This window comes from Phragmites australis, chromosome 12 (genome assembly GCF_958298935.1).
Source record: "Phragmites australis chromosome 12, lpPhrAust1.1, whole genome shotgun sequence".
NCBI lineage: Eukaryota > Viridiplantae > Streptophyta > Magnoliopsida > Poales > Poaceae > Phragmites > Phragmites australis.
Genome location: NC_084932.1, coordinates 25,998,749 through 26,070,837, shown reverse-complemented (window position 1 = coordinate 26,070,837; position 72,089 = coordinate 25,998,749). Strand labels below are relative to the sequence as shown.

Genomic DNA, 72,089 nt, shown 5'->3' with positions numbered 1-72,089 from the left:
ACCCTCCTAACCCCTCTAGAGCTTTGATTCTTGCAAGATTTGGAGATTAGTGTTTGGGAAGTGAGATTGAGTGCTAGAGAGCTAAAATCCATTCTTGAGCACTTGAGGTCATCACCAAGCTTTTGATTCATGTTTTTTACTCTTGGAGCTTTGAGTTCCTAGACAGCAAAGTGTCACCCGGAGAGCACCCAAGCTTGTGGAGTGCCCCGAGAAGTTTGTATTACCCATTGATTTGAGTAACAACCCTAGCTTGATCTTTGTGGTCGGTTGGGTGAGGAAAGAGTTGAGAGAGATCCGGCTCTTTGTGAGCTCCTCAATGAAGACGTATGCACTTCTTTGTGAGGTGGCCGAACTTCAGGAACAATTCCTTGTCTCCTTTACTTTATTGCACATTTACTTATTCTAGTTGATTTTTGGGGATTTCCCGATCTTCTTGCTTGTGTGTGTGACTACAGGTTGTTGGTGATAAGGTCTTTAGGCATCTCTTAGAACATGTGGTAACTTATAGACTCAATTAGATTTGCTCAAAAGTTCATAAGTTTCGATTTCCTGTTTCATCCGGATTATCCGGATAAGTTTAGAGTATCCGGGTTCTATATAACCCGGAATCTCTGGATTGACCCAGAGTATCCGGACTCAGTAATCCACAGTGAAGTTAAAATTTCAGGAAACGCCTATTCACCCCCTCTCTAGACGACATCACATACATTTTAATTGATATCAGAGCATAACCTCCTACAATGCTTTACAGCTTGGAGGATTTGAATATGTCGGCATCCGAGGAGAAGAGCCCGAAGTGTTCGAAGGATGAAACTTCGGGTGATGGATCAAGGAGGCCCATCGATTCTGGCGATGCTTCAACAATAATTGGCTCCAAAGATAGAAGGGGAGTCAAAGTGGTTTTGATTATGGTAAATTAAATTCTTCTTCTAACAACTTCATCTCTGTACCTTCCAAGCTTGCGCCGTTCTTTGATGGCACACATTATGCCGTTTGGAGGCACAAGATGAAGATGCATCTAATCTCACTCCATCCGAGTATTTGGAAGATTGTGTGTGTAGGTATTGATATTCCGGCGGAAGACATCGAACTCACATCAGAACAAGAACAAGAAAGTTACAAGTGTTCTTCTTAGTGCCTTGAGCCTCAAAGAATTCAACAAAGTGGATGGGCTTCAAGAAGCTAAAGCAATATGGGACACTCCAAGTCTCACATGAAGGCACCACAAGTGTGATGGAATCAAAAATTGAGTTGCTTGAAGGCAAGTTGGGAAGATTTGTGATGGAGGATGATGAAACCCCCCAAGCTATGTATGACCGTATGATGGTGCTAGTGAACAAAATTAGAGGGCTTGGAAGTAAAGAGCTTGATGATCATAAGATGGTGAGGAGATTGCTTAGAGCTTTTGTATTAAGAAACCCCACATTGGTCACAGTCATTCGAGAGAGAAGGAATTACAAGAGGCTCACACCAAGTGATGTACTTAGGAGGATTCTTGCTCATGAGCTTATGAAGGAGGAAGCAAATGAAGTCAAAAATCTTGTCAATCAAAGCTCCACCTCCAAGAACAAAGAAGTCCCATTCAAGGAAAGCAAGAGCAAGCAAATTGAAGAATCAAGCTCAAGTGAAGATGAGAACTCGAATGATAAAGAAATAGCATTCTTTGTAATAAAATTCAAGAAATTCATGAATAAGGGTGGCTATAGTAAGTACAAGAGAGATATACTCAAGAGAAGAACGTCCAAGAGGGCTTGCTGTGAGTGTGGTGAAGTTGGCCACTTCATTGTAGATTGTCCGAACAAGAAGAAGAGTAAGGATAAGGATGAAAAGAAGGACAAGCTTTTCAAGAAGGGCAAATACAAAACCCACAAGAAGAAGTACTCGGGTCAAACTCACAGCGGAGAGGAGTGAGATTCCAACTCTGACTCCGACTCCGATGATGAAGGAGTCACCACCATCACCATCCGCACTTCTACACCAACAAAGTCACTTTTTTGAGATATGAGCGATGATGACACTCCTAAGTGTCTTATGGAGAAAGACCGTAAGGTAAAATCACAACCCAAACTCCTAGATAGTGATAGTGGTTGTGAAAGCATGCTTAAAGGTTTAAGTAAAAATATCATGTCTAAAATGAAAGAGCTAATGGAAACAATAGAGAGTCACGAGGAGACCCTTGAGAAACAAGAGGACTTTCTCATTCTTAAAAAAGAGAGAAACCTTGAACTCAAGGAGATCCTTGCTAAAGAAAAGGAGAAAGTTGAGAAATTGACCAAAGATCTTAATTTGGCAAATACCTCAATTGCTAGTCTTGAGAGTAGCAATTCTACACTTCAAGATAAATTTTCATGTTTGGAGGAAACTCATAAAACTCTTGAAATAAAAATTGATACCCTCAAGAATAGCACTACACTTCTAATGATGCAATCTTACTCTTTAATGCTTCTACTAGCAATGGTTGCTCTCGTTGTTACAATATTGATATAAATGCTTGTGCCACTAATGTTGAATCTTTGCAAGCCTTACAAAAAGAAAATTAAAGGCTAAATACCTTGGTTAAGTATGGGTGCATCAAAACATACAAATCCAAAGATGCACTATACAAGACCATTGAGGTCAAGGATAACAAGCAAAAGAGAGGGCTTGGCTTTGATATGCATACAAGCAAGCTAAGTGAGCGGGTGGTGATCAATGGCAAGAAGTTCCGCAAGTTCATCAAGGGAGGCTAGCAAGATGATCACATCGCTCAAGCAAAGCAACCCAAGGGTCATGCTGCACAATCTACCTTTTATAATTCTTATGTGCTTAAGAGAAACCATCATGATAAAGTGGTTGCTCTTTATGTTGGTGCCCGCACAAAAGACTGTGTTGTGAAAAGGAATATGTGGGTACCAAAAGTACTTGTAACTAACATGAAATGATCCAAACAAAGTTAGGTACCTAAAACAAAGACTTAAAATTATTTTGTAGGCATATTCCTCTGGTGGATCAAGTTAGGTGCTTGATAGCGTTGCACAAATCATATGACCAGAGAGAAGAGTATGTTCTCATCATTTGAAGAGGATGGAGGACCACATGAAAGTATCATTTCTGGTGATGATAGAAAAGGAGAGGTAATTGACCTAGGTAAAATTGCTATTTTCAATGATCATTCTATTTCAAATGTTTTGCTAGTTAAATCTTTTAGTTACAATTTGTTGTCCATGTCACAACTTTGTGAAATAGGCTACAATTGTCTTTTTACTAATGAGGGTATGACCGTCTCTATAAGGAATGACGCCTCAATAACTTCCACTGGTAGGTTGAAGGGTAAACTTTATTTTGTTGATTTTTCAATGGATGAAGTAAGACCTAAAACCTGCTTGATTGCTAAGTCTAGCATATATTGGCTATAGCATCGCCGACTAGCCCATGTTGGTATGAGAAATTTGTCTAAACTTGTAAAGGGGATCACATCTTAGGACTAACAAATATTTTCTTTGAGAAAGATATAATTTGTAGCGCTTGTCAAGTGGGAAAGCAAATTGGAGCTCCTCACCCCGCCAAGAATGTAATGATGACCACAAGGGCATTGGAACTCCTTCACGTGGATTTATTTAGACTAATCACCTACATAAGTATTGATGGTAACAAATATGGTTTGATTATTGTTGATGAATATTCTTGTTTCACTTGGGTATTCTTCTTGCATGATAAGAGTGAAACACAAGCCATATTCAAGAAATTAATAAGAAGAGCTCAAAACGAATTTGATGTGAAGATCAAGAGGGTGAGAAGCGACAATAGAAGTGAATTCAAGAATACACAAGTTGAAGAATTCCTTGATGAAAAAGGGATCAAGCATGAGTTCTTGGCATCCAACTCCCCTCAACAAAATGGGATTATCGAGAGGAAGAACATGACTCTTATAGAGTCGGCAAGGACAATACTTGATGAGTACAAGATTTCGGATCAATTTTGGGTGGAGGCCATCAACACCGCATGCCATGCCATCAACCGGCTATATCTTCACAAGATTTTGAAAAATACCACATACGAGCTTCTAACCAATAACAAGCCTAATGTATCTACTTTATAGTCTTTGGTAGCAAATACTTTATTGTAAATAAAAAGGCCAAAAGTTCCAAATTTGCTCCTAAAGTAGATGAAAGCTTTATGCATGGTTATGGATCAAATGCCTACGCCTACCGTGTCTTCAATAAAACCTATAAATGTGTTGAAATCGCACGTGACGTGATATTTAATGAATCTAACGGCTCCCAAGTGGAGCAAGTTGATCCTAATACTTTAGATGATAAAGAAATTCCTAGCGAAGCAATCATGAATATGACAATTAGTGAAATCAAGCCTCAAGAGCCCCAAGAGCAACAAATGGGTAATAATGATCAAGCTCAACCATCTTTATCAACTCAAGTGAAGCCATCAGCATCAACTCAAGATAAAGATCAAGTTAGTGATGACTCTAACAAGTTCCTTGATAATGATGAAGTGGAAGATATTCAACCTCAATCCCAAGTGCCACATCCAAGAGTTCATCAAAGTATCCAAAGAGATCACCCTATGGATAATATCCTTGGTGATATACAAAATGGGGTAACTACTCGTTCTAAAATTAGAAATTTTTGTGAATATTACTCTTTTGTTTCCTCTTTGGAACCATTGAAGGTAGAAGAAGCACTTGGTGATTCGGATTGGGTGATGGCCATGCAAGAAGAGCTCAATAACTTCAAGAGAAATGAAGTATGGTCATTAGAGGAAAGACCTAATCAAAACGTGATTGGCATCAAATGGGTCTTTCACAACAAGCAAGATAAGAACAAGATCGTGACAAGAAACAAGGCAAGGTTAGTTGCTCAAAGCTTCACACAAATCGAAGGTTTGGATTTTGGTGAGACTTATGCTCCCGTAGCTAGGCTTGAGTCTATTCAAATATTATTTGCCTATACTACTCACCATGATTTCAAGTTATATCAAATGGATATGAAGAGTGCCTTTCTGAATGGTCCAATCTCTGAATTGGTATATGTGGAACAACCACCCGAATTTGAAGATCCAATGTATCCTTATCATGTTTATAAACTCTATAAGGCACTCTACGGGCTTAAGCAAGCACCTAGAGCATGGTATGAATGCCTTATGAATTTTCTTGTCAAAAAGAGCTTTGAAATAGGCAAAGCTGATTCTACTCTCTTCACTAAAAATGTTGATAATGATATATTTATTTTCCAAATATATGTCAATAACATTATATTTGGTTCTACTAATAAAAGTTTTTGTGAAGAATTTAGTAGGATCATGACCAAGAGATTTGAGATGTCAGTGATGGGAGAGTTGAAGTTCTTCCTAGGATTTCAAATCAAACAACTCAAGGAAGGGACTTTCATATGTCAAACCAAGTATATCAAAGACATGCTCAAAAAGTTTAATAGGGAGAATGTCAAACCCATCAAGACTCCTATGCAAGCTAATGGACATCTTGATCTCAATGAAGATGGCAAGGCCGTGGATCAAAAGGTATATCACTCCATGATTGGTTCTTTACTTTAATTTTATGCATCTAGACCCGATATTATGCTTAGTGTGTGCATGTGTGTAAGATTTTAAGTCACTCTAAAAGAGTGTCATTTAGTGGCCGTTAAGAGAATTTTTAGATATTTGGTTCATACCCCTCATCTTGGCTTATGGTATCCTAAAGGTTCATCATTTGACCTTTTTCGTTATTCGAATTCCGATTATGCCGGTTGCAAAGTTGATAGGAAGAGCACTTCGGAGACTTACCAATTCTTGGGTAGGTCCTTGGTGTCTTGGTCTTCAAAGAAACAAAATTCTATAACCCTATCCACCGCCGAAGCAGAGTATGTTACTACGTGCGCTTGTTGTTCTCAACTTCTTTGGATGAGATAAACCTTGAGAGATTATGGCTACAACATGACCACAGTCCTACTTTTGTGTGACAATGAGAATGCCATCAAAATAGCCAACAATCCCATGCAACACTCAAGAACCAAGCACATAGACATCCGTCACCATTTCTTGAGAGATCACTCAGCCAAAGGGGATATCGATATTCGCCATGTGAGAACCGAAAAACAACTAGCCGATATCCTCACAAAGCCACTAGATGAGCAAAGGTTTTGCGAGTTGAGAAATAAGCTAAATATCCTCGATTCTCATAACGTGGCTTGATATATCGCATGCAATTGATTGTTCTAGTTTTATAGTTTTGGTAGCTAGAATTTTGCAAAAATCTTTTTGGTTGCTATTTTCAAAAATTATTTGATTCTTTGATCTTTTGATCATATCTTGCTACTTGTGATCATAGTTATGTAATGTTATTTGTTGGCTGATCACAAGTGGTAAAAAGATCTTATATGTCCAACAATACTTCTCCCGAAATTCCCTGTCGAATTTCAGCTCAAAATTCTATCTCTATAAAGTTCCAGTACCCGGAGTTTCCGGTCTAATTCAGAGTGTCTAGATTCTAGACGTCCTCTGTGATCTGCTGGTTCTGTTGAATTGACAGAACCCGGAGTCTCCGGGTTCACCCAGATACTTTGGGCTCTGTCACTCAACCCGGAGGGGACCCTTTGGGAAGGAGTCTTGGTCTGCCTTCAAACTCCAACCCAGAGTCTCCGAGTCACTCAGGCTTATTTATCTACCCTAGCAGTTCCCCTCTCATTCTATCTCTCCAATGTCTCTTTCACCCCTCTCACCATGGAAAGGCCCCTCCGACGATCTCAAGTTTTCACCAAGGGTTTCGGGAGTTCTTCATCAAGTCAACTTCATCCCTAGGCTGGATCCTCCAGCCCTCCCTCGGGATCAATTGTCGGTGCATTATTTGCCTTAAAAAGGTATCTCAAGAACAATTCACCCGATCTCTCAATGCTTTGATCTAGAGTCGGATTCCTTTGGTAGATATGTTCCATATCTTTCCTAGAAACACATACTCCAAGGTTTTTGCAATGCTATGGTTAAATCTCTCATACCCTAACATGTTGCCTCGGAGTCGACCTACCCGGAGTATCCGGGTTGGCCCGGATACTCCGGGTTGTCCAGTTTCTGCCAGTTAGCTTTGTTTATCAATTCCTTCTTGTGCAATCCTTCTCGCTCAGGACTTATTGAGATGGGATGAGGCAAGGATAATGCTTATCAAAGGGAGAAAAAAGCTAAGTTTGATCTGCAAGCTCAACCTCCTCCACAGCAAACAGAGGGTAGCGGTAGTAGCAATGGCAGTGGTAGTGGGCATGGTCGCTCTCGCACGATCATTTGGAAGGTGCCAGCTTCATCATTAGGCATTCACCTTTATGAGACAATTTCAACAACAAATGTACCTCGTGGCAAAACAAAGATGCAAGCAATAAGAGGAAGAGGAAGGGGTGCAGCAGGAGATAGAGGCAAAGAAAATGTTGCTCCTTCTGGGTCTTGGGCTCAAGGGCAAGAAGAGAGTGAAGAAGAGGAAAGTCATATGTTGGGTCCTTTAAAGCTTCACCGGTCTCTCAGGATACATACGGCAAATGATATGCCCAAACAAGTTGTGAACTACATGAAAAGAGTAAGCAAAGTAAAGAAGGAAAGATATGAGGATCCGTTTGAATATGTGAAGAATGTGGCTGATCACCGCTTTTGGAGTGATTTTCAAGCGTATTTTTATGAAACTATGATCCTCACCAAGAAGAAGCCAATAACTCCTATGCATTGGATTGATTGGGATTACATGGCTAGCAAGGATGATCCCACATTCAGTGAAGTCATCTCAGCTTGTGAGCACAAGAGGATCAAATACATCTTGGGTCTTAAGTATGACTGGAGTGAGGAGGTGATTGCTCAATTTTATGCAACACTTCGGTATGATCATGAAGACAATCAATCTATGTTTTGGACAATCGAGGGAGAGAAATATGAGATTTCATATCGAGCTTTTTCTCATGTGTTTGGATTTGATGTCCACGATACACAAAAGACAAAGATTCACAATGAGAATCAACTCTGGGTAGAAGATATGGATTTCATGTATTCAGATCATGGAAAGGTAATCCATGGCATGGTTACTGGCATGAGGTCATTCTACAAGTGCTTAAACTCCTTATATTTTGTATCACTTTGGCTCCTAAAAGTGGAGACGTCACAACAGTTCAAGGAATATCAAGAAACCTTCTCGCTAGGATGTCAAATGAGGGAGAGCCTTTTAGTGTGATATACTTCATTTGGGAAGAGATCCATACTGCATCACACACTCCTAGCCAAAGTTGTCCAGATTCCCCTTACATCATGTATATGATTGAGAGGGTCACAAAGAAAAGCTTTTTAAAGGAAATGAAGCATGAGCCGTATAGAATGAGGTTGGTGAGCACTAAATCATCTACACCTCCACCTTCACCTCCTCCTTCAGCTCCTAGTGCTCAAAGGGTAGCTCCAAAGTGTGTGTATTCCTCACATGGCTCTCTATCTTTCATAAAAAATGCTCTTAAAGCAATATTTAAGGTGTGCACCCACAATGCTATTAAGATCAAAGAGCATAAAGATAAGACCAATTTGAGGTTGAGGAAGATAGAAGAGCGATAAAAGGCTATTTATCGCTAATTTGAGGATTGATCCTCCTTGCTCTCCAATTGCCTTTGAAGAAGAAGTGAGCGAGCCAGAAGAGTTCAAGAATCCATGGGCATGGTATGATGAAGCCCAAACAGCTATAGCGGGAACTTCACATGCACAAGATGAGGAGGAGGAGACCGAAGAAGAGGATTTGGGAGGATTCGAGGAAAGTTCTTTGGACAACGATGACGATGGCAACGGCTCCAATGATGATGGAGATAAGGACTCCGAAAGAGGTAGCGACTAGATCATCTTCGTTGCTTCTCTTTCTTTTTGGTGCTTGATGCCAAAGGGGGAGAGAATGCATATCTTTTCCTGTTGTCTGTCTTTTTCTGCTCCAACCCAGAGTCTCCAGGTTATGGGCTTTGTCCTGTCTTGTTTATCTATTCGAATCTTTATCGTTTCGGTTGGACATGTAAGACATATGTAACTATTTGTGATGAAGTATGTGTAATGTGCTAGTCGTTGAATTTATATTTGTAAGATAATATTTGTGTTAGTGTGATGCTATGAGATGTTTGATATGTAATGTTTGTTTCTCTCTTTCTTATGTTTTGTGATATATCTTGTCATTTGCATCACGTGCTATCATGTTCGCTCACACTTGCACCCCACGAATGCTAAGATATTGGAGGATCTCTCACAAAATTTCTTTAAATATGTGCATTTGATCTCAAATTCCAATTTCAATCAATCCACACATTTAGGGGGAGCTCACCATATATCTTAGAATGCAACTCTTTAATTTGATTATCTCTTGTAAACTTTAATCGTGTTGTCATCAATCACCAAAAAGGGGAGATTTAAAGTGCATCTAGACCCCACTATGTGAGTTTTGGCTAATTGATGACAAACGCTTAAGGGACTAATGATTTTGCTAAAGTTATGAATAGGTTTTAAGTCCTATTGGATAAGTTAAGAGACGTTAACGTCCCTCAAAAAGAAAAGAAAAGCGGTATGTAGTTACTCAATAGGCCTTAATTCATGTTTATTTTGAATTTGAGTTCAAGATAGTCGTACTATTAAGAGGGATGCGTGTCAATAGTCTTGAAGATGTCTCAGTGCTCAAAGTATCTTTTTAGAACCGAAAGTTGAGAGACACAATCACCCACGGACACTAGAAAAAATGTTTATGTTGTCTGAGCCCGGAGTCTTCGGGTTAGCCCGGACACTCCGGACTCTGATCAGTAGGTCGGAGTCTACGGGTGAGACTCTAGCAGAGAGTCTCGGTTTGAGCTTGAGGGCTCAACCCGGAGTCTCCAAGTTAGCCCGGATACTCCGAAGTCTAGTATGTGACCGGAGTATCCGGGTGAGACTTTAAGCCATAGTCTCGAGTAGGCTTTAAGTGCTTAACCCGGAGTCTCCGGGTTCTGGTGTTTTCGGACCCTCTGGGTAGGCTCCGGATAGTGGTTCTTCCTCAGTACCCATGTGTTACCCAGAGTCTCCGGGGTGAACCCTGATACTCCGGGTCAGTACAAAATGCACTATAACGGCTAATTTTTTGAAGTGGGCTATAAATACCCCTCGCCCCTCCTTCATTTGCTGCTAAACAACTCGTGGACAAACTCATTCTAAGCCATTCAATAGCCCTTCTAACTCCTCTAGAGCTTTGATTCTCGTAAGATTTGGAGATTAGGATTTAGGAAGTGAGATTGAGTGCTAGAGAGCTAAAATCCATTCTTAAGCACTTGAGGTCATCGCCAAGCTTTTGATTCGCGTTCTTTACTCTTGGAGCTTTGAGTTCCTAGACGGCAAGGTGTCACCCAGAGAGACCCAAGCTTGTGGAATGCCCCAGAAAGTTTGTATTACCCATTGATTTGAGTAAGAACCCTAGCTTGATCTTTGTGGTCGGTTGTGAGGAAATGGTTAAGAGAGACCCGGTTCTTTGTGAGCTCCTCAACGGAGATATAGGCAATTCTTTGTGAAGTGGCCAAGCTTCGGGAACAAATCGTTTTCTCCTTATTTTATTGCATATTTACTTGTTCTAGTTGATTTTTGGGGATTTTTCCGATCTTCTTGCTTATGTACGTGTAACTGCATGTTGTTGGTGATAAGGTCTTTAGGTATCTCTTAGAATCTATGGTAACTTATAGACTCAATTAGATTTGCTCAAAAGTTCATAAGTTTCTATTTCCTGTTTCATCCGGATTATCCGAGTAAGCCCGGAGTATCCGGGTTCTGTATAACTCGGAGTCTCCGGATTGACCCGGAGTATCCAGACTCAGTAATCCGTTGCGAAGTTTTAAAATTTCAGCAAACACCTATTCACCCCCTCTAAACGACGTTACGTACATTTCACTCACTATGCACTGGGCAAGTAAACAGTACCCTTTGTTACAGCGACGGAGCTGTATTTTTTTTTTCACGTAAGATGAAAGAGAAGCCTTCTAGCTGGTACTTATATATTACTTTTACACAAATTATTTACCACTGCAAAAACGAGTGCTTAATTAGTTTGAAACTAGTAGCAATTAGATTTGGAGTCGAAGGTAGTGCATGGTTATAGGATCATACCCCTTAACAAAATCAGAATGCACTAGCTAATTGTATTATGATCGTGTCCTTTTTATTTTATGGTTTCCAAAACGAGAAATTAATCTAAGAAAAATAGCACTCGGAGCGCGCCGCGTATATATATATACACACAAACACATATATAGGAATGCTATTATACACTTGACCCGATCTGATCGATCCAGCGTGGAAGGAAATTTTATAAGATCTGATCTTTCGAAAGACCATCTCTGCTCGTGTGACACGAAAGACCATCTCTGCTCGTGTGACATGAATCCCCTACTCTCTCTCTCCTACACACATGTCAGCAGTTAGATCAGAGAAAAGACGGTGTGAATCAAAATCTCGTAAAGATCTTTTACACTAGAGTCGTATAAAATTAAAGGAATGAAGAAATACTAAATAAAAGAAGAAATACTGAAGAAAACAAGAAATATTAAAGCAAAGATATTAAGCAAAGAAGAAAAACTAAAGAAAAGAAGGAATACTAAAGCATGAATTTTACGCTTCAGAACCATATCAAGAGCAAAAGCAATCGGCATGCCATCCATGCACATATTAATATTAAAGAAATACATACAAACCTCCATTAGCTAATTAATGTGCACGCTGATAATTAATTGATACAGCCATTACACAATTAACGGGTATGCAAACCGGGGCCATGCATGCATGCATACAAACCGGCGCATGCAGCTAATCAATGTGGATGCATGCATTCCTGGTGTGGATCGTTCTCAACACGTGCATGCAGTAATTAATTTGCATGCAGCGCATAGCACATGCATGCATTCTTGGCGCGGGAGGCAGAACGGTGGGGGCGCTTGGGAGGGTGGGTCGGAGGGGGCCGCGTGGGAGGTGGGTGGGTTTGATTAGTCTGTTGGAGCGTAAAATAGTACTTTCTCTGATGGTAATTGTAGATTATTTTAGATTATTGTATAAGGATTAAAAAAGTAGGTTAAATAACCTTGTTATCTTATTTATTCTGCATTGAAAAAGATAACGCATTCATTTGTGAGAGTGGTAGTATTTATTAAACAAAGGTAAGACGAGAACAAAAGAGAAAATAATGTATAGAAGTTCGAGAATAACTTATATTTAGATAATAATTGAGGAGACTAAAACGACCTATATTTGCAACCAGAGGGAGTATTCTATATTTAGTATCTAATCCATTCAATCGGACCCCTCTAGCCCATCGCACCCACCTGTCGGCCTAGCCTACGTGCACGGACACGTAGCGCGCGCGGTGTGAGCGGGCTCGAGGGTGTAGGGACACATGGCGCGCAGGCCGAGCGGGTGCGAGCTCATGGGGACCCGTGGCACGCGTAGCGAGCGGGTGGAGGAGGGGGCGTGGGGACACGTGGTGCGTGGGCGCAAGGTCGAGTGGCCACGCAGGGACACGTGACGCGCAGGCACAGGATCGAGTGACAAACTATTGATACTACTAACAACTACTGACAACTACTAACACTACTGACACAAACTAATAAATAATTTTACTATAACTCGAAACTACTGAATACTAAACTACTAGCGACTAATGACACTACTGAATAATTTTTTATGACTTGAAACTACTGAACAGTAACTAACATAACTAATGAATAAAATTACTTACAACTACTGAACATACTAGTGACCAAAACTACTGATACTACTGAACAAAACTACTGACACTACTAGCAACCAATGACAACTATTAAAACTACTAATACACTGCTGAACAATTTTACAGTGACTTAGAAATATTGAATACTAAACTACTGACGCTACTGAATAATTTTTCTATAACTTAAAACTGTTAAACAGTTACTGATATAACTACTGAAAAAAGACTGCTGATAACTACTGAAGCATCTGAGTCATAGTAAATTTTCATCTAAGTTATAGTAAATTTTCACAATTGTATTTGAAAACATCCAACCTATAGCAAAATTATTAAAGAATCCTAGTCATAGTAAATTTTGACACTAATACTTGAAAGCATCTGAGTCATAATTAAATTACTGAAGAAAAGTTATAGCAAATTCTCATTAATTGTTTCAGTAGAAACTTAATCATAGTAAGCTACTAACAACTATATATATACACTGTACAGGAGAATTTTACTGTGTGTGTGTATATATACTGTCTACGCGTATATAAAATTAGCTTTCAACCTTTAGTTTTGCCGTCTACCTATTCTCCTAGACTGACTTAGTCGCATCGCCTAATCGATATATTATTATCAGTCCAAGTGATGGATAAATGACATGTTAAACTTGACACTAGCTAGCACTATATATACTTAGCGGAAGTGTGGCTTAAAATTACTCCATCTAATTATAAATACATATCATTTTGAAAAAAAAAGGTTTCGTTAAATTTATAAAACTTTCACTAATAATAGCTTTTAAAATGTTTAGTTTGGAAACTTTAAAATCATATGTGTAAATTTATCTTAAAAAATATTTTCATAATATTATAAATTCAATAGATTTATAAATATATTCTAATAAAAAATAGTAATCAAAAATATAAATTAAATATCATATATAATTCAAAACTACGTATATTTATAACCGGATGTAGTAATAGACAACTACCGATGGACACATATATCGACAATTCGATCAATATGTTTTCCTACGAAATCCGCATCAGAGGGACACAATTATGTAATTGAAGGCAACGCTAGCTAACGAAACCGACGTGACCACTCCATGATGCAATGCAGCCGTGGTTGCTTCGCTTTATGCCGTGCCCAATCAGAGGGACACATGAGTTGCTTGGTTGCTGCTACCTGCATCGACCTGCCTCTGCCTATGGCGAAACACTAGCGGCAGTGCTGGAATGAGCATGCCGCTGACTGGTAGTGGTAGTGGACGTGATCGACCCAATCATTCAGGGCCATGTCCCGTCTGCCTATATACACTGCCGCGATCAGGTCCATGTCCCGCCTGCCTACACTACTGCGGCCGCACAGCTCCATCTTCGGTTTCAGTGTCAACGGAGTCAGGTCGGAGTTCGTTGGAAAGTCCCAATCTTTTTCGGGGTATGTCCATACTGCAAACAGATTGTGGCGTTCGTGGATTCGTATTTCACTCACCTAGTCGAATTCGGAGTGAGGATCTGATCTACGAGTATAGAGCAAGAGGCTGCCCTTGGTGTGCTCCTCCCAAAGATCGCAAGTGTTTGCCCCCCGCGGCAGGAAGCAACTCATAATTCACCTTCCGAGAAGCTTTGGTGAACGGCGAATCGCCGGAACTGCCGGAGGACATCCTGATGGACATCTTTGCCCTGTTGGAGATCCCTGACGTGATGCGCGTGGGCTTTTATGCCTCCTCGTGGCGCGCCGCGTACATCAGCCTACGCAGCCCTTGGAGGTACAGGCTGCCACAGATGCCGTGCCTCTACACCACTGAATCTGCCGGTGACAGCCTCGAGGAGAAGAGGGTCTACAAGCTAACTCTCCCAGAGCCACCAATTATTCTTAGTAGGCATCTGATTGGCCCCTCCAATGGCTGGTTGGTTACTGCCGATGAGAGGTCTGAGTTGCACGTCATCAATCCAATCACTGGTGAGCAGACCGCCCTCCAGTCCGTGACCACCATCCAGCAGGTGAAGCCCATCTTCGACGACGCAGGTGTAATTCAGCAGTATGAGTTCTTACAGTACTTGAGAACTGGAGATTACCGACCCATATATCCTTGCTCTTGATAATCGGCGTGGCAGACTCCATTTCAAGGCATTTGTGCTTGGGAAGCTACGTTGTGGTTTAAGTCCACGGTCCTGTTAATCAGCTTCCATTCGCATGGGCAGGAGATTCTAAATGGATCTGGCTGCCGCCAGGTGCGTTCTACGAAGACTGCATCTACATGGATGGTGTATTGTATGCAGTAACTGTTACATTTGGCATTGATGCCTTTGATCTCACCGGCCTTACCGTCTCAAGGAAGGTGATTATGGACGGCATGACGAACTATATTTATGAACGCATATACATTGTTCAGGAACCATCTGGCGATTTGCCGCAAGTTTGGAGGGAACAGAACATCGCAGTTGGGAATGTTGAGGATGAGGATGCTCCAGAGCGTGGCCTTCAGGGTTCGTAAAGGAAACTAGGAAAATCATGCTATATAAAGTTGATGATGACCGAGGAAAATCATGCTAGCTATACACCTGTTATCATGGAAACTAGGAAAACACATGACCATGTGACCGGTGATGACCAAGGTTTTGCACTGTCGAAGAGTAATCGTCGTGATATAGGTGTTTTCAGCTTGGAAGATAACAGGTCAGAAGAAATTGTGCCTTAGTTGTGGTGCAGCTGGCCAGCTCACATATGGGTAACACCAAATCTTACAAAGATGAGCTCAGGATTGAATAAATAGGTACCTGTACTATAACTATGTAGCTGTTTTCTGGGATGCCATATTTTTTCTGTTCCAAAATAATTTTATATATGTCTGATCAATAGGAAGAAATGGTAACAGATAGAACCCAGTCTCGGTGAAAGTTACCCCATTATGCTTCGATCACTGTATATTGAATTTATTGGAGGATATTTTCTTGTTTTGAAATCTAAATTTCCATTGGAGTTATCAATATGTAACACTTGGATGTCATGTTTGCATGTAATGTTTGGGCCAATTAGTTAAACTAATCTGAAAACATGAATATGAGTTAATATACTCCCTCTGTTAATGATGGTATTACTTCCAAATATCTAGAAGATTTTTTCCTAATCGAGTAAGAGTTTTCATATGGAACATGATGAATTGTTCTGAATATTGGTATATATCTTATTTACATTATGGTTATGAAACCTATCGTATTAGTGTAAGGACACATGTACCGTGAATATCATCTTTAATATATACCGTATTTCTATTCAATCTTTAATAATTTAGTTACCAAATCCTAATCAGTTGGATATGTATAGTTTTAAAACAACTTTGCTTTCCAAATTTGTTGTTTTCTTCCTTTTGCTAGTGACAAAGAATAAGTAATTGATAATTATATAAATTTAATATAAATATGGTATACCCTTAGAACAGGTATCTATCGTACACATGTCATTAACAATATACAGTGGGTATCACAATCGTCATAAGGTAAATAAGGTATGTACCGATATTAAAGATGTTTCATCGTGTTCATATGGAAATCATCCCCATATTAGAAAGTAATCTTCTATATATTCGGACATATGATCTATTTGGCAGAGCTCTTAAATCACCTCTCAGAGTGGAATCAGTGGGAACTCTATCAAACGGCAGTTTACAGTTTTCAGCTCCCAGAGTGATTCCGTAGGAGTGATTCTCTAAAATAAATTAGATGTTAGGAGCTGAAAAAATTAACTTCCCCTAATTCACTTACCTTATAGAATCATTTCCTCCATAAAATTTATCCTAGATAATTATTTTCCCAGAGAATCACATACTATAGAAAATTTAGATTAGGGGAGCTCTATCAAACAGGCCCATAATACAATCCGAGAATATTACACTAGGATATTCCGAGTATGATACATCTCCTTGACTCAACTATTTAAGGGGAGGAGGAGAAGCCGGACAGAGAACACAAAGCAAGCATAGTCGGATAGGAGCAGAAACAACCTATTGAGATCCACAATAGAGTTATATCACGGTGAGATTCATCTGACAAGGGCTTCAAGATTTAAAGCAAAGGAGAATCGTCAAGTTCCTTAGGATTACATCTAAATTGTACTTGTCTTTTCCTGATGTTAACAAAACGAAACATGACATATATCTATTATCCTAAGTAAGGCATGAACCTGTATAAAATCTCGTGTCATCTTGTTTGATGTGTATAGTAGATGAACATGTATTTCTGTAGTTTTATGAAATTATTGCTTAAATATGTAGTTTTGCGATAATTTTACTGAAGTACATGTAGTTTTGTGATAAAATTGACACTAAATCTATAGTTTTATGAAATTGTTGCTTAAATCTGTAGTTTTGCGATAATTTTATCAAAATATATGTAGTTTTACGAAATTTACTCTTTTTTTCATTCATAATCATTAATCATCAGGACCTTTTTTCATTGAAGCTTATTCAAGCAATCATAGGAACTATTTCAATATGTTTTACAATTATAAGAGCATTTATCAGTACCTTTAGATCTTACTCCCTCTGATCTTGTAATTCCTATCATTTTAGACATGATCTCACATACTAAGAAGAGTTTAATTGGAGTGCTTATTTACTACTCTAGTTAAAAAATAGATACAGCCTAGGTGGTTAGAGTCCTACTTCCGAAGCTAAGAGATTAGGTTTGAATCTTGTTACTCTGAGTGTTTTTCTTTTTCTACTCCAATGTGGTTGCCACCAAAATTTGGAAGGACATGCATGCTAATTAAGGGTCTGTTTGTTTCAGCTTAGGATTATAATAAGCTATCTTATTTGTTCTAAGTTGAAATAAACAGCTAACTTATTTTTCTAGATTATTATAAGCTGAAGCTCAGATTATAATAATCCCATAAACTGTGAAAAAAAGCTTATTTCAGCTTATTTTGACCTTCTACTATATTATTCATCAAATTTAAAGAAAATTACCTACCAATACCACTCCTCCCACCCTACACCCGAATCTCCCACCCCCTATTGAGGGCATTGCAGACTTTTGCTAGTAATCCAGACTCCAATAATTTAGATTGCCAAATAGCTCACAGTTTATTTTCATCCAGCTTATCATAATCTAACTTATTATAATCCACCATCTATAAACCGCTTATTATAATCCTAAGCTGAAACAAACAGGACCTAAGAGTAGATTAATTTATAGGAATAAATTTATTTTATATTACTTTAATCTATAGAAACAAATTTAATTCTATATTCTATATACCTTGGTTCATTTGATGTGATCTCTCATCTTCTGATGATCCATGTTGTTGAAGGAGACTTGCTATAACTGGACTATTAGTGGGGTACTGGAGTAGTACTGCTGGAGATGTCAGCTGTACTATATGAAGAGACAGGTTTGGAGAGGTAGTTACTCCAACAATCAGTAAGTATGCAACTTGAAGTGGCAGCATTGGAATACATGATGGTATTAACGGCAACGAGAGGTAAGAGTCCCAAACCTCCATTAATCGCTCAAACGACAAGAACTCGCATTCACTTTCTAATTTACTCCAACGATAGAAATTAGAAGACGGAGGGAGTATTCAACTAACTAGGATTTTTCTCGGTGAGTGTGGAACTTATTCCAGCAATTACAGCAAAGATTTTTTTTTTTTTTGGTAGTGTTTGAAACTTATTCGATCAACTACTGAAACTTGAGTTATTCAATAAATTACGTGAGCCATCGTAATAATCCTTTGAGTGCTATTCGATCAACTACTGAAACTTGAGTTATCCAATAAATTACGTGAGCCATCGTGATAATCCTTTGAGAATTTATTTTATTTTTCTTTTAAACCTTATTTATTTGCTTATTCGTTATTGTAGGTATAAACAAAAATTTTGGTGTTGGAGTGTATAAGGTCATCTTCAGCAACTACCTTAAATTTTTATACTCAAAAATACTATTACAGCATCCTTTTTTTTTCATCTCTAATAGTACCCTATTTCCTACCTTCTACTACTTTTTTCCTTTTCCGATCTCCGACGACACTGTAGCACTAGGTAGAGTATCTGATTTTAATGCTACAGTACTTTTGCGACTGTGCGGCACTGTAGCACTAGATAGAGTGTCCGTTGGAGACCGATTTCAATGCTACAGTATTTTATGGGTACTGTAGCGCTGAAACTGCTAGAGTTAGTCTAAGAACACAAGAATTTTCCTTACCTGAAATTCCCAGCGCCCTCATGAATCACAACGAAATCTGGTGGATATAAATTAAGATGTTGGAGCCCTAAAACACTTGAATGGAGAAGTTCTCAATGGTTTGTTTAGCAACTTTTTATTACGAGAAAATATCTAGTATAAAAAAAAGCATACAGAAATATAAATATGTCTTAGAAGTGCAACATAATAATTAACTAGGACATATAATAATAATGAACGTAATTTAATATGCTCCTCGTACTACTGATGGTGCATAAATATTGTGTGTGCTCACTTGCTAAAATACTTTGCTATGTCGGCTTATTCGCACGCCTAGATATATCTCTGACAGCACTCTAACAAGTACGTCTTTAGGTCCATGGAGGTCACAGAGCTTACTGTTTGCTGCCATTCCTCCATGATGAAACAGGGACAAAAGGTCATGGTCTGCTATTTTGATAACATTTTGTTTGAGTTATCCTTCTTGAACACATTGTCAACTTTTGCCTGGGTCTCCCTCATAGTCTGTATGACTATCATTGAGAATTTAGATGTCCACGAGAAATGTCTGCTTAAGGAGGCAGCTATGGTTTGGTATTAGGTATCAAATGGTAGTTGTGTTTCGAAAAAATATGATGTCATGACCTTCTCGTTGCCTCAATCTCGCCTTTTATAAGTAGGGATTGATGGTGTATGCACCAAGTGTAGGTATGTAATTTAGAGATAGTGCATGTATTGGATACCTTCCTGCAGCGAGCGGTCACTGGACTATGAGTAGTTGACAGCATGCGGTCACATCGGTCTAAAAAGGTGGCTGCGAGGGGTTTTGACAGTCTGAAAAGTTAACAGCAAGGGGTCGTATCTCCCTAAAAGGTGGCAGCAAGAGGTGACTTCACTCTGAGAAGCTGGTAGAGTGATGTCACATGGGATTAAGAAATGTATTAATGACATAGTAAGTAGTAATGTCTGAATTTATAATGCATAGAAAGCAGACATATACGAATATGTAAGACTAGATATGTCGTATATGCTATTCATCACGTAGCTGACGAAGGCAGATCATCGAAGGGAGATACGAATATGTGAGATAAAAAAAGGTTTGTAGAATAACGGTCGGTGATAGTTCATTCGAGTACGGTTACTAACACAGTTATACAGCCATACAACACACACATAGGAAAGTTAACAATTTTGTGGCGTTAGGTATCATGGTTGATACAAAACGTAAGCATAACATATTGACACGCCTTAGTGAAACTAAATAGCTGGCCTACAATGGAGTCACACCAGAGTCGATCCTTGGCACTTGATGCTTCTTTCTTACGCATTGTGCGCGGGCTTCTTTCTCATGCCTCCAGTTCAACTCGTCCTAGTCCCATTTCTTCCTTTGATCCACCCATTCCTAGTCCTTGGGGATATAAATCCATCGATCCACTGGTGAAATACACACACTCCCCTTGGTGGTTGGATGTGATTTGTTGCATGTGGACGAAATGTGTTAGTACAGAAGTGAACGGAAAGTTGTGTTTTCTAGGAGTGATTAACTGATAATATTCACTCTTTTTGAAAGTGCATCTATGTTCGAACAACAGAAGTACCACCACCCAAATATATCCAAGTCAAATGAACACCGAACACTACATGTCTGTCGATAATGGCATTCAGGCCTCAGCTTAACTTCTTGTAGTAAGCGCCTAAGCGGTTGGCGTATAGTGAATGCATTGGATGCATTCCTGAAGCGAGGGGTCAGTGGACGTGGAGTAGTTGGCAGCATGTGGTCACATCGCTCATAAAAGGTGGCAGCATACGGTCACATCGCTCATAAAAGACGACAGCGTGCGGTCACATCGCTCATAAAAAGTGATTTCGTTAATCTAAAAAGGCACTAGCGTGCAGTCACATGTAGTACATAGAAAGTAGATACGTCAGAATATATAAGACTAGTTTGTGATCAAACATGCATTATGAAACAAACATCTAAGTTATGAAAGCAAAGATAAAATCCTATTACTGCCTCCTCCGTTGTCGTCGGCTGTTCCCACCATCATGGTCCCGGTGCCGATGTCATTGCTTCGCCCTCACGTGGCCCCTAGAGCAGGCCAGGTTGCCTAGTGGAACAACTTGACTGGTAGGCCTTATAGCGATCACGGGAGCTGAGGCCTCCTCCTAGGTCTGTTGCATCGGTAGTGGAGGGGTGGAAAACTGGGATCGCATGATGGTGTCGTAGTCCAGTGTGCTCCCAAAGAAGTCCCTCACGAGATCGAACGGGATGTCTGACCCAGGCTCATCTCCTGACTCGGGTAAGACGATTGCAATGGTCTGCTGTCGTCCTTGCATAATCACTTGAGGGCTTGTGAACGGATGAATATATTAGATACGATAAATGTGGAAATAAATGTATTAGTAAAAATATAATGTTGTACCTGTATGGTTTGCAGGGCTAGCTGTAGATGGCTAGGCCCGAGTGCTGAAGTAGGGAGTGAACGATGGAGGTGCAGATGAAGTCGTCTCGGCTTCATCACCATAGTAACCTGTGTAAGGATGATTATATTAGATATACTATTGAATATATCCCAACTGAACAACCATAGCAAATAGGCCTCCAATTGCCTCATGATCGAGTACACACCGGCGTCCAGGTGGATATATGCAGGCTTTAAGTAATGCAAATCATGATGAGTAAAATATCTAGAAAATTGTAAAGTAAATGAGAAGGTAAATTGCAACGTATATACCTGGAACTGGAGGATCCACTTCTTTGTGAGCCCTTGCAGATCCAACATGAACTCGGGCACGTAGGCGGGTGCGTCATCTGTCTACTGAACTAGGGCAAACCGTGCGAGCATGACATTAACCCAGTCTGCATCCACGTCGATGACTCCAACGACGGCTTTGGTGCAAGGTAAGCCTAACAGGTAGGTTACGTCCTGCAACGTTGGAGCCATCTCACCGCAGGGGAGGTAGAAAGTGTAGGTCTCAGGCCTCCATCGGTCGACCAGTACAGTGATCAGCGAGCGTTCGAAATAGAATCGCCTTGCGGTTGCTTCAAGGTCCCCTGTCGCTCGGGCCTCCACCAAATGACATAGCGGTAGGAGTCTAGATGCTGCTAACCTGTATCATTTGGAATATTAACTGAATGTAGAACATGCAATAAATAAATAATCAGAAACATATGTAGCTAACTCGTGACATACCAGTGCTTCCAACAATCATCGATCGTAAGTAACTCGCCAGGGCCACGTGGTTGGAAAACTCCTAACTCCATTTGGTGAATGGCAAAAAAGAAGCTACGGTGCTTCTTTTCCATTGCAGGGTCAGTGGGTGTGTCATATCTACATTGAAACGCAATTTAGCCCAACTGTATCATACATATACACATAGTTACGTGAACAACATATAACATACAGGTACATAAAGTTACATGAACATATTATATATACACACAGTTACGTGAATATCGTATACCATATAGGTACACACAGTTACATGAACAGATACAACATATAGGTACACAATTAAATATAAATATAAGGTCCAAATACAACATACATAGGTAAGACGAAAACCTTACAAATGTAACATTGAAATACATTGAACACATTCACACTTGACCGTCGTCATGACCCCATCTATACAACAGGTGCATTTTTTGACAGTTCTTATATGTGTGACCATTTTCATCGCACTTGCTGCATCGATTCACCCTTGGACCTGCGTTGGATTCATCCATATCATTCTGAATCCGTCGAGTTTGTCAATGTCCTGTTATGTACTTCATCTTCTCTTTGTCTACCATGTACATTCACGTGGGACCTGGATCGCTTGTAAATGTATCAACAATGCCATAGGCATAAAGCTCATAATTCCATATCTTTAGTATTTGATCCTTCATAAAGTAGCGTGAAACATATTGTCATGGCAATATATTGGACTCCCCACATGTAGCTATGACGTGTGTACATGGCTTGTGTACCAATTGTAGCTTCTGGCACGTACAGATGCATGTTCCATTCCTAAACACGCACTCTTGCACATGGCGCTCGCATCTGTCACCCTTACGACCCTTATCTCGGCACAAGATATTGAACCTATGCTATGTAATTCCCTCCTGATTTGCACGATGCATATGTGCCTACTTCGTGACCTTCGCCATGTACTCACATAGCATCGATCCATACAGCATACAGTCATCTACCATTGCCTTTGAAGCAGTTGCATAGCGATCAATGAAATATCTACAGGTTCCATGCAGAATGCCTTAAAAAATTCCAACAAGTGGGAGGCACATCCTACCTTGCAAAACCCACTTGTAGATCTCAGCAAGATTTGTTGTCATTATCCCATAACTTGCCCCTCCAGCGTCGTACATCAATGCTCATTTCTCTCTTGGCTCATTTTGTATCTACTGTGAAAAGTTCATAACAGCTGACCCTAACTTTTTTACTATCTGGGGAGTATCTGTTGGGATAGGTCCAAGAGCAACTGGCTCATCTTTGGTGTCTGCTACCTTAGCTATCTATTTCGTGGTTAGTTTATCTAGTTTTGCCCATAGTACGTTGAACTTTCTCTACTAATTTTGGTTGCACCATTTCTTGAAAAGATTCATCAAGTCCTTATTTTTGAATTATCTATAAAAGTTTGCACTCATATGCCTCATGCACCACCTGCTCTTCAAGTCGGGCCACTTTGCTCTTACACACCGTTGAACACTGCCGTATTACATATCCAAGAAATCCTGCAACAGTCTTGCATGTCTATCATGAATCAAACATGCATCAGGCCGGTCCAGAATAATAGCATGCTTGACCCGTTCAAGGAATCAATACGAGCTATCCCAATTCTTGCTCTCCACGAAGGAAAACTCCAGTGGCATGACTTGGTTGGTCTCGTTTACCCCAATTGCAAACAGCATTTGTCATTTATACTTCTAAGTGACGAGCGTCCTGTCCAAGCAAATAATGTGTCAATAATGCCTAAATGCCTTGATAGTTGCCGCAAATGCAAAAAAAGCATGCTGCAATACTCACTTTCCAGGCTTCCCACTCGAGGGGTAATGCTTAATATCAAAGTAACTTCCAGGGTTGCTCGCACATATTGTGGCTAGTTGATATGGTAAGTTATCCTATGAATCTTCGTATGTCCCATACTTCATCTCAATAGCCTTTTGTTTCGCCCTCCATGCCTTAGCGTAGTTTATTGTGTACTAGAATATTTCCTCAATAGCATGAATTATTGGCGTGGCTCATACTTTAGGTTATCCACAATCTCTTCGTACATAACATTGGCAACAAAAACATATGATAGGTTCCGGTGAGAGAATTCTATTTTCTCAATGCGACAATTATTCTCCCAAACTATTGAACACTCCCTGCGGTCAACCCACTTCCCGCTTAATGTGTGCACCTGCCATGGACAATCAGACACCAAATACTTGACGTCGTACTTCCTTTTGCTTGACTTCACAACCTTGAACTTCTTCCAAAGAGACAGCGACCGAGACAGTTAAAACCGGAAAGTAAACAACATCCAAAAATATATCCAACGTTAATACCGAAAAACTATACTTTTGATTATCAAAACTCTAACAAAATTACCAGAACTGATAATCACCTAACAATATGCTTAGTTTGCTACAATCAATATTGCTCATAGGCAAACTAACCAATTTAAACTAATTAAAATTTGTATATTTAATAAAGTTTCCAATTATCTACAATTATTACCTACATCGCTATTTTGTAAATATAGATAATCGAAACTATCGTATTCTAAATACAACTATATATCTAATGACTATCCCACTATATTGAAATAGATCTTTATAACATACTATAGACAGAAAAATCTCATTTTCTAATTACCTTGCTAAACCCTAGATCTCATATAATTAACTATTGTTATATCGCTAAACCATAGATCTAATGGTATTTTAATTACTAATAAAAAACATAAGTTTAAAAAAATTATCGAAAATCGAGATTCAAAATCCGTAGATCAAAAATAGTAGGGTTTCACCATGTGGCCTCCCTCTCTCTCGTCCCCCTCTCTTTCTTTTTTTCTGTATTTAAATGCTCATTTTAACTGATTTTTAGCTTTTTTATAGTGTGTTGAGTGGGGAGGGGCGTGCGACGAGGGGAGGGTAACCACACCCTAAGAGAGCGGCAAGGGCGCTAATCGTTCTCTCAAAGAGCAATAAGAGGGGCGCTCGGAGGGGTCTACCCACCCTCTGATTGAATGGGTGGAGGCGGTACAGGCTCTACGCTTAGGGGTGGGGCGGAGTGGGGCCTGCTCGTCTTCTAAGAGGGTGGTAAGGTCTAATCGTCTCTTGCGATGACGGTAAGAGATACTTGTGTTACCGTAGTATGCTAACTACCATCTGAAAGACCTGTAGCTCTCTATTTATACAAATCTTTTTCTTAAAGATCTATTTATTCAAATATTAATATTAGAAAATATAAAAAAAAACTCCGTCTTGCTCGCCCATCCCGAGCGTCACCCTCCGCGCCTTGTTTTGCTGTCGGGATCGGGCCGCGACTTCTCAAGCGCGCGCTGTGATTAGCCAGGCCCGAGCATTTGTGCTTCCCGGTGGTTGAAAATAGATGTGAGCACATGAACTGTGAGTTCAATTTGTGTGCATGCATCAGGAGAGGATTTTGTATGAGTTCAGACGAGTGTTGCTCTGTTAACCTGAAATATTACTTTTTTTTCTACTCTATGTATATTGATCAAAGATTTTTTTTTAAAAAAATACTGCACTTAAAGTTGAGTACACTTCCTGGACTGACGCCCAGTGATTGGCATGAGAAAAACGTAAGCAAGGAGATGCAACTCGCATGTAATGCGCCATCAGTGTTGACAAAGTGTTGACCTTTCCTTTCAGACAACACTTGACTGATGCATAGCCCTGAAGCCCGTAGGACAATTACTGGTGCTAGTTTGCAGCAGGCAGGCACCGGAGTAGAACACCAAGAAAGCTTTGCTCAGAGTCACAACAGAATGGAACCACGATATATATAATCTCAAAGACAAACAACTCTTGAAGGGAATGAACCTACAGGCTGAGTTCATACCCAAGGTATAATCATAATCTATTGTTTAAAGGAACAACAAAATCGAAACTAGGGTCCAGCTAACTTCTTCCGAAACGGACATGGGTGTTGCTGGCAGCGAATCTTGATGAAAACCCATGCTTCCTTGCACTTGGTGAATAGTTTGAGACAGGTGATGCATAATCATTGTTGTGCCTTCGAGAAGACTGGGGAGTTAAGTAGTCAAAGCCAGAAGAGTATTGGCGATTACTGTATGGCTTCTTGGGAGTAGATGGAGAAGCCCACCCATTGGATCTGTACTTCTTGAATGGCAGATCATCTAGATCATCACCACCAGTCCAGCCACCTCGCGCTTTGGATTTATGCCGAGGTGTATCCATTCTTTCCTCAAAACGGGGGCTTTTCCTTTTACTTGTTTTGCGGGCATCATAAGGAGCTGATCTAGCACTGAAATCCTTTTTTCCTTTATCCTTTCTCCAACTATGTGCCGATGACTCGCCTTTCGACCAATCCGACTGTGGAAAAAAAATAGAAATGTAAACAATATAAATACATAAGCAATTCTTATCAGCAGGAAATTTGAGAGATGTTAAGAACAACCTTAGCATTCTTTATGCAGCCACGTGCGAAGTGACCTTCCTCACCACATTTGTAGCATAAGGTTGGAGTTGTCACAGCACTAGTTTCCCTGCGTTGTTTGGCACATCCCTATAATAGAAGGTTCAATGTTAATTACCTGCCTCACGAGAAGCAACAGATGGAAACAGTGGAAGTAATAATTTGTAAACATTAAAACTTACCAAACCGGAATGGCCAGATTGGGCACAATTGTAACAGGTAATTTCTTTGGGGCATTTATCAGAGAAGTCGGCGCAACATAGATGACCATTCTGCTTACACAAATAGCATCTTATTTCCTGCATAATCCAAAAGACAGGCATTAAGGAGGCAAGCTCTTCTATGCGATTCATGACTAGGACTTCGGTGAATCTAAACTTGCAGCTGGGAGACTGTAGCACTACATAAGTACATAGACAATACCTACCTTATCTTGTAATACATGTTGCAAACTGAAAAAAAAATGTACATATGAATTCAAGGATTGGATTACCATTGAATGACAGGGAAGGCCTAGCATAAAACTCATCCGGTTCATAAAACTACATGTCCTACAGCCTAATCACCTCGTTCACACACAATTTGCACTCGAAAAGAAAACACTAGCTCAGATACATTTCATTTATATGCTTTTTTTCTTCAGACCATCACTAGAGGGAATTAGTACCTTTTGTGCTAAATCAGGCAACAAAAACCAAGAAACAAACATTCATTCATGACAGCAAGACAACAAATTTGTGAAAACAAGGAAAATAAGCACTTGACCTTAATATCTTCTGATGGATAATCATTGACACATCCAAACATATCATGACCTGTTTCTCCACATCTTAAACACAAAGTGGATTGTTGGTTATTCCTCTTGTGCTTGTCAGGGCAGTCTTTTGCCATATGACCTCCTTTTTTGCAGATAAAACAATCTTGACCCTGTGAAAAGTATTAAGAACATTTTTATTCTTGACAATGCCACCCACCAGCATAATCCATTGTGCAAATCAATAAAAGTAGATTATACTACCAGAACAGATGCATGACAAAGAAAATTACAACAAGTAATCAAGTTTGAAAAAAAACATTGTAAAATCAAGAGATGGTAAAATAAACAAACATGGTATATCAATGGAAAACTTGATCATTTTTTACTTTTAAATACACAGGCATGCGTGATAATGAAAACTATATATCATGAAATACAGATATCGCTCCCTTTCAATGGTGTGAACAAGCATAAGAACAGGAACAACAAACTGGGCGAACAGAGCTGGAAAGCCTAAAGTACTGGAATCAAAAGTACAAACTAGCAATGATGAGTACAGCGGAGTTGTTTAAATCGAAGTTAACACTTAACAGTAGACCAAATTTGAAGGACACATAAGTGTTCTGCAATTATTTCACATCCAGTGTAAGTTGTACAATAAATGAGTAATTGACTATGATCATGGTATCCTAACGTGTACTGAATTTTGTTCTTGCTTAGAAATACAAGTGCTAATATGGATGCAGGAGGCCAGGAGCTAAACACAGAGCAGATATTGTGAAAAAAATGTCCAGGAGCTAAACACAGAGCAGATATTGTGAAAAAAAATGTTCCACATAACAAGCCTAACGTAAATTTATTGAAGATCTCACAGCACATTTGCATGATTGCATGAATTTGAACCTAAACATTGTGAAAATGTCAAAAGGAAGAGTTGAAATAACCTCCAACACAGAGACATTACAATCAAACAACAAAAAACCAAATAGAATCTCGTCAAGGGCATGATGGACATACCCAAGTCACCGAGTGATAATCCCTCGGAGCTAGGGAGACCAACCTGCGTGCACTGCTTTGCATTGTGCCCGAACAACCCACAAACAAAGCAGGGCTTCTTCCGCTTTTCCATTTGGCAGTTTGCAGCTACATGGCCTTCCTCACCACAATTAAAGCAAGTCGCCAACAAAGTTTCCCCAGGATCGAAGTATCTTGGTACACGCTGATCATAAGAAGAAGCAATATAACGGTCAACTTAAGTCGGTAGCGAAAATACAAAAAAGTCACTTAGCACTTACAAGAAGCTTCCGCAGAACCATATTGTCAGATGCAGGGACATCAGCCCCACCTTCAGTAAGCACCGATTCTGCTGTCGCAATTGGTCCCTCCTGGGTGCCACCAACCTGAAGCCGAAAAGAACAAATCCGCTCATTACTGCCTCTACAAGACATCAACCTTACATTTATGTTTCGAAAGAAAGAACGCAGAACATCGATGCTGCGTCACCAACAAAAAAGGGCTATATTTGCATGTCATGGTTTCCAATCAGTTTCCAAATTTTATAAGAAAAAATGGCAGTTTTTTTTATTTGGGTTTCATTGGGTTATGCCTGCTAATATAGGGAAAAAACAGCTATCTGCCTTGTAACAAACTTCAAAATTGAAAAATTCAGCCACTAGTCCCGCAGCAACAGCAGGACAAGCATACACTTTTCGGCTCCTAGATGCAAACGTTTCAGTAGCTTCCTCTGAGCTCACACTACAGGCAGTTCAATCACACAGATCTCAAATCAACTTGATTCTATTTGGGATTGTTTAGCTACAATCTCCGAATCCTGCATGCACTCGTCTGCTGAATTAAACACATCATACCCAACGAGCAGGAGCTCACGCTCACCTCCACCTCCTCCTCGACGGCGGCCGCCGCCGCGTCGGTCGCCTCCTTCCGCTGCTTCTTCTTCTGCTTGCGCCGCTGCTTCTTCCTCTGGTTCCTCCGGGGCTCCGCCGCCTCGCCGAGCTCCACCACGGCGTCCTCGTCGACCCCCTCCTCCTCGCCCGACGACAGCGACAGGACGTCGGCGACCGCCTCCGACCTGCGCGGGCGCCGATGCCTCTGCCGCCGCACCGCCCGCGCGACGATCTCGAGGCTGAGGTCCTCGTTCCCCAGCTCCTCGTCCTCCTCGTCGCTCCGCCGCCGGCGGGACGAAGGCGGGGAGCCGCCGTCGTCGTCCAGGTCCGGGTCGCGCCGCGCCCCGGAGCGCCAGCGCTGGGCCATCGGCGGCGGCGGGCGAGGAGCGAGAGGGGCAGAGCAAGCCCTAGGGCGTTCGATCCAGGGGCGGCGCGGGGAGATGAAGATGAAGGCCTCGCCAGCGTGCGACTCGGACCAGGGTTCGGGTGGGGTCCGTCTGTTCGAGCGGGCCCGGGAGCGCGTGTCTGCGCTGAAGTGGGCCCCACTCGTCAGAGTGCGATGCGCTGCAAAGCTAGATGGAGCACGTGAAAATGTAGCGTGTGATGTCCGAGTAGGCAAAAAAAAATCAGACGCGGACTTTTTGTTTGATTGGTAAATTATGAAAAACAGTTTATATATTTTAAATAATAAAAAAATAAATTATAAAGAGTTGAATCGTATGATCTACATAAGATAGTGAAATCTGGATGGCTGGATTATTATAATTTGCAAGTTGGATTGTTATAAGCTGAGCTATGATAAGAATATATTTGTTTCATCTTACTATAAAGATTTTTACACATGGGTATAAGATTATGAATCAAAGATTTTTTTTCTTGTCTACTAGATGAGTCTTTTTGCCGAGGATCTTCTTTTCTTTCTTTTTTCTTTTGAGAGACAGAGGAAAAAACACAATGCGATTCTAGGATTTTACACATGGGCATAAGATGCTAATAGAGTGTTTTTAATCCTCGGTACATTCGGAGTTTTGTTCGCGAGATAGAGTGAGTTTCTCTTTACAGGCAAAGCTAAATTCAAGGAGTACTATCTTTTATGTAATGTATGATCATTCGTTGTGCACATGGTTTTGTTGTAAAACAGGGGTGGAGAGAAGGGGTGCAGGGGCTCCCCATCCTAGCAAACAGAGAGCCTCCTCTTAATCTCATGCTTAATCAAGTATAGCCTCCACGGTGCTGCACTTCTAAGCCCAATAAAAAAATTAGCCTAATCAAACAAGGTTTTAGAGTTTGTTTGGTAGAACTTATCGAGTAAAATTAGATGAGCTCTAACAAATGATAATTTACAGTTTTTAGTTTTCGGAGTAATTTCATATGAGTGATTTTCTGAAACAAACTAGATACTAAAAGTTAAAAAAAATCAGTTTCTTCTAATTCATTTCCTACAAAATCATTTACTTCATAGAGTTTATCCTAAAGAATCACTAGACGATCATTTTCAGCTACATAAATATTTTTCCTAAAGAATCATTTCCTCTAAAAAATTTAGATCAAGGAAGCTCTACCAAACATGTCATTTATCTATCATTAGCAATTTACACTCATTCTACACCACATGTTTGACTTTCTATGTTCCTTCGCATCACCGCCACCCGTAGATTGCTCGTGCATGTGCTTCGCTCACTATTGGCCACTGCTTCAATACTAGGGTTGCGAAGCCATAAAGTCTAGAAAGGTATGCCTCGTGCTCCCTCTCAGTCATCCTAATATCTAATTATTGTATAGAACTTTGTTTAGGATTAAATTAATCAGATACATGAAGGTTAGTTGTGATAATGAATTGATGATGCCAAAAAAACTAATTCCTTTTTTTCAATTTTAGTATGTTTTGATAGCTTTTAGTTACTAACTTGTTTAGCTATGATGAAGAGGCTAAGGACAACCGATAGCTTTTATAAGCCAATTGTTTCAAATCTTGGTTGTGCTGAAAATCCTAATACGACTATTGATCAAACTATTAAACCGGATGATATGTAAATTCCTGATCAGAATAAGAATGCATCACCATAAAATCTGCAAGCAAGAATTATAACTACAATATTTAAGAGGGACCAGGTAAACTTCTTTAAACTTGAGATACTTGTTAGCTAATTAGTAGACAAGACAATTGATTTTCTTTTTATCACAAAATATATATTACTATACTTGTTATTTATGCTCTAGTTGAGTAAGTAAATGTGTGTGTATATCATGTCATACTTATTATTAAATGATTATTATCAACATTAATGATTTGCCCGTGTTGTCCAATCCTAGCTTCGCATTGGTCTAAACCCATGATGACTTTTGGCATTTATTGCGGTGCTTCCATTACATTATGGGTCAAGAAAACTTATACCTCTGCCTTTTCTCTTTTTCTCAATGTCACAACTCATCTCGAAGGGGGAACCGACTCCTTGATTCTTTTTCCTATTTTTACACCCAAATTAGAGTTCTTATTGTGTTTACTTGTGATTCAGTTTTAAAACACGGGCTCGACTTTCAGCACCAAACTTGAAGTTGATTTGAAACTCGTATTTCAGCCAACAAAAACTTCAATTATAGTTTTGCAAAGTTGGTTGGAGAGTTGTTTTTCCCCATTTGCACAGTAAGGAGATCATGTGTCATATTTTTATATTATAGGGTCCTGCCATCCTGAGCCCAGTGTCCAACCTCACATGATATCAATTATGCATTATATATTCTTTTTGCAAAAATATATTTAGTTTTGTGAGTTTAGATTTTTAACAAATACCAAAAAATCCACAACCTACACTAGAATAAACCATGGTCAAGCATAAAATTGGTTTGGTGAATCAAGTTCATTGAGTAACCATGCATTGGATTTCCTTGAGCTAGTAAAGAAAAGGTTGTGAATGATAAGTCTAGAGAATGTGGAGAAAGGATGGCAAGTAGGGCTGCAAAAATGTAAGACATTGATGATGAATAATTGATAGTTATTATATCCGGGCATCTTAGGGTTTTCCGTAATTCTAGGCATATATCTTTATCTTTAATAAGGGGATCTTTAGAAGAAAGGAAACTATCTATAGATACCTAAGGCATCTCGTAATTAGGAAGGTTTATCACCAAAAATAGGAAGGATGAGTCTAAAAGCATATATATACGGAATCAAGGGGTCTTGTGGAGGACAAGCCCAAACAAGACAAGACAAGTGACACAACGTCATTAGAAGCCAACAGATTCTAAGGAGAAAGTCCCTGACTATGTTTAGATTTATCAAGGCCAGCTGCATCCCCTTGTAACAGATTCAGATCAATACAAGACAAATAGGACGTAGGATAATTATCCTCTGGGAGGCCCATACCTATCTAAAAACTCTTGTATCCCCTTTGTGATTCATCTACTCAAAGCATCCTTTAATTCTTCAACAAGTTTGTTAGGTAGGTGGTTCACCAATCGTCGATAACTGACGTCATCCGTGGGGATTATGAGAAAAAATGTTGAAGAATCTACATGTGAGATGCCGTTGACATCTCCTAAAGCTTCGCCGAAAGCTGATTTTTCGGATGAGGGGTTCTACGATAACTTTACCTCTCTTCCCGACGAACCAAGGATTGATCGGGTTGATTTCGGCGATAAACTCTCTGGCGACGATTCAAGTGACGATGTACGTTGATTCATGGATCAATAAGCCAAATATTACAATATCATGTTTGAGCCACTCGGTTGACAAGACAACTATGAACGTCCGATTTATAGTAAGTCAGGATCAATCTACGTAGTTTCTGACAATATGGATTGTCAAAATACCAACTCGGAGCATTACTGTCGGTGGATGAACACCGCGAGCAGGGATCCTGAGGGACCCCCTTTGAGATTCGGCCGGGAGGCTGGTTCTGAAACTACCTTGTACGCGAGGTTAATGCGAGTGGGACTTAGTCAGGATGGATCGTCAGCTAGTAGAAATGAATTCACCAAGAATTTAGACAGGTTCAGGCCGCACGGAGGCGTAATACCCTACTCCTGTATGTCTAGTATGTTTTCAATGCTCTTCTCCTTTTCTCTTTTTCTATCTCTTCTACAAAGTGCTCCCCCTTTATCTACCGTGGGGAAGGCCCTTCAGGGAGTACCCAGAACGAGGGCACAAGTTCCCGTAAACAATAAATAGAAAGTGACCATCATTGGTCTACAGTTGATGTTACAGAGGATTGAAAATACATCCCTCGGACGGTTCCATTGGTCTTCGCGTTCCAGCTTTAGCAGGCGCAGGGGCGCCCACCAGCCAGCTTCTGAGTACTCTCTCATGTCCGTTTGGTCAAAGTAGGTCTGATGTAACAAGACGATAAGCCTCAAGCCCATCAAAGATATCTTCAAGCAGTCTTTGTTTATGGACCCTGCGAGGGGACATATGATGGGACCTGCCGTATTAATTGTGCTCACGCCTTCCTGCCAAGCGACGGCAGGGACTGCCGTATTCAGTACGGCAGGCGTGGGGGAGAGTGGTTGGATGTGACTGTCCACGCTCCCCATTAAATGCGGCATCGGACTTCCCACCGACCGACACCTCATCGTGGAGTCCCTGCGGGGTCCACCTGCATGGGGCTTGCTGGGTGCTCGGGGCTCTCTGGGTGCTCGATGACCAACTGTTCTTGGCCTCGAGCACCCACTCCCAGACCTTGCTTCCCTCGGGTCCTCGGGGCTCTCTGGGTGATCAGGGACCACCTGTTCTTGACCTCGAGCATCCACTCCTGGACCATACTTCCCTCGGGTCCTCGAGGGAAGGCGCCATGTGGCATCGCGCTGTCCTGGCCTCGGAACTCGGGAACCCCTGGATCCCATATCACCGACAGCAGCCCCCGGGCCCATCAGCAAGCGATGGACTAGAACTGAGGGTGGGGCCCTAGTTCTTCGAGACCGATCATAGCATTGGTGCCACGTGGCTTTCTGTCGTCTGGTGCCGAAATCTTTGCGGGCCTTGCAATTTTTAGGCCCAAGCTCTTGGTATAACCCAAGGAGGAGCCGAAACGGCGCGCGCCATTTCGACTTTCGAGGGAGGCGATGATGAGGTGGGAGACGCCCAGGTTTCCGCGTGGACCTAGGAAAACGTGCTTCGCTTACTGCGCCGAGGAATAAGGCGTTTGAACTTCCAACGATAAAAAGGGGGAGGCAACAGACCGTCGCCTTCCTTAATCGCCATTCTTGCCTTTATCATTCTTGAGCACTGGGAGCCTCTCTTTAGCCTTCAGTGCACCTTGACTCGAGCCACTTCCAGCGCATTTTCCACCCCTGAAAATGCCAAGGGCAGGAGGCGACTGTCGGGAAGCGTCGAACAACGGCGCCATTCTGCCGAAATCCCGCCTCCTGAACGAGGAGGGCGCGGAGAAGGTGCGGAAGCTTATGCACTTTGGTGGCTTGAATGTCTTCTCAAGTGTTTATGAGTTTTCCTGGACTCTAGCACACTCAAATGCCCAAGTGGGAGGTATTTATAGCCTCAAACCCGCGCACTAGTCGTTGCTCCAACGATCACAAAAGGTTGTGAACATCGGATGATCCGGTGTTAACAAGAGTACAAATATCGGACCATCCGGTGTGTACAACAGTATAAAACTAGCCGTTGGAACCCCACTCAAACTCATTATGAACACTAGATATTCCGGTGTTAACTTGAACTCCATCACCGAATTATCCAGTATGTATACTTGAGTTGATTGAGCCACATCTTACTGTGCATTAGTCCGGTGTGTAAAAACTTTTAATCTCCAGTATGTACAACTCCTATTTTCACTGAAAACCTTCTGAAAAAAGCTCTGATAAAGCCTATCTCAGTGATCACCAGACCATCCAATAAGTTTATCCTTTTTCTTCTGAAAACTGCACTTCTCATGTAAAACACTCCGGTGTTTATACCACTCTAACATCAGACCATCCAGTGTATTATTTCCGAAAAGCTTCTTTTGAGCTAAGAATACTCCGGTGTGTACAACATTCTGAGCACTGAACCATCTGGTGAGTGCAATTTTTATCTCAACTTGTCCAATTCAAACTTTCTTAAGTTCGGCTTTGGTAACTTCTTCTTATATAGCATACATGAAATCTACTAAAACATATATTTGACAAATATATTAGTTCTATTGACTATATTATTATTAATCATCAAAATACATACTCTAAAAAGACTATATTCACTATAGATATGTGTGCTCGATCAGTAGGCTTATCAATGGGTCACAATCGCAAAGACCTCACGACTACTATAAGTATATATATTACTTCAATATATCTTTTCGACTTTATGAAGAAGAAGATTTTTTATCGTACATATCAGGCTAATAGTAAACATATAACAGCTATAGGCTTCAAGAGATAAATTTCATCATAGTTGAAAGAGCTTCAAGACCACAAGTGGCCCAAACTGCAAGTTACAACATGGACTATTAAAGGGCATCAATTCAGTGAGCCCATACAGACATATAGGTACACGATATAATTTGTTACTAAATAATTACCTTTAATTGATTAAATAAATATATGTATGAAGTTTTTTAATTAAATAAATTAATGCTCTTGCTAAATTAAATAAATTAATGTTTATGCTAAATTACACGGAGTACTGAACAGGAGATATGTTATATGACAGTGTAACTCTGGTATTTCATGCATGATAATAAAATTGATTTGCATGTTTATTTATAAAATCTAAACATTAATTTTTATTACTATTGTGCAGCATGATATGACCAATTTTAGAAAAAGATTAGCTACAATTCTATTAGATTCAAAACTAAACACAAGAAAGGATATCCAAATTCCAAATGTTACAATAAACAAAAATAAAGTTAAAATGATGTTGTCATTTTAAAATATCCTGTCAAGGAAGACAAATGGTCAAATGTATCAAATCAAACTAAAGATCAATCATCTCCGTTTATTTTTTCCACTGTCATTATGAGATTATTTAGTAGACGAGCTATACAAATATATCTTGTCTATCAAGCATGTAGAGACTCTGGAGCATGCATCTATTTTTTCATAAAGTAATCTTGTTTCTACAGATTATTCCTATGTGTTGTTATACCTAATACAAGGTTTTTGTATTTATAGTAAAGAATTGGTGCAAAACTCTAGACCATACCCTATTAGTTTAAGCCTTAGAAAACTCTATAAAATATTGGATATTCATGGACTACGCTTGTTTCAATATGGGCGTATAGATGCTCGTTTGCGACGAGATTCATCTATTGAGTGATACCTATATTCACTACATGGATTATTGAGTGATACTCTTTAATTTATATTTTTAAACTTTCTATTTATTATCCTAGATAGACTTTGTCTTCTATTGATTGTTGTCGTTCCGTGAAAATCTTGATGTTCAACGTTTGGCGAAAACAATGGATAGTCGGCCTGGGATAGACTACCATATCTCTATGTGTAAATTGGTAAGAATGTATCACTTGTTAGTTAATGTCGTTGTTTACGCTTTCGTAACACATACATTATGCAGATTTTATTGTCACATGCTTTTCTCGGTGGCTATATTCTATTCACGTTGGATATGGATAATATAACTATATTTGTATTATACCCGCTTATTGTGTTAGTGTGGATCTAAGTTCTATTTTATGTAAACTATAAGTCCAAATATGAAAAGATTGTCAATAACTTTTGACTTGCAATGGAAGTAGTAAAACCTGATACTAATTATGATATCTTAAGCTACCTCACGAAATTTCCTCGGTTTCACGATTGGTAACTTGTTTCTATTTTTACTATAATTGATTCATCTGCGAAGTACAAATGTAACAATTAATTATTCTGTAGGAATGTTTCTAGGTTTTTTTTTATCGAGTTCATACACACATGGAATGGTGAAAGGTTAGAACTAACAATTTATAGAGTAAATCTTCTTCATCGCATAATGATATACAATTCACACTGATTCGTGTCTAATTACTATTCTTGTTATTGATATGCAATATGTATGTAGGATGACTATCAATTGAGGAAGCAGTTTTTTAAGATCTATTGAAGTATAACGGGAACAAATGTAAAAAGGTATCCCCTCCCACGTGGGAAATTTTTAATTGTATTAGATATTAAATATTTTGAAAGATAAATTAGTTGTGATATTATATTTATAACTATTTATTTAACTTATATTATTTGTTGTACCATTTATTTTTATTTACGATGTTTTAAAATTAGAAATCAGAGATATAAAAAATTACACGTGTATGTCGCAGCTACGGTAAAAGCCCAGAAACGGAAAAAATGAAAAGATCCGAAATCATTTTTGTCAAAAGGAAAAGGAGAAAATAAAAGGAAATCCCCAAATTACCCCTACCATCTAACTTGCACGCTCCCAAGTCCTCCCGACTCGCACCCGTACTCCCCTCCCTACTCACCTCCGCGGCTCCGCTTCCGCGTCGCCGCCGCCGTCGCCGTCTCCGTCTCCGTCCCCGCCCACCTCTCCAACGCCACTGCCGCCACCGTCGCCACGTAACCTCCATGACTGTGACGACTCCTCCTCCCACTCTCGAGGTACGTATACACGACCGCACGCACGCACGCGCGCGCGCGTCCTCCCCCTCCTCGCTGCTCCCCGATCTCCCCCTCCCCGCGGACGCTCTAATCTGTTGCCTTCCGCTCGGTGAGCCCCCGATCGGAGTGGCGCTCCTCCGTTTCCGTCCCTAGGGTTTATGCCCCCGCGCCGGATCTGATCCTTCCCCCCATTTGCTTCCCGTGCTCGCAGCAAGAGGACGAGGAGATGCTCGTGTCCCACCAGGAGCTCGCCGCCGCCACTGCCACCGCCACCCAGGCCCAGCGCATGGAAGGTACTGTGCTCCACTCTATCTTGTTTGCTGCTTTTCTTCACTCTGATTCGTGGTGTGTGGTTCGGCAATGTGCCGCGTGAGGCACGCGAGTGTTTGTGTTTGGGTGATTCTGATCCTTAATACTAGCGTGTTTGGTGTCTGGTGGCAGTGGTGGCGCAGACGGAGGTGGCGAGCACGGCCGAGAGCCAGCCAGCGGAAGACCCAGAGACATCACGGTTCACATGGACTATCGAGAACTTCACTCGGTTCAATGGGAGGAAGCACTACTCGGAGGTCTTTGTCGTTGGCGGGTACAAATGGTGGGCTCTTGATCCCTTCAATTGTTCTGTAGATTGAGAAAAGCAACTTATAGATTGTGGATTGTAAGAAGCTAGATTGTAAAATATGGATTATGGATTTTGTTATAATCTGGTGGAAGGTGGATTGCTGGATTGTTACAATCTGGGTGTTGGATTGTAACAATCCAGCTTTTACAATCAGCTATTTGTTTCAGCTTTTGGATTGTGATCACAATCCAGCTGTTTGTTTCAGCTTTTAGATTGTGATCACAATCCAGTTTTTACAATCCGAAACAAACAGGCCCTAAGTGCGACAGCCTTGGAGTGTTTTCCCCCTTACGATTTTTTTTTTAGTATTCATAACATCTGCTAACTTTCATGCAGGCGTGTGCTGATTTTCCCCAAGGGGAACAATGTGGACCACTTGTCGATGTACTTGGATGTTGCTGACTCAGCTAACCTCCCATATGGTTGGAGCCGCCATGCTCAGTTTAGCTTGGCTGTTGTAAACCAGATCCAGCCGAAGTATACTATACGCAAAGGTGTAGTCTTGCTTCATGCTTTGCTGTCCAAAGCTCTGTATTATGAATGTGCACTTAAATATAGGGGGAAATGAGAAACTTTTTAGAAATGTAAAGGGAAGCTTAAAGGGGATAATCTAGAAAATAGTACATGCCAAAACGGCACATGTAAACATCAGAGTAAAGGGTTTTGAACACACTGCTATTCTCCTCTAAACTGTCATTATGACAGTGTACGGAAAAATTGCCGATTTTAAAGATTTTGTTTGCACCAGATTTTTAAATGTGCCACCTAACCATGTATATCTAATAATTTTGTTGCCTTCAACTTTATGGTCTCATGTTGGATGGGCACTGTAGGCGGTCTTTTTGACATGGTTGCATAAATTGTACTGACGTGCAGTGTTTAATAGAGGTATAGTTGAATTATCATTGTTATTATATTTTGGTAGAGTAAACTGCATCCAAGACCCATTAACTAGTAGCCGAGTATCAAGCCTCTGAATTTGAAAATTAATTATTTGTGCCCCTAAATTTGTAATGTAGCCCCAATCAATTCCCAAATTTATATAATAAGTGGGCTGTTAATGAAATTGAGCAATTAATCATCCATCGCCAATCAGCCATTTTCCCTTTTAATCATTAAAATAGAATACTTTCGCTCATTAATGATAATAAGTTAGTTCGTAATGTTGCATAATGGTTTGAGAGTGTATGCTATAAAAATGAAGTATAACTTTAATTGTTAATTATGGCAAATTATGTTCATATTATTGATATTTTTTCACAACTTTAATAAACAGATTTGTCCACTTAATCATCTGTTAAATTCCGATCACTCACTTAGCAATACCCCCTTTGTCCAACTAGCACATGCTGTTTTTCGCAACATGCAGTAAAACAAAGGTTCATATGGATGTGGTTCATTCAATTTGATGATCCATATGTAAATTCGAAGATATAGTGCTATATTTGGTGGCATGTTACAATAATAGGCGTGTTAGACTAATATCAATACTTTAGGGGGTGACCAGTTCTGCAATTTGGGTCCACACGATGATTAGTGTCATGATCATAAATTTATTTCAATGCCCACCTGCATTTTAGCTAAATAAAAATCAACATGACTTAGGTGACTTGGTTTTACAAGTTAATTGTCCTGCCAGATTAATTTTGAAGTTTACGAACTTATGTGGTACTTCGTTAAAATTTTGGGGATGTGATTAATTTTCAACTTTATGGAGTTATTGGTACTCCGTTACAATTTTGGTGACGTGCGGTGCAAGTGCAATTTACTCTTCAATAACTCATGGATGGATATGATAGTTTGCATGTACGTGCTGATAAAGTAGAGGTTGTACTGCAGTCCTTTCCTTTCCTTTGTTTGGATTTTGGTTCAGCTATGCACAGTTCTGGTGGGTAGTATCTCTGTGTAACAGTTCATATGTAATAATTTTTTTTCCTTTTTCCAATTTTTTTTGTATATAGCATGCTATCCCATGATGAATGATGGAGTGGTTTTGCTGTTTTAACTGTTAATATTTACTGGATATTGTTGCTACGATCTTTTGCTTCATTTCCTAATATGAGATCTGGGTCCTAAGCCCAATGCTTGAAAGTCCATATGACACTGGTTCTTTTTTTTTTAACATTTTGTAGCGGGTTAATTAATATGCATAGTGCTACTTGATCTACTGATGCTGATGAGTGCTGCTTGATCCATTTCGTTTGCCAATTGTTCTCAATAGTTTCTAACTTTCTATGAATGATTCTAGCACTGACACATTGTTTGTGTTTCTATCTGCAGATACCCAACATCAATTTAATGCTCGTGAGAGTGATTGGGGTTTCACATCTTTTATGCCTTTGTGTGACCTCTTTGATCCAAGTAGAGGTTACCTTGTGAATGACACTGCTGTTGTTGAGGCCGACGTTGCTGTCCGCAAAATGGTTGACTATTGGACATATGACTCAAAAAAGGAAACAGGTTATGTTGGTCTGAAAAACCAAGGAGCTACCTGTTATATGAACTCTCTTCTACAAACACTGTACCACATACTATACTTCAGGAAGGTGCGGGACCATGCATTATTACATTCTAAACATTCTTCCTATTCCATTTCACTAATTTTCTTCCTGCTTTAAGGCTGTGTATCATATGCCAACCACTGAAAATGACATGCCATCTGGAAGTATTCCCTTGGCGCTGCAGAGCCTTTTCTACAAGCTCCAGTATAGTGACAGCAGTGTAGCTACAAAAGAGTTAACTAAATCTTTTGGATGGGACACATATGATTCTTTCATGCAGCATGATGTACAAGAGCTCAACAGAGTTCTTTGTGAGAAACTTGAGGACAAGATGAAGGTGGCATATCTTGTAGAAATTTGCATGTATAGTGCATATTAGCTCTTATTAACTTTGCTTCTCCTTAGGGAACTGTTGTAGAAGGAACGATTGAGCAATTATTTGAAGGTCACCACATCAATTATATTGAGTGTATAAATGTTGACTATAAATCTAGCAGGAAGGAGTCCTTTTATGGTATGTGCTGTCTTTCTTACTGGGTTTACAGTTGTGTTAAATTCTTTGTTGACTAGCTAATGCTGTATGACCTTGCAGACCTTCAACTTGATGTCAAAGGTTGTCGTGATGTGTATTCGTCGTTTGACAAATATGTTGAAGTTGAGCGTCTAGAGGGTGATAACAAATATCACGCAGAGAATCATGGTTTACAGGTAACTGAATATCCTGCTACCCATTAAGATGTAAACTTAAACTGGAGTTGGTGTTTTTGTTTAAGATATTTATGACTTGTGAATCTCAATATATTCAATTATGGAGACATGAAATATATAACCATATATGGAATCTGCAGACTGCATACCATATGGCTTAAACATCTAGTTCCTTTTTCTATTTGATGAATTAAGTTTGTATGGGAACCTTTTTTTCCTTCTGTTCGTTTTGAAACTACCTTGGTGACTGGATTCAATCATGATCTTGCAGGATGCAAAAAAGGGTGTTCTCTTCCTTGATTTCCCCCCTGTTTTGCAACTTCAGCTGAAGAGATTTGAGTATGACTATATGAGAGATTCCATGGTTAAGGTTTGTCCTGGTGATAACTTTGCACTTTCAATGCTTTGTTCATTTAGTTAATTATTCATGTACATGTAAGACTTGCTATGCCCAATTAAACTGAGTGGTAAATTCTAAACAGAGGAACCTTTCAATGATAATCAAATGAACCAAGATCTTTTGGTGGTATATTTCTAAAGTGGTTATCCTTTGGTGGTATATAACCAATTTTCCCTGAGTTTTAAGCAAAAAAGAAAACTGCAGAATTTACACTCTAGGTAGACCCTGCATCACTTGTTGAGATTAATGAATGTGCATAGCTATTATCTTCAATCAAAATGTTTCGAAGAACAACTTTCCCCCCCCCCCCCCCCCAGTTCTGAGATGGTCATGTCTGTTGTATGCTTGCTTCCGCAGATTAATGATCGCTATGAATTCCCTCTGCTACTCGATCTAGATAGATATGATGGTAAATACCTTGCTCCAGATGCAGATCGAAGTACACGAAACCTTTATACTCTTCACAGGTAATGACTTTCAGCTACTCGTCACTGTAAGATTTTTGTATGGCTTTAAGATCATTTAATTTGTTTACCAGACTGTGGCGTGCTATTTTTATTATGGTACTTGGGAGTTCTGAGCAAATGAGAATCCTAGCGACAGTAGTTATCTGTTCCGTCTAAAAAATTAGCTATTTGTTTCATCGACATGCTATGTTGAGCATAGGCTGATATTCTACACTTTAAATGGACAAAAGTTCGAAGAGATTGGTTGATCATGTGCAATGCAGCCACATGCACGTGCAGCGTTCCATACACAACTGAAGCAACTCTTGCAAATAATCATCGCATACCTTTCACAATTTTCCTCATATTTTATTGTGTAGAGGGTTAATGGCAGTTTGTTGCAGTGTAATAGTAGTGCTCAGAGACTTTATCGCTCCTTGCTGTTAAGTGTAATAGTTTATTGTGGTAACGTAATGTGTCAACGGTACTTGTGTAGCACCATGCATGAGTTAAGGGTGGTTTAGGTTTTTCACTCTAGTCCAGGGTTTTCTCTAGGATTTCATCTCTTGTACACTATATGTGCCCTTTGGGCTCTACTCAATACAAACATACAGTTCACAGTCCATTTCTCTCCTCCACCACCTAAGTTAACACTTCTTGCATTTTTTGTGTACTAATATTGTTTACCTGCTTTCATTCAGTGTTCTTGTTCATAGTGGTGGGGTACATGGTGGTCACTACTATGCATTCATACGGCCAACTCTATCTGAGCAATGGTAGGCTTCTGTATTGACTTATTTGGTGTATTGTTACTCAATTAGTTGCTAGATAATTTTATTGCATTTTTCTTGTGCATAGTCACTTGATGGTTGAATAGAATTGTACTGCCTAACATTCTTAAATTGGAGAACAAAATTAGCAGACTACGATCTGTGGTTGTTACGTGCTGGTAATTTCCATCCACCAATGAATAATAAGAGGTGTCGGTTTACAATTTACAATGATAGTAATCTCAGATGGAGTATGCACAAACCTTTGGGAACTGGGAAGTGGTGTGAAAAGCCCTATTTCAAGTTCCAAATGCCTGTTTTCCCATGACAAATTGCACCCTCGGCTGCTTATGCTCTGCAAATCCACATACACTGACAGCATCTGGCATTTCTTCTAAAATCCTACTAGAAAGTAATATGCTCAGTTAGTCCTTGGCCAGTGCATTTTTCAGGTATTGGAGGTGGATGGCAGTTCAGGGGATAATCACACTGCACCACCAGTGACCACTTGTGCATACGAATCACTTGAATACTATACATACTCTTAGGAAGTGACCCTTGCCCCCAGATAATTTGATATAAGCTACGGAAAATCCAGATTTTGCTAAAGATTCACTTAACTCTTGGAGTGGGAAATATTGTAGAAAACCCAAGGAATAAGAAAATACTGCCGAGGAAGAACACTGGAGCATGACTGTTGAGCTCATCAGAGCTGATACTGTCTCCTGTTGTAGGAGGAAACATATATTCCCTGACAAATTTTTTCTTATCCTGCACGTATTATGGGTCTTTTGCTGCATGTTGTGCTAGACTTAGTCTTATCCCCAGAAAGCAAGAACAATGCAAGAGAAATTGCATCATGGGATTGCAGAGAGTTTCAGCTTCTTGATAAATTCTTGTTCTAGTGACCCAGTGGCAGTAGTGCATCAGTTAGTACAATGTGCTGCTCACAACCTATCCATAGTTACGTAGGAAGCCCAGTTGCTATTCAGATGCTGGAAGAGTGCAGTCCGATCATCTGGCTCTGTATTCCTTCCTGCTGCAGTTTGAACCTTTCCAGAGATGCCATGGTATCCATGTTGCTTGACAATTGTCCTTGATAGTGTGACATGGATCATTTTGAGGTAGGGTGCAGTGGTGGTCACTAGATTTTGACTAACTCCGTCAACCTTGGAGGATCAGTACAAACCACATTCAGGACCTCACTGTAGGCTTGGGGTTAAGTAATTTAATGGGTGAGGAGCGAAATATCATTTACATAACTCTTGCAGTCTTGCTGTGGGTAACCTGTCAAAAGTTGGGCTATTGGGCCTAGGTGAACAAATGGCCCAAAATACTGGGATCCGGGTCCCACTTGAGAGCAATAGAGAGGGGATAAAACATAAGACTGGGAACTTGCTGGAAGGATGGTCGAACAGAAAAGGTAAAGCAACAAGGCCCTCTCTACCTCTCCCTTCCCGATAACCCTAGATCCTGTCATCCTCGACACTCTGATCTCCCTTCTGCAGCACCCCGGCTATCTCCTTCCTTCTTGACGCCCTGCTCTACCTTTTTCCCTTGAACCTATTCCTCTCCAAAGCCAATCCCAATCCTCTCAAATCCTTCCACGGATTGTCGAGGTACGCAATGATAGGGTTTCTTGCCACAAAATTTGGGGCCAATATGTAATTTGTACTAAAATGCTTGCGCCCTTTATGCCAAACAATCTATGCTGCCTGATTTGCACATTCTTGCAAACAGTTTCCTATTCATGACACACTTCTTAATTTTTTTTTGCCACATGTCATTCTCAGGTATAAATTTGATGATGAGCGTGTAACAAAAGAAGATGCTAAGAAGGCCCTTGAAGAGCAATATGGTGGTGAGGAAGAGGTATGTTCTGTTAAATTTTGTTATCCAAGGATATATGTTTGTTAAAATCTTTTATTTCATATACGATCACCATCGTTTATGTTTCTCTCTTCTTTGTATTAAACAGTTACCCCAAATAAACCCTGGTTTCAACAACGCCCCATTTAAATTCACGAAGTATTCGAATGCATATATGCTTGTTTATATCCGGGAAAGTGACAAGGAGAAAATAATGTGTTCTGTTGATGAAAAAGACATTGCTGAGCATTTAAGGGTATGTACAATCTGTAGTATTCTCTCTCATTTTAATACCATGGACTTCATCTTGGTACAGTTTGGTTGAAAACTGTGGATTTGCAGATAAGGTTGAAGAAAGAACAAGAAGAGAAAGAACACAAAAAGAAAGAAAAAGCTGAAGCTCATCTCTATACCATCATTAAGGTATGGATCTATGTTTCTTTACTATTCATCTCACAATAAGGAATCTTCTTGAGTTTCCTTTTTATAAGCGCTTTATTTGGACAAATAAATGTAGGTAGCTCGAGATGAGGATTTGAAGGAGCAAATTGGGAAGGATATATATTTTGACCTGGTGGACCATGAAAAAGTCCATAGTTTCCGAATACAGAAGCAATTACCATTTAGTTCTTTCAAGGTAATGCACTTCCAGAACTCTACACAAATTCTTATTTGGTTGCAATTCTTTCTTACTATATCATTGGAATACAAAATCGGTTCTAGTTATTCATCTGTGGAGTTGGATTTGGAATTAATTGGTTATTTAGCTGTTGTTAAATAAACTGTTTAACAGGAGGAAGTTGCCAAGGAATATGGCATCCCAGTGCAGTTTCAGCGCTTCTGGTTGTGGGCTAAGAGACAAAACCATACATACCGCCCTAATCGTCCATTGACCCCTCATGAAGAAACACAATCTGTAAGTTATTCATTGCCTTGAAGTGCTGGAGCTGATATGTTTATTCTGCAGATACTTTGGAAAGTAGTGCTTCAACTTATATTTTTTATTTGCATGTCAATGCTGACAATAATGAAAAAGAGAATAGAAAATGGACCCTATAAGTTGGAAGTGCATATATAGAAGTATGGAACCAATGTTTGGAGCAAGGTTTAACAGTTGCCAATTAGGTAACTGGTGATGAATTAATATGCAGATTTGGCTTGTGCAATTCTCAGAACATATTTTTTATGCAGGCTGTTACTCTGTTATTTATCTGATGGGCAATTACTATGATTAAGTGTTAGGATTCATGTCATGCATTCTATCAAGGCTCTCTGTTGCTATATGATGTAGTAATTGTAAAACAGGAACAGCATAAATAATGTGAAAATCTTCCATCATTTTCAAGGATTGATGCAGTTTTTAAATACACTCTTTGGATGTACCATATATTTCATACTAAGGGTTGAAATAACAACAGGAGTGGGTTGAGTGGATATACTTATGAAAAGGCTTATTTTCAGAAAATTTGTTATCTTAGCTGCTACAAGTTTTCTTGCTTCCAAACAATTAACTCAGTAGCCCAACTCATTCTGCTCAGTTGTTTTAAGATGCTGTGGCAAGCGTTATTAAAAATATTATGGGGCCTTCCACTTTTTGATGTGAAACCTTGGAGTGTTGTACTTGTTGTTTATCACTTTTGTTTGTTCTGTATTGTTCACACTTCAATTTTATGTGAAGACATTTTATCACAAGTTTTTGGCTGCACAGGTGGGACAGCTGAGGGAGGTATCAAATAAGGGACACAATGCTGAGCTGAAGCTGTTTTTGGAAGTAGAACTTGGGGTGGTAATGATATGCTGGACTTCTGCTCACTTTCTCTTCTGTATGTTTCTTGTTTTAGTGTCTGCTCTGGTATTCAGCTGTAGGGTCCTTACATATGTTTACTCTTTTAGGACTTGCGGCCTCTCCCTCCTCCTGAGAAGTGCAAGGAAGATATTCTTCTTTTCTTCAAGCTCTACAATCCAGAGAAGGAAGAATTTTGGTACTTCTTCTATTCGAACTGACAGCATCGTCATCTTTTCTTAAGAACCACTTCATCATCCTTTCTTAAAATTCAGTGTATCACTAGGTGACTTATGGTGTTGTTTCATGATGTAGTTTTGTGGGGAGGCTCTGCGTGAAGGCCTTGGGCAAACCTTCAGAAATCCTGGCAAAACTAAATGAAATGGCTGGATTTTCTCCAGATGAAGAAATTGAGCTTTATGAGGCAAGATTTGTATTCATGATTTAATATTTTTACTGTCCAGATGACAAATCCTTAAAGCATCCTCTGTTACGCTCATGCATTTTTTTATGGTTGTGTGTTGGGGGCCGGGGGTGAGGAAATAATTCATCTGGCCATGATGAGTTGATGACTTTATGAGGAGTATTGTGATTAAATGGTTCTATTGGTACATGCAGGAAATTAAGTTTGAGCCAAATGTGATGTGCGAAACTATTGACAAGAAACTCACTTTCCGTTCTAGTCAGGTTTGTTAACACGCTTCTATTCTAATGGAAGCATAATTTAAATTATACAGTTATTTGTTGAATTACTACCAAAATTTCCCAATTTGTAGCTTGAAGATGGGGACATTGTTTGTTTCCAAAAATCACCAAGAGCGGACTATGATACACAAGTGCGATGTCCAGATGTTCCTTCATTTTTGGAATATGTTCATAATAGGCAGGTATGGTATATCGTACGTCCAACTCGATTTTGATTCATGTACTGTAGGTATTAGACTTTTATTTTATTCTTCCAATTTTCGTATGATTTTTCTATTTTCTGTTCATAAGCTAATATTGCGCATTTTCAATTTGCCATATCTACTTAAGGTGTTATTTTGCATTATTTCTTCTATATTTTAGGTCACTCTAAATATTCCTAGTGAAGTTTTTTAGTTCCTGACAGCTTCATTTCTCTAACAATGGAAGTAATCAATTTAGTGTAATGTTTAATTTTTAATACGGATGATATCCTTAGCGAGCCTCCACAGCATCTCTTGCTGTAGCCTGCCATTGCCTTTTCATCGAATTGCCCTCTAAGATATGCTGCTGCAGGAGCATCTGTCCACAGCGCCTCCACATCCCTTATCCTTTTCTATCATCAATTATTTATTAGATGCTTGTTTATTCTACATTTCATTTGTCAGCAATATGGTTTATCCTTCAGGATAATGTGGCTCCTTTACCTTTTAGCTTTAGTTCACCGTTAAACTTGATTTATCTTCCTGTTCCTCTAGTAACTACCATGTTTGCTGCAGGTTGTGCACTTCCGGTCTTTGGAGAAACCAAAGGATGATGATTTTTCTTTGGAATTGTGAGGGTTATCAGATTGTACTGGATTATTCATTTAAATTGTTTAATTGACTAAATATCTCACCCTGTATATGTTTTCTACTTTTCTAAGGTCAAAGCTTCATACCTATGATGATGTTGTTGAGAGAGTTGCTCGTCAGCTTGGGTTAGATGATCCAGCAAAAATTCGTCTTACATCCCATAATTGTTACTCTCAGCAGCCTAAACCACAGCCCGTCAAATATCGAGGAGTTGAGCATCTACTGGACATGCTCATCCATTACAATCAGGTTAACCTTTATCATTCTTTTGGTCAATATGAGCATGGTTTCTGGGTAACTAATGTGTAATGGAATTCCTACTAAAGCATTATCTGTCTGGTACAGACTTCTGACATCTTGTATTATGAAGTGCTGGATATTCCACTGCCAGAATTGCAGTTCCTGAAAACCCTTAAAGTTGCATTCCACCATGCTACAAAGGACGAGGTTTTGTTTTGCTGCAAAACATATTTATTTACCGCCTAATGTATCATGTATATCTTCATATGATATCCTTTCTCCAGGTTGTCATTCATTGCATCAGGCTTCCAAAGAATAGCACCATTGCTGATGTAATTAATGACTTGAAAACTAAGGTTGTTACTCTTACTTTCTCTTCAGCCACTTTGTGAATGATTTAGTTTTGTGCTCCACAATTACATATTATTGGAATTAAGGTACACTAATGCACACAAGATCATTTTATGTGGTATGCCCCTACGGAAGTGTGTTCCTTGTCACCTCAAATTTGTTTGCCCTCCTCAATCACCCATTGTGGCTAATGAACAAATAGACCGAGTCTTGTAAAATGTAGCAAACACTAAATGATATGGGGGCACTCTAGGAAGATGTAGGCTTGTCTCTTCTTGAAATCTTATAACATCAAATAAAGAATGTTTTTAAACTCCTAAAACATCAAATAAAAAAGGAACAGAGGGAGTGCTAATCTTGGTTGGTTACAGAGAGTCTGATCATACTTGTTGCATTATCATTTATACCTTGTATCAAACTGTAATAAGAAGGAAAAACTTATTGGCCATACTTATTGTTTCTTATCTTCACTATCACTGGCATCTAGCAACTGTAAAGTGGCTTGTTATGTTCCTCTGGATGGTTTGTGTTTTTTTTCCCCTGAAGAACCATTTCTAAATCTTAATTTTTCTAATCAACAGGTTGAACTATCCAGTCCTAATGCTGAACTACGCCTGCTAGAAGTCTTTTACCACAAAATATATAAGGTACTTGTGCGTTCGATGTTATATGGGTAGCATTATACAGTGATTCTTCTGATTTTATTATTCTAGACAACTATTATTTTTTAACTATCGTAATGAATTCTTTTTTAGAAAAATATTATTTTATTTACTATATTAGCCATGGCTGTTGCTAATTTAAGTTTTTTCCATAGATCTTTCCACTACACGAGAAGATAGAGAATATAAATGATCAATACTGGACACTACGAGCTGAGGAGGTTTGTAATGTTTTTGTCTGTTATACATATACTTGGTTATTGTCATTCCTTAATCTGGAAATTTCCAAGTAATATCACACATGCTTTTATCAATTGTCTTAGATTCCAGAGGAGGAGAAAAATATCGGTCCAAATGACCGCCTAATTCATGTTTATCACTTCATGAAAGATCCTAATCAGAATCAGGTAGTGCAATTGACTAAGTTGTATTGGAAGATAGCTATTTAATATTTTTGATGTGCTGACACAAGCAGTTGATGCTCTTTTGACCTACAGCAGATCCAGAACTTTGGAGACCCATTTTTTCTTCTGATTCATGAAGGTGAGACTTTAGCAGAAGTCAAGACGTGCATACAGAGTAAACTACAAGTTCCTGATGAGGAATTTTCAAAGGTGATTCATTTCTTTTAATCGATGGAGTCATGGAATGATACTATTTTAATAAATGCAAACATTACCGAGCTTTCTGATCATTAGGTTCTGCTGTTCTGAGCAGAGAGTTCACATGTCACTGCACTCTCAAAATTTATCAGTCGTTCTTCAGAAAAAGTTCTGTTGACTATAAGCGGATTAGATGCACATACTTTATCTCTTATAGAATGGTTTGTCAAGTATGTTTGGAGTCATGATAAAATAAATAATGCAAAATTAGGTGGATACCATCGCAAAAGTGTCCATATTGGAGAATACCATCCAACTTTTGCGGGTTTTTTTTTTTTTTTTTTGGTGATGGTACTCAGCAAATTGCCCCTAAATAAGGCAAATAAGGTAGTGATATGCAAATGTAGATCTTGATTTTGTAACTTCTGGACAGGGTTTTGGATCTTTCGTCACTTTTCTGTTTCTTTACTTTTCTTTTCTTTCACCTTGAGTTGCATTGCATGTTATGCAGCTAAAGAACTAATATACCTATTATTAATATTCATGTGACCAGTGGAAATTCGCGTTCATATCTATGAATCGGCCAGACTACCTCCAGGATTCTGATGTTGTACCTGCCCGTTTTCAGGTAAATTATTAATTTTGCCTGCATTCTTCTCTAGTTTTTTCCACGCACTTGTTTTTTTCATGACCTTTTTCTTCTGATTACTACAGAGGAGAGATGTCTATGGAGCTTGGGAGCAATATCTTGGATTGGAACACACTGATACTGCTCCAAAAAGGGCCTATACAGCGAATCAAGTATGCAGCTCTCTTGTTAAATGATGTTAGCAAATTTCTAGGTCAATTTTGTGCACATAATTCTATCACTCATGCTTAGGAATAAATATGCCATGCTTTGTGGTCTCGGTAGCTGCATTTTCACCGAACGGATTAAGGATATTTTGCTTGATAATTTAGAGAATTTACTTTTAGTCCACCTTTTATTTTAATCTATGCTTGAACTCAGTTGCTCGGAATGGTCTAACATAGTAAGATGTTTAAAAGTAGGCATTTGGTGTATATCCAACTAATAAAAAGACACCCAAGAAAGACACTTGTAGAAAATCTAAATTTTGCAGATCTTTGTCAAGGGCATTTCTCCAACTTTGGCATCCCCACTTTCAACCTTTTTATGCACTTTACTGTAGCATTCATATGTTCTTTTAGTCAGATTCCAACAATTACAAATGCACTCTCTTGATGTAACTTTACTTTGTTTTGATGGTTTCAACTACCTGCAGAACCGTCACACATATGAGAAACCGGTCAGAATTTTCAATTGAATTTCGCATAACTGGGCTGGTCTCATTGTGAAGGCCTCGATCTAAGCAGCAGCCGAAAAGGAAGGATCGGGAATTTAGACTGGCATGGGAAACGTCAGAATTTTGGTCATTTGGGGTGCCATGGCCCTCTATTGCCTGCTACTGGCCGCTGTCATCTGTAGCAGTTCAGTTGCTTTCGTGATCCATGTCGATGATTTTTTCAAGATTTTCAATCTTGCCCTCGGGGCAATGGCGCATGCGTATCGATTTCCATCAGTTGGGTATAAGGCCCCCCTTAGTAGATATTGCTTCATTTTTAGATCAAAGTTGGGTACATAAGATTTTGGTAGGGGGGGACATGTATACAGGGTATAGTGGTGACTTGGGATCGACCAGATGTTTTTTTTGGTCTTGTAATATGGTAACAATGGAAGGAGGCTGTATAATGGGTTTGATGTTTGGTTTAAATTTTCAACTCCCATCTCAAAATTGGGTGCAAAGATTTGTGTTGCAGCTAGTGCAATTGAGAGCTCCATTATAGCTAGTTCCATCAGTGCAATCTTGGGTCTCCAGATGCTTCTGATTTGAGGGTTTCACTTTGACAAATTACATGTGGCCTATTACGTCAGTATCAATCGTCAGTGGCAGTGGCTTGGCGAGGCGCGCGGTTAGGTGGTTGCTGGTGATGAGAGGCGGCGGCCATGGCCGCAGTGGGTGAGGCAGGCGCATGCCGGGCCTTGGCAGTTGAGATTGGGGAGGAAACTGCCGGTGGAGGCAGGGATGGGTGGAAGAAGGGAGGGTCGAGAGTTGTCAGCTCCTCGCCAGCGAGCTCCACTACTCGTGTCTGCTTGCTCTCCGTCTGTGGCGTGTGCATGTGGCAGCGGCTCCAGGCTTGGTGTCGCTTGACAAAGCCGTCACGGGCCATTGGGTACCTACTTGCATTCTACTCAGTGTCCGTGTGTGGAAGATATTTTTTTTCCGAGATATTTTAACTTTGATTTTAGCCGTACTAGCTACCATACAGATACACATTTTATTACTTCCTGGAAATGGTAACAAGACTGGCTTGCAAAAGTAACGAGCCGACCCGAGCAAGACTGACTGTTATTTTTGACGAGGATTTGCCCTGACGAGTGCCCCCGTTCTCGGTCTGCCTCAGCCCTCAGGGAAGAAGACCCAATGCAGCCGACGTCGAACGAACGAGCTCACCGTGCTGCCTCCTGGAGAGAATCAAATCCAAGATTTGCCTGATTCACCATTCCATACGAACCATCACGGCATGAACGGAGAAAAACAGCTATCAGAATATCCGGAGAGGATAGAAATTCAAGTTTTCCTATTGAGAGGAATTGTGACATTCACCGTAACCAGGCACGTCACTCAGCTATTTTTCTTTAGGCGCTTGTCTCAGCAACACAAAACGAGGGTTTCACTTGCTATAGGACTTGACCAAATATCTCAAGATACAAGCTGACGATAGTCATATAGCACATGTAGTTCTGGATCACTATTTAGTTTATTTTTTCATAGCTTAGCTAGGTGAGAATAAATCTATAGTTCTTTTTTTAGTTTTAGATCGATCCAATAACTAAAAAATTCCAAACTTACATCCCTACTTAAGAGTTTGTGTGCATAGAGAGATCTAGATTCAGTACAAATTAAAAAAATGTAGTCCTATAAGATCACTTTAGCTGCTCCTATCCAAATACACCCTAAATGAAACGAAAAACTGTCCCTCTCTCGCAAGCCTCCAATCTCGGCCGTCCGCTCTTGATCCAAGGGTCATCCTTTCTCCTGACAACAGGGTGCAACATGTTTGTTTGAACCTTACATATTCAGCACACATTTGGCGCGGCTCTTCTCACTCACTCACTCTTCCGGGGTTTCAGGGCACTAGCTAAAGATGGCCAATTGCACGTGCCTACTGGGTCGGCCTGAGGCACAACATGGCCCAATGGTAGGTGGGTCGGGCCGACACAGCATGACTAGCTGGGCCGTGCCTAGGCTAACGCCTCGGCACGGTGGCCCGGCACGACATGACCTAGTTTAGACGGGCTGGCACATGACAATTAACTTTTTGCCATCCTTACTAGTGGCGCACTCTCAAATATCACCGTTACCAGAAACTTTGACAAAATACCACCTGGAGGGCAAAATGACTTGTCTGTCTTTCTTCTTCAATGGGAGGCCAGAGAGCAGTCGCTGTGTTGGCCGCACCCCATCCCCGGCCAGCGATGACACCGTCGATGAGCCCCACCGTGTTGGCTGCGCCCCAGCCCCGGTCGACCTCTTCACCCCGACCGAGCCCATCTCCTACCCCACCGGTGCGCTACTGAGCCCGCCCGGCTTCGGGCTGTTGGTTAGCCCCGCCGTGCTCAACCTTCCCCTTCCCTCCGGCCTTCTCCCTCCTCTCCGGCCTCCTTCACCCTGGTCGGCCACCTCTTTCTCTCCTAGGCGGCCCAAATCCTGCTCCCCTCCACCTCCCTTACGGTCCCCCTCTTCGGCCATCTCCCGCCACCAGTGAGCTCCCCTCTCCCAGCGCGCCTCCTCTCTCCCTCTGGTGGACGGCTACCACAGGGGCGGCCCCGGTGCCGCCCCTGTAGAGGAGCATGCGGCTCGCTACATCGGTGTCCTCGGCACTGTCGGTGACGAAGGCCGTGGCCGCATCGGCGCTTGCGCCAGAGTTAAGCTCGATGAGCGCGAGGAGCTACAGGGAGAGGCAGAAAACGAGGAGCTTGCACGGCGCTTGCACGACGATGAGGGAGTGAAGCAGCACGAGCTCCTTGGTCGTGAACGCTCTCTTGCCGGGGAGGGGGAGGGCGAGGGGGCCGACGCGCATCCTCCCTTGGCCGGAGAAGCGCGAGCACATTTGGGAGGTGGTCACAGCGACAGGTGAGGAAGAAGGGGGGAAGAAAGAAGAGGAAGGGCAATTGAGTCAATTTGTAGAGGAATATTCCTTTAAAGATACTACCACGTCAGCGAAAATGGTAATAAATCAACAATCCAGTGGTCTCCAGTGGCATTTTGGTAAAGTTTCTGGTAACGATGGTATTTAAAAACATGCCACTGGTAAGGATGGCAAAAAGGTAATTGTCCCTGCTGGCACAGGCATGGCCTGCCCCATCCGGCCACCTCGCCAGTCGCCCCATCCCGTCACTGGCCGCCCTGCCCCCGGCCGCCCCGTCCGGCCGTCATGCCACCCCGCCCCCAGCCTCCCTGCCCAGCCACCGTGCTGCCCTGACCCATTGCCCGGCTGCCCCGCTCTGCCCGGCCACCGTGCCGCCCTGCCCTCGGCCTCCTCGCCTCACTCCCACCGCACCCCGCCACCCTGCCCCGCCATGCCGTCCCGCCCCCGGCCTCCCTGCCTGGTCGCCGTGGCATCTCACCCCGGCCCCAGCCTCCCCGCCCCGCCGACCTGCCTTGCCCCTGCACTGCCGCCCCATCGTGCCTGTTGGGCCACTGGATCGACCGTGCCGCAACAGTGCTCGGGCCGACCCGACACGACACGATGGCAGATGGACCGTGCCATGGGCCGATGGCGCGACACGCGGGCTGACACGGTATGACCCTTATAGTACCCGGGCCAATCAGATTGTACCGTAGCAGGACCGGTCCGAGTCGCTCATTTTGCCATCTCTAACACTAGCTAGGCTAGCTGTAGTGTGCTAGCGTACTGCTGCTCCCCTACCCACCCACCCACTAATGCAGCATCGGTGCCGTCCAGCTCTATTGGCGGAGGTGAGGCAATGGACCCCTTTTATGTAGGGATTTTTACCAGTAAATAAAATTTCTTGGAGGTCATCCGTAAATATAATTTATCGGATATACTGAATAAAATTTAAACACATTTAAATAATTTTAAACAAATTTTAAACAAAAAATCGGTAAATATAGTAAAATTTTTCTACCGGGTCCACTAGTAGATCCAATAAATCTGATATACTAGGCTAAATTTTTTTCCGCCTACTTCAACAATGTTGTGATCCCTCCGGACTACCTCCAGGAGATCTACGATGATGGTGATCGCGTGTGCACGTACGACGTGGCGGTGGAGGCGGAGGAGCAGCAGCAGCAGATGGCCAAGGCGTAGGTGCAAGGTGCGGCGAGGAGGAGTGGCTATCGATGGTGTACCAGGGGCACGCGTACGTGTTCAACTCCGTGCCGCCGTAGAAGGTGAGGGATTGGTCATTTGGTAGATCTCTTGTGGAGAACTCGGAATCGACTGATTTTCTTTTTTGGAACAAAGCCGAATTGATCGATCAATTAATCAAGAGGTTTTGCTATTCGCAATTTAGTTGAGTTTTTTTTTTCTCGAATACACAGGAGAGCTACGCGTTATTGCATTAAGAAGAAAAATAACCCAATTTATAAGGAAAACCGAGCCTGAAAACCTTAACAAGCAAAGTGATACAACCCGCGGAGCCCAGCTCATGCGCAACACAAGAAAGAAGAGAAATCCAAACCCCGCTGACAACCGAATGACTCGGCACGGAAAGAAGCAAACAACCCGGCGAACACAATAACCATCAAACAACTATCCACACCCCACGACACTAACCCGCCAACACTGCGCCAAGCTAGCACCTCGACCAGAACTTTCTGACAATACCACATGCGAAGCCCTGCTCCCACACCTGTCAACTCAACATGGTCGGCATCCCCCATGCCGAACCACAAGCACAAAGAAAGGGTCCTGGGACGTCAGAGCGCAACCATTGTCATGAAGCGCCGAAAGGAGATAGAAGACCCCGTCTAGAAGGGGACAACAAAGGATGATGGTGTGCCCTGCAAGGAGTATCGCTGGTTGTAACAAAGAACATAAAGATTCTCCGAAAACTACGCCTTCAAGCAGGGAGCGGTAGAGGAACCGCCATCGCTCGTCCGGGAGGCTGGACAAGGTTTTCACCCAGAGAGATCCCATGAGGGAAGTGTCGACACGAAGCCTCCATGGAGGTTATGATGCCCGCGGACGTCATCGTCATCGGCAATGGCAAGAAGTCTGCCAGGGCTTTCACCCAAGGTTCCTCTACCACGGCACAACCCCATGAAGCCAAAGGCTCGACCGGTCTACCAGACCAAGCACCTGTAGAAGAATACCAGCATCACAAGAAGCAAACACCAAAAGAGACAACCAGGGCACAAAGCACCCGACAGCATAAGCACGACATGATCGCCAGGTAGCACCATCATCGTCTAGAACCACAGTCGGCCGCCGCAAGGAGCCTTGAGGGCCAAAGACGGCCCACTGCCAGCACGATGCGCCAAGGCTGGCTGAGCGGGGGGGTGCAGAGCCGCCAGCTAGAGGCAGCACCCTAGAGTCCTCAGGCCACAGCTAGCATCCCGCCGACCAGGGCGAGGTGTGTCAGCAAGGACCCCGATAGCCAGCTAGCACCCCGGCGAGTAGCAGAAGACCGGCGTGGGCAAGGTGTGGACGACGCCAGACATACGGTGTTGCCTGAGCGGACGGCGACGAGCACCGGCCATCGTTGCGCGGATCCACGGCCACCGGAAGAGATTCGGCCCTGGAGGCCTGGATCTAGCCGCCCGGAGAGGAATGACGGCTGGATCTGCAGCCAAGGAAGAGAAGTCAGCGGGGGGAGGGGAATGGGGGGGGGGGGGGAGGGGAGAGGAAAGAACATTGTGGGCGAGAAGAAGCTGGAACCGCGATCCCCCAGTTTCGGAGGAGTCGCTGGCCGCTGCAGTCGGCGTCCGCTCGCCGGCGGCGACGGCCGGATCTAGCTTTCTACGGTGGTTGTTGGGCTAGAGGTGATGTCGCCCCCTAGTTGCCAGAGCGGACGACGTAGGGGGGAGCTATGTGGTCCTTTTTTTTTGGGTGGTTTCATTTGCTGAGTTTTTTCTTTGTCCTGATAAAGAAGAAAATTTTCTTTTTTGTTCTTGGACAATATGCTTGTTTCTCGGCATTGTTCAGCCGGGAAAGATGACGTTGTGTCTCAGAACGTTTCCTTCTTGGACAATTGGCAAGTTCCATCTTTCATCATCTGATCTTTTTCCAGTTTTGTATCATCTTTGGTCGTGGCTGCCTGCGAAAGGCGACAACTCTGATCATGCATTGGCATTGCTTAGAGACTCAGGTCAGTCTTAGAAACTCATTTCGTCAGTGGAATTAGAAATGTTAATTTCCCTGCCCGATTTACATTGGTTGGTTAGCTAGATTCTTTTCTTATCTCTATTTTATGCCCGAGGTTGTCTGTGGCTGAGTACTTACAAGCTGAAGTTAGCTTCTGTGTTTAGTTGCATGCTATTACAGTGCTCGATCGGTACAGAACATAGCAGAAATAATGCAGAATATAATTTCCATAGAATTTGTTTGCATACTGTGATTCATGAGTTCACCTCTTCCCTGCGTTTCTTGTACCATCACCTGCGCTTCACTCTCCTAATCTTCTGAGTAATGTATTATCAACGTTTTCAATCATTTAACTGTTGGTGTCTATGCTTTTGTTTTTTTGAAAATTTTGATAAATGCCACCATAAAGTATGCGGTTTTGATATATACTATTAGGTGTCTCACTGACACATGGGACCAGAACCTAGGTGTCATTCTCACAGCCAACTGAATTCGATATATGCGGTTTTGATAGATACAACACTGTAAGCGTTTAACGCAGGTTGAGACCATCCTCCTGCTTCCAAACGGTTATGAAATTGCTCCTCAAAGCGCGAAACCACAGCTCACTCACCTGGCAAACCAAATTTATATGCACCTGCGAATAATTTGGGTGTCGCCGCTCCTAGCAGATGAGATAAACTCTGAACATTTCACCAGGTGCAGCCTATTGTCGTGCCCCAATACTTCGACAGAACGGCGGCTGTGTCGCGGTACCGGGAGAAAAGGAAGAGCACGCCCAAGTTCGACGTGAAGGCCGGTTACTCCATCCGAAGTGAAATTGCTTCAAGGATATATATATATGGTAGTGTTATTCTACATCTAGCATGTAGAATAACTGTTCTACTTCTGTCTTTACTCTACCCCTCCTTGTCCATCATATGTCCCGCAGACCCTGCCTTGCGCTTACCCTGCGCAAACTCGCCCGCTCATGCCATGCGCGCCGAAAGAAAGCAAATTAGCCAAATACTTCAAAACTCCATTTATTCTCTCCTCTTTCATAAATTCAAAAGGTGATTTTATAGAACTTATAAAATCACGCTAATTTTTTACTAATAGAATAAATAACAGAGAATCCATTTTAACTAGTTTTAACTAAAAATCTCTTACAAATTTTAAATGAAAATTCCCCAAATTTGATTGTTTTGTATTTTGCTTGAATTTTTAGGCATAAAACAAGTATGTGAATGTAAAACCATATGCGTGTATTTTGTAGCTAAAAACCATATGCATGTATTTTGTAGCTAAAACAATATGCATGTATGTATACATTAGATAGGATGTTATCTCAGTATGGCAATCAAAGAAGGAGCACAGAACGCCAAAAAAAAATAATAATAAAAAATTACTGATGCCTACTGAATATTGATACTACTAAACAATTCGGCTTGTAGCTTAATAGATATTAAGTAGTTTTGAAGTTTCATTAATTCTATAGTTAATGAAAGTTCAATAGTTTTTAGTAGTTTAATAGCTCTTAATAGTAGAATTAGCTCAATATTAAATTATTGAATACCGGATATTTGACTACCGACAAATCTAGAACTATTGAAACTACTGAATATCTGACTACTGACTAACCTAGAACTACTGAATATCTAAGGAACACTGACTAACCTAAAACTAATAAATACTGACTACTGAAACTACCAAATACTTAGGAATTAATGACTAACCTAGAACTGCTGAGGATTACCAATCAACCTAGAACTACTGAAATTACTGGATACCTGAGGAATACTGACTAACTTAGAACTATTGAAACTACTGTATAAATGACTACTGACTAACCTAGAACTACTGAAACAGTCCAGCAGACTAACCAAATCCCACTCTCTATATCCCATTTACTTATATTTTATTCGTAATGGTTAATTTTTTCATACGGCTATAAATTAGTACATTAGTTCAATAGTTCTTAGTAGTTTAATAGTTTTTAGTAGTAGAATTAGCTCAACATCAAATTGTTAACTACTGAATATCTGACTACCAACAAACCTAAAACTATCGAATACAGTAAATCTTTACACTTGTACTTGAAAGCATTCAAAATACTGAAAAATCTAAGTCATAGTAAATTATCACACTTGTCTGTTACCAAAGACCTATGTGATGCTACAATAACCGACAAGGGAATGGGTTGGTCGTATGCTACAGTAACCGGTAGTTGGTAGGCCAATCTAGTTGCTACAGTAGCCAACGGGGGGGGGGGGGGGGGTGGTTGTTTGGTTGGGTTCTGAGTTGGGCCAAACACTACAATACCATGGGGTGGGGGGTGTTGGGTTCTGAGTTGGGCCAACACTACAATACCATGGGGTGGGCTGGGTTAGTTTATTAAGTTGGTTAGGTTAGACTTAGATTATTAATTTGGTTGAATGTTAAGTGTCAGATGTAGAATAAGGTACGCCTAAGGTATTGAATACACCTTGAACCAATCCAACCAACTAATCAAACCCACCTAACACCTAGCTGGCCCAACTCCCACCCAGTGTGCCTCGCGCGCAGCGCCCGCCACATGCCTCCCTGCTTGCCCGCGCCTGTTTTCCCGTGCTCATCATGTGCCCCCCTCAACCGCTCGTCCCGCGTGCCCCGCGCCTGCTCACCTACTCGCCGTTCTCTTCTTTCTCTTATCCACGCCTTATCTCTTCACATTTGTTAACAAAAATTTATAGAACATGATGAGACACCATGCATGCATTCATTGATGGGCTTTTGCAGTTCCCGTCGCTCCTTCTCAACAGTACAAATATTTGCAATTGCCATGCATACTTTGAGCATTATAAAATTGTTGAGTAGTTTATATTAGTAGTTTCTAATTATTATAAAATTATTCAATAGTTTATATTAGTAGCGTTAGTAGTTGTTAGTAGTATTAGTAGTTTTTTAAAGTAGTGTCAGTAGTTCCGAGTCACGGTAAAATTGTTCAGTAGTTTGTGTTAATGGTTGTCAGTAGTTGTCATTAGTATTAGTAGTTTGCTTAGTAGTGTTAGTAATTTTGTTTGATTCAGTAGCCCATGAGAATAATATATAGAGTATATGATAATGACTCTAGTAATTTAATATATACGTAATGGATAAGTACTCTGTATTTCTAATAGGGACAAAACCAGCCGAGAAGATCATTGGAATCATCATCTTTGTATGACGGGTCAACAACATAGATGATTAGCCGAGAACAATAATTTTTTATAGAATTCACAGAATTTTGTTAAGGCCGCGTGACCTTGATGGCAAAGGTTAGCTTCACCACTGATTCCTAACAAACAGCTCCCGGTAAAAGCAAACTAATAAGCTGCTGATGTTATATACTTGATGAGGACATGTAAACATCACTTGCAGTGTAGTAACAGAAATGATGCCTAGACTGGAAACTGCAATACCTGAGATCACTATCATATTAGTACTGCGATTTTGGTAGTTTCATCGATAATTTCCACGTCATCCTAAGCGATCCAAAACTAGATCTTTTCTGTTCCTTTCCCTTGTTTTTCTTTTGAGAAATCATTCCTTTTTCTCTCTTCACCTGCAGAGAGATATCTGAAAGCTCACCAACCCAAACTCAAAGTCAGAGGATAAACAGTACCATGATATTGGATTTTTTACAGTAAAATAATGTTAGGATACTGTTCACCTAGACTTATTTTACTGTATATTCCGATGACTTTGTAAAGCAATATTAAAGGATGCGCGTCCAACCTACGGAGGGCAGGGAGGCTGGTGACGACGCATATGCACGCCAGGCATCTAACCAAACAGTGGCTTGACTATTCTTCAGGACAGTGTTTTTTTTTCCTTGGAATGCATGTGAAGCTTGGAAGACTGGCCTAACCATGGCTTATACATAGGACGGCATGTAGCTGCAGTTATGTTCATTCAGCTTAGCAGAAGTAGCACTGTTCGATGCGGAAGTTAAACACGAATGTTTAGATGCTGCCGACCTTAGTGGCAACTGTTTATTGTCTGGGATCTCCGCTTCTGATAATCCGCGAGCTTATGCGTTCGATGCTTAAGTTTCATGTAAGATATAACTCGGTTAATATATACCGAGCAGTTTTAGTTAGCGGTACTAGATACGAACACTGATATTGGAATTCAATTTAGATTCGACAAAAAAAATTTGAACATGCGAAATATAACTCAGAATCTATCGTGAATTCGGGATATCCGATTTGAAAAAAAAAGGACACGGCATCAGGTAACACTAGAGATTAGAGTGTGAGCCGTGGGGCCATTATTATTACTTTTAATAATTCAGAAATTAAGTTACCTGTCAATTGGGCGCCTGTAGCTCAGTGGATAGAGCGTCTGTTTCCTAAGCAGAAGGCCGTAGGTTCGACCCCTACCTGGCGCGTTTTATTTTGCAGTCTGCGTTCTTTTATTTATTGTTTTGAGATTGAAAGCCACACATGAAAAATAGGATATTACATGTTTTTTTTTAACTTTTATGATCTGAATAATGTCAGGATGACGAGTTCAGCAAGTGACCTCATGAACCCAAGATCACACACATGCGTACCACTTGGGATTAATTCCCTCAAAAGGATTAATTCAAATATTTATAAACTAGTCTGAACTCATATTAAACTGACAATGTGGCACTAAAGAGACGGGGTGTTACCATTGCTGAGCATAGGAGCTCCGGTGCACGTACTGGTGGCAGAGCTCGTGTGCTTTCCGGCAAGGAGCAAGGCCATGCTAAACCCGTCTCTGTATTTGGAATATGTCAAGTTTTGCAACACATCCTCCTCGACTTGGTTGGAGCTCTTGCGCGACCGCACAATGTCGGTGAACATTTCTGCGAGCCATTATCGATCATTTCATTAAACAGGCCAAAGAACTCGTCGAACATCTTCTCCCGAAGCTCCTTCCCGATTAGGCACTGCCCTGAGATCAGCATGAGTAGCTGCTCAAGCTCTTGTCTTGGATCAACCGTGCCTTGTTGTCCCCATTTTGCAAAGCAGTCCTGCAGAAAATGCATTAGTGTACACACCCTTAAGTGTAGGTAGTTTCGATAGGTGGTTTTGCAGACAAATCTTGTTTGTGCTGAGTGGCTATTTCGTAGGTTCATAATGCAGATGTTTTGGGTTATATGGCAGCCCAAATTCTGTCAAAGTAATTGTAAGCATTTTTTAGTGTCGGTAATTTAGAGGTTTGAATTCTCAGAATGGTTCTTAAGTGATTTTAAATTCTAAGCAAAATAGTTTTTTTCTTCAAAAAGAGGGCAGGAGCTCAGCCATTCATTAAAGAAGAAGAAGAGTTTGACATTAAGTTTCACCAAAAAAGACAAACCTCAATAAGTAACAACTAGAAGAAGGAAAAAACAAATCGATTACAAAAGACGAGATGACACCCATATAAACATAACCGAGCAGCAACACAAGGCCATTCAGCCAGTCACCATGACCGCTCCTAGCTTAGTCGTGACCTCTTCCTTAGCCAACTGCAAAACTTGAATTGGTTGTAGGCTTTTATTCTGAAAAGTTCTTTGATTCCTTTCATTTCAAATGTTCCAGCAGGTATAGATGAACACGGGATCTGCCATTTTTTGATCAGATTTGGCGATCGATGCCCTTATTTCCTCCCACCAATCCTTGACAGCAGCATTGTTCTGCAACAACATTAGGCTAAACTTCTGTTTTTGTGACCAATGTGCCACGTGCTCCCAGACCTCCCTTGAAAACACACACCGTAAACAGAGATGAAATATTGTTTCTTGTGCCTGATCACAGAGAGGGCACAAGTTATTATGTGCCCAATTCTTTCTTGCAAGGTTATCCGAAGCGTTTAGCTTGTGTTACACAAGTAACCAAGCAAGGAACTTGCATTTATTTTCAACCTTGGCCTTCCAAATATTACTAGCTTTGAATTGGCAAAATGAGCCATAAAATTGGACCAGGTACTCTGACCTCACGCTGTAGGTGCTGTCTGTTGTCCATTTTCAAACGATATTGTCTGGGGTAGCTGGCTGTAGGACCACTTCTTGGATTTTCGCCCATAGATCAACAAACTCATGTAGCTGTATGGATGTTGTGATGTTTCTTACGGAGTGGATCCAATTTCCATTTTGGAGTTCATGTGCTACACTTCAGTGCTTCCTTGTGGCTATGAGAAAGAGATTTGGCGCCATGTCCTTTGGGGCCTGACCATGTAGCTAATTTGATTTCCAAAATTTTGCCATTTGACCATTACCTATAGTGACCACTGTCGAAGTCGCAAACAAGCGATGATCTGCGTTGTCACATGGTAAAGCAGCTCCAAGCCATGGCCTCTCCGGTTGCTACAATTCATACCACAACCATCTCAATTGTAGGGCTCTCCCAAAGATAATTAAGTTTTTTAAACCAAGCCCTCCAAATTTCTTTGGCCGGCAAACTTTCTTCCAGTTGACCAAGCAATGCCCTCCATTCACTTGTTCTGCTCCTTTCCACAGAAAAACACGCCTAATTTGATCCATGCTTTTGATAGTCCACTTATTTAGCTGAAAAACAGAGAGATGGTAGATGGGCTACGAGGATAGAGAATCAGTTAGGGTCAGGCGTCCAGCTTTCATGAGAAAGTTTGCCTTTCGATTCGGGTAGCTTCCCTGCCATCTTTTCAAGTAGTGGTTGTATGTCAATTTTTCGCAGTCGCTTAGTGGATAAAGGCAGTCCCAAATATTTGCAAGGAAAATCCTTTCGTTGAGCTCGGAAAACATCCAAGATTTCCTCCATGTTTAGACAATTACAACTAATTGGATATATCTCGCTTTTGTCTAGATTTGTAACTAATTCCGAGGCCTTGCCAAAAATTTGCAAAATGCTTTTAACTACCATGAGGTCTTCCTTTGTTGGTGCGATGAAGATACCATCATCATCGGCATAAAGAGAGACACATGGTCTTGCTGCCCTATTGCGGATTGGTTTCAACAAACCTCGAGCTACTACCAGGTCAATTAGTTTTTGCAAAGGATCAATAGCCAAAATCAAAAGCATTGACGAGAGCAGGTCACCTTGGTGAAGGCCTCTTTTGTGGAAGAAACGTTTACCCAGCACACCATTTAGCAGCACACGAGAACTTGATGTGGCGAATAGAAGCGCAATCCAATCACGCCATTGTTGCTTGAAACCCAACTTCTGCAGGAGTCCCAACAAATATTCCCAATTCACTGTATCGAAAGCTTTAGCAATGTCCAGTTTGAGAAAAAAAGACCGACTCTTTGTTCCTATGTAAGCACTTGACCAATTTTTGAGTGTAAAGAAAGTTGTCCCGAATACACATTTTTTTTGACAAAGGCGCTTTGATTCACGGAGACCAGGTCATTGAGATAAGGTGCAAGCCGGTTTGCAAGAAGCTTTGTGAAAAATTTGCTATGCTGTTTATCAAGTTGATCGATCTGAAGTCCTTAACTTGTGATGCATTTGATCTCTTTGGTAGGAGGGAGATGTTTGTCGTATTGAGGAGATGAAGGTGGTCTCCCCTAAGTTAGAGATGTGATGGATGGAAGCTATGAGGTCATCTTTGACGATATCTCAATAAAGCTTGAAGAATAAGTTTATAAATTCATCCGGGCTAGAAGCTTTTTTAGATGACATATCCATAATGGTGTCCTTAGGGTTGAAAATATTTTTATAAATTAGTATATCATATGAGAACAATATTAGTGAATTTTTTTCAGATTTTTGAGAATTTATTTAAAGCATTAAAAATTACTAGAATTTATAAAAATAAGCTTCTTTGGAGATTTTAATTAAATATTGGCTCATGATTTTTAGATCAAACTAATTAAAACGGGTTGTTAATGAGCTCTAGTTTATTTATAAAAATATTTAGAATTTTTAGAACACTCTTATACTATTAAATATGACGCCAAGCTGGTACCACTGTGCACGGTGGAAAATAGACGGTGCATATCTATTTTATCTGATATTTGTATTCGGTTAAATATTACTATGAAAGAAAAATCTATATCCAATTGAAAAATGGATACGAATATGAATCTATCTGAATTCATTTTCTAATATAAATATGGATATATCCGAATCTATTTTTTTTAGAAATGGATATGTATATAGATAATATTCGTATTTGAATATGTAAAATTCTTATATGAAATATAAATATGAGTAACATAAAACTCTATTCTTTTATCTGGTTCTCTCATTTAATTTTTTCGATCCTACCTATTATTTTATTGTTTAGTATTATACTATGTATATTGTAGTGATAAATCTGACCCTTTTATCTCCTATCAAACGGTCCTAAATCATCTAAAGTTATGATATTATATTAAAAATGGCTCTTTGCCTTAAGGAAGATGATTAATGCACTAAAAATAGACTTCTTTGTATTGAATTGTAATCATGCTAATGTCAAATAAATTTATTATTTCATAATTTATCGTTAAAGCTGTAAAATATTCATATACAACTCCATCTAAGTACGTATTCGGATGCAGATTCGTATTTGAATAATACGATTAGAGAATATTTAGATTCATATTTGTATTAAAATATAGATAGCAACATAAAAAATAAACTATTTCATTCGTATTACTGTGCGCGCGCGGAATGGGCAGCGGCAGGTAGGAAGCGCAGTCGATCCGATTACATCCGACAATTACTGCATGTGATACTTATTTGTTCTCAACAAGAATAAAAGGGGCATAAATTAAGTCAAGCTGTGGTAAGTGATGACTGACGCTAGCATACTTAGCAAGTAGAGCGTGTTAGAAACTTAACAGGTTACGTATGGAAATAGTTCCGTTTTGAATTCTAGTAGGATTAGAGTCTAACTTTTAGGAATTTTTGGTTCTTTATATACAGGGGGAGATCTCTCATTTTAACACACAGAAAAACAAATCAATAAAGAACCGATAGTTTTTTTCCTACGCTTATGTCTCCTTTTTGCAATTGTTCTCTCGGGGAACCGTTGGACTACGCTCGGTAGCAACAGTTCTTCAACACGTTATCAGCACGAAGCTCTGTTGGAGAACAAGCTACTGGAACGACTCTGCCCACGACCGATCTGCACTGCATCGACATCGTCATCAAGTGAGCAGGTCTTTGGCCTAGCCTATATGCCCTACGCGGTACGAATTATTCGCAAGAACTGAAAGGTACAATTGATTTGGTACGTACCCAATCCACTACTGTTTTGCGCCAAAATTGATCTGAATCACATGAACAGTAGCAAGTTCGTATGAATATCATCGCAGTATCATATATCGCATGAACAATAGCTATATCGCATAAACAGTAGCTATATCGCATAAACACTAGCTATATCAAGCACTCGGTTCGACGGTGGGGCCCGCAGCCACCACTCGCCGTCGACTGAACTCCGACGACGGACCGGTGACGGACTGCAAGGATCCCGGCGACATTATTGCAACCCAATGTCGACGGCTCGATGGCACGTCCCATAGAAAAGAAAAAAAAAGAGGGAGGTGAAGTCGCCGCCGGTAGGAAGGCCGGAGACATCCCTCCACCGTGCCGCAAGGCGCCGCGTGGCCTCCACCGTCCACCGGCCTCCCTGCACGCGCCGCTCGCCGTGCATCCGGCCCCGCCGGCCTCCCTGCACGCGTCGCTCGCCGCTGGCCTCCTTGCACGCGCCGCTCGCAGCGCCTCCCGTCGCCGCCGGCCTCCATGCGCGCGCCGCTCGCCGTGCTACGGCCCCGCCAGCCCTCCCTGCGCGCCCCTTCGCCGGCCTCCCATCGCGCCGCGCCGCCCAAGCCGTGCGCCGCCGCTCGGCCGACACGAAGAATGCGGCGGCTAGGGTTGGAAACCCTAGCCGCCCGATTTATATGCGGCTTGGACGGGCCGGACTAGGCCGAAAGAAAAGAAAAAGGGCCCGGCCAAAGCTACAGTAACCAGCGGGATAAATAAATAAAAAAAAAGAAAAAGGAAGTTTTTGCATTTAAACCCTCGGATTTTTTCAGTATTTGAGCGCATTTTTGGTTTTCTTTTGGGTAGTTCTGAAAATTGCCCAAAATCCATGTTTTTGCATAGAAAATCCCCCAGAATCCGAATTTAGTACTTATTTTAGTTTTTATGCAGTACTTAATTCCTTTATTATGTTTTCTATGCTGTTAATTATTGTTTTACTGTTCAAAATTGCCTGTTATGCATTTAAATTCAGTAAAATTCACATAATAGCATAGAAAATATCAAAAATTGCAGCAATTTAATTTAGCAACATGATGCAACTTTATTAGTAGTAATGTTTACATTATTAAAAAAATATAGATAGCTGGCATCACGAACAAGGAGTACGCTGAGCTGAGTGCTGATGGCCACAACTATCTCACTTGGGCATCGAATGTCCGGATCGTACTTGGAGCAAAGAGGCTCCGCACTGCAATTGGTCTGGGAACAAGCAGTGCAACAGTTCTCACAGAGGATGAGAATGATCAAGCACTTCATTTCCTCCATCATCATCTCTCTCCCACTCTGAAGGATGAGTACATGGCAGTGACCAACGCTAAGGCACTATGGGACGCACTGAAGGAGCGTTTTGAACGCCTTAAGTACACCATCAAGCCTTTAGCAGAGCAAGAATGGGTCCGGCTCCGTTTCTGTGAATTTAAGCATGTCAGAGAGTACAACTCCGCGCTGCACCGTATATGCACACTACTGTGTCTCTGTGGGAAAGAGATCACAGAAGAGGAGAAAATTGAGAAGACTCTCTCCACTTTCCACCCGAATGCGACAGAATCCGCACGCAATCACCGTCAATCAAATTATAAAAAGTATTCAGAATTGATTGATGTGTTGCAACTCAATGAAGTTCATGACGAAGTTATAAACAAGAACTTCTTATCCCAGCCGCAAGGAAGGAGTAGTGGACTAGAAGTCAATCAACTCTCTTTCAAAGCGCGCAAGATCCGCAATAAGAAGCGGGAGAAGGGAGGAAAGAAAGTGGTGACAGGCAAAGTCAAGCCTAATGATAATAACGGCAAGACAAAGAAAGAAGTCAAGCCTTATGGTGAGCAAAACCAGACATGCTTTAAGTGCGGTGTTTGGAGCCATTGGTCCCACATTTGCAAAGCACCTAAGTATGTTGTGGAAGCATACCGAAAGAAGAAGAAGTATCAACCAGAAGCACATCTCACCATAGTAGTGGGGATGGAAGTGGACAAAGCACCAGTCTCTGAAGAGAAAGCATATCTTATGGAAGTTGATAACACTTCAAAACTGGTAGTGGAAGACCTCCCAATGGATAATGCAGAGGCCTCCAGTACTACTGAATATTTTTGAGGAAAAGAGAGAGAGAGAGAGTTGACCAAATATTGACTTTTTGATCCGTTGCTCGTATGGCCAATCGGAGACCGTGGTTGCGTTCATCTCGTCGAGACGAACCCATTTTACTATTCATATGTCCGTTCCGGGCATTTTGCGATCCGTAGTAAGCCCAATAAATCAAAACCGTTGATTTTTTTTAAAAAAAAATTATAAAAGACGGATGGGTCGGTCGTCAACCCGACCCATCCGTCCAGAGGCTTCTCGCTCCCTCTCGCGTTCTCTCTCTCTTTCTCTCTCCCACCGCCGTGCGCTGTTTGTTCCTGCCGCTGCTGTGCGGTGCTGCGCCGCCGGCCGCTGTCTCCTCCACCGGACCAGCACGCCGCCGCCGGCCGCCGCCGCGTCGCGCCGAGCACCGGCCACCGTCGCTCCCGCTCCTGCTGTCGCCGTCGCGCCGCACAGCTCCGCTGCGCGCTGCCGTTGCTCGCCGCGCTGCTGCGCCGCGCCCGCCGACCGTGCGCCGCAGCCGGTCGCCGTGCCTCTGTGCTAGCCGCTGTGCGAAGCAGCAGCAGTTGACTGAGGCAGCACCAGTCGACCAAAGGCACCGAGCGGAGAGCCAGGAAGAAGGAAGAAAAGGAAGAAAGAGAAAAGAAAAGAAAAGAGAAGAAAAAAAAGAAGGAGAAAAGGAAAAGGGGGGGGGGGGGGGAAGAGGAAAAAGGGAAAAGTTGGAAATTTCGGAATTTCGTCGAATTCGTCGTCAATCTTTTGAAGGCAAATTCTCGGTAATTTCTGGACGTTTGTGGTTGGATTAAATCAAATCAAGCAATTCGTGTCGTATCATTTCATGTGATCAATAGTTTGATTCGTTTTGATAATCGTTGTTGATTCGAAGATACGACATCCGAGTCAAAGTATTCTTTTTGTTCATCGGAGCGAAGTCTAATTAGTGAGAAGTTTAGTTCGACTCTGAATTGGAATTAGTGTATCATTTCATGTGATACAGTTTCTGTTCGGTTTTCCGAAATATAGGCGTATACGTGATGTTTTCAGACGTAGGGTTAACGCTTCATATTTTATGTGTTTTAAATGTGCTTTAGTGCTAATAGCATACCTGTACAGGTGGTACCACTTCTGGGTGTTCTTGATCGAATTTTCTTCGTCGCTTTTGGTAAAAGACAAGTAACGTGGGGGTGTGATTCCATGGTATGTTTATATTCATGTCTTATTTCTTTTGCAAATAAAATTGAAGTATATGGTTTTCTTTTCTGATCCATTTAAATCATGGATGTCGTTGCATTCGATTATTTAAATCAATGCTTTTCTTATTGATTTGGATTGTACCTTTGTCTTCATGAATCAGTTTGCCTTCATGAATCAGTTGTGGTTTTTATCATGTGCTATTCAAAAAGGAATAAAGAATTGACGTCAATTCACATGCATACATATGCATTTATGCACTTCATATGGTGATAAAGGCCGATCACTGCCATCGCGCGTGATTTGTACCGGTACATGGAGTTGCATGTGATGTTGGCATCGTCCAGCTCTCAAATGGAGTTGCATCATGGCATTCATACATTTCTTTTTATGATATTTGGAGAATACAAAATTCTGGGAGTTGAATGCCATATTTTGTGGAAGACTGGGTTGAAGTTTGTCGTTATTTTCTCGACAAATATTTTGAAATGATGATCTCTTTAAAACCATGTGTTTTTCTTGTTGATATGAGAAGAATGTTTATTTCCCAAATACTTTTGAACGAAGTGAGGTATGTTTATATTCATAGCTGTTACTTGCTGAGCTCGTCTCAACCCCTGTTAAATCTTTTACATGTATGTTTAGATGCTGACGTGCATTTTGGGGGATGGATTTGGGTAGTTGCACACACTACCTCCTCACAATGTCGATAGCTCACCCGGTGCTTAGAGGTTGTGCTTTTGATGGTTTGCGTTTGCTTGGTTCATGTTGTGGTACGACGCTGGTAGCGTCATGACGGTTTCTTTATATATGCTGGTTATATCATATTTTGTCTGCCTGAGATCTTTTCTTGTGGTCAGTTATACCTCCCTATAGAGGAAATGCTGCCAAAATTTTCTATTTTCAAATAATGAAGCTTAGTTTTAAAGTAGGGTGTTACAGCTTGGTATCAGAGCCTAGGCTTTAGGTCCTAGGTAATTGAATGATGAACCTGACACACTTGCACAAATAGAATGGGTATGGGATGTATTGCATTGCATACGTCTTGTTTATCTTTGTTCGCTTATGTTCACTATCTCAAATAAGTATTATTGAAGTTACTTGTTTGATTGTCCACATATTCTTTAGTGTTTTATCATTGATATATATTGTTAAGTTGTGGGAGTCAGTTCCGTTGGAACAGTGATATTGTCAAGGCGTTAAAATTGTTACCTTGGCCATTAGGACCTGAGAAGCTTCAGAGGATCAATAGTATAACTGTTGTATGGCACTGTAGATGGGTTAAGTGGAGGGCCCCTATGATGCCTTTTCTGCATTGCCAGGTGAGGTTGACCAAGAGTTAGGTTTGCGATCCAACTATCCACATACAGAGCGAATGTTTTGGGTATGAGATGGACTGGCCCCCATGTCGTTGCCCTAACTATTCGTTCTCGGAATATCAGAGAAATGGATCGATGTGTGCCTTACCATAGAAGATAAGGTGATAATGTTCTCAACCTAACCATTAGAATGGTGTAGGATTTCTTTTCCCATGGAGTCGGGGCGATCTTTTTGCCGATTGTGTGAAGATGTGTTGATAGTGAGATCCTAATAGGGTTCTGGGAGTTTTTTTTCTAATCTTTTGCTAGACTTGTACCCTAGTTGTTGATGTTTTGAGGATTAGTTAACACCTCGTGTTTAAGTTGAAATGTTTATATATCTTATGTGTCAGTTTCTTTAATATCTGAGAATAATCTTTTGTGGTGGAATATCTATGCATGTTTTGAAATGACTATTTGAGGTAGTTATTTTGTTAAGTTAGCCTTTGTGGAATAGTCCACTGGCCATGGGAGTTGGAGATATCGATTGCGTTGAAACAACCGATTTGCATCGAAGTGATGCTAATGGAGTGACACCTTCCTTAAGGATGCATCAGTTGTTTCAAACCTGTTTTGTGAGGTTCCACAATTGGAATACCTAAGGTTGGCCCTTGCGGGGCTGAGGTAGAGATTTTGGTTGAATC

The 72,089-nt window shown here is 41.0% G+C and overlaps 2 protein-coding genes, 1 non-coding gene and 1 pseudogene across 4 annotated transcripts; 3 read left to right on the top strand and 1 right to left on the bottom strand.

Moving 5' to 3' along the window:
* The first annotated feature begins 13,997 nt into the window (after window positions 1–13,997).
* Window positions 13,998–15,200, top strand: LOC133886448 (uncharacterized; annotated as a pseudogene).
* A 10,679-nt stretch (window positions 15,201–25,879) lies between these two features.
* On the bottom strand, window positions 25,880–29,647 carry LOC133886869 (uncharacterized). The gene is made up of 7 exons (XM_062326763.1): window positions 29,203–29,647; window positions 28,605–28,709; window positions 28,370–28,528; window positions 27,318–27,479; window positions 26,735–26,851; window positions 26,535–26,642; window positions 25,880–26,449 (listed from the first exon to the last, which is right to left on the bottom strand). The coding sequence occupies exons 1-7, from the start codon at window positions 29,578–29,580 to the stop codon at window positions 26,015–26,017; spliced, it is 1,464 nt and encodes a 487-aa protein (XP_062182747.1). The 5' UTR covers window positions 29,581–29,647; the 3' UTR covers window positions 25,880–26,014.
* Window positions 29,648–37,578: 7,931 nt separating this feature from the next.
* LOC133886221 (ubiquitin C-terminal hydrolase 12-like) lies at window positions 37,579–52,047 on the top strand. 2 transcript variants are annotated; one of them, XM_062325948.1, is made up of 32 exons: window positions 37,579–37,754; window positions 37,966–38,047; window positions 38,196–38,346; window positions 38,710–38,867; window positions 40,654–40,919; window positions 40,993–41,211; window positions 41,280–41,388; window positions 41,467–41,582; window positions 41,854–41,952; window positions 42,340–42,449; window positions 43,130–43,204; window positions 44,992–45,070; window positions 45,177–45,323; window positions 45,410–45,490; window positions 45,585–45,704; window positions 45,861–45,983; window positions 46,776–46,853; window positions 46,961–47,049; window positions 47,166–47,274; window positions 47,469–47,537; window positions 47,627–47,737; window positions 48,314–48,369; window positions 48,460–48,637; window positions 48,734–48,835; window positions 48,913–48,984; window positions 49,561–49,626; window positions 49,797–49,862; window positions 49,965–50,048; window positions 50,142–50,255; window positions 50,797–50,871; window positions 50,958–51,044; window positions 51,527–52,047. In XM_062325948.1, exons 1-32 carry the CDS (start codon window positions 37,722–37,724, stop codon window positions 51,566–51,568), a joined length of 3,366 nt encoding a protein of 1,121 aa, XP_062181932.1. In that variant the 5' UTR covers window positions 37,579–37,721; the 3' UTR covers window positions 51,569–52,047. The 2 variants fall into 2 exon arrangements, with proteins under 2 accessions (XP_062181932.1, XP_062181931.1); XM_062325947.1 differs by having other exon boundaries at window positions 37,580–37,754; window positions 50,139–50,255.
* A 9,905-nt stretch (window positions 52,048–61,952) lies between these two features.
* Window positions 61,953–62,025, top strand: TRNAR-CCU (transfer RNA arginine (anticodon CCU)). The gene has a single exon. It is a non-coding gene; the product is annotated as a tRNA-Arg (tRNA).
* The last annotated feature ends 10,064 nt before the right edge of the window (window positions 62,026–72,089 follow it).

Bases quoted from the DNA above. Each gene is read 5' to 3' on its own strand.
- LOC133886869 (XM_062326763.1), bottom strand. From the start codon at position 29,580: ATGGCCCAGCGCTGGCGCTCCGGGGCGCGGCGCGACCCGGACCTGGAC. The intron at 27,480-28,369 runs GTTGGTCTCCCT...TACTTTTCACAG, and splicing joins ATGCAAAGCAGTGCACGCAG to GGTCAAGATTGTTTTATCTG. The intron at 26,852-27,317 runs GTCAAGTGCTTA...TGGATTATGCAG, and splicing joins ATCCATCAGAAGATATTAAG to GAAATAAGATGCTATTTGTG.
- LOC133886221 (XM_062325947.1), top strand. From the start codon at position 37,722: ATGACTGTGACGACTCCTCCTCCCACTCTCGAG. The intron at 45,071-45,176 runs GTATGTTCTGTT...TGTATTAAACAG, and splicing joins AATATGGTGGTGAGGAAGAG to TTACCCCAAATAAACCCTGG. The intron at 50,049-50,138 runs GTAGTGCAATTG...TTTGACCTACAG, and splicing joins AAGATCCTAATCAGAATCAG to CAGATCCAGAACTTTGGAGA.